The 72089-nt window shown below is 37.9% G+C and overlaps 4 protein-coding genes and 1 long non-coding RNA gene across 8 annotated transcripts; 3 read left to right on the top strand and 2 right to left on the bottom strand.

Annotated features, from left to right (window-relative positions):
* Positions 1 to 14032: 14032 nt before the first annotated feature.
* LOC137731061 (cycloartenol synthase 2) lies at positions 14033 to 25458 on the top strand. Its single transcript, XM_068470132.1, has 19 exons — positions 14033 to 14173; positions 14319 to 14527; positions 16978 to 17163; positions 17373 to 17462; positions 17619 to 17813; positions 17947 to 18031; positions 18552 to 18718; positions 19213 to 19401; positions 20020 to 20133; positions 20564 to 20686; positions 20787 to 20909; positions 20983 to 21081; positions 22210 to 22266; positions 22813 to 22859; positions 22963 to 23106; positions 23238 to 23415; positions 24095 to 24175; positions 24744 to 24827; positions 25190 to 25458. Exons 2-19 carry the CDS (start codon positions 14330 to 14332, stop codon positions 25301 to 25303), a joined length of 2274 nt encoding a protein of 757 aa, XP_068326233.1. The 5' UTR covers positions 14033 to 14173; positions 14319 to 14329; the 3' UTR covers positions 25304 to 25458.
* Positions 25459 to 42584: 17126 nt separating this feature from the next.
* LOC137731074 (probable serine/threonine-protein kinase PBL17) lies at positions 42585 to 47370 on the bottom strand. The gene is made up of 6 exons (XM_068470145.1): positions 46955 to 47370; positions 45743 to 46044; positions 45029 to 45164; positions 44207 to 44343; positions 43792 to 43915; positions 42585 to 43328 (listed from the first exon to the last, which is right to left on the bottom strand). Exons 1-6 carry the CDS (start codon positions 47016 to 47018, stop codon positions 42805 to 42807), a joined length of 1287 nt encoding a protein of 428 aa, XP_068326246.1. The 5' UTR covers positions 47019 to 47370; the 3' UTR covers positions 42585 to 42804.
* Positions 47371 to 49643: 2273 nt separating this feature from the next.
* Positions 49644 to 52575, top strand: LOC137732544 (prefoldin subunit 1-like). The gene is made up of 5 exons (XM_068471865.1): positions 49644 to 49824; positions 49901 to 49954; positions 50049 to 50161; positions 50427 to 50511; positions 52240 to 52575. The coding sequence occupies exons 1-5, from the start codon at positions 49801 to 49803 to the stop codon at positions 52351 to 52353; spliced, it is 390 nt and encodes a 129-aa protein (XP_068327966.1). The 5' UTR covers positions 49644 to 49800; the 3' UTR covers positions 52354 to 52575.
* An 820-nt stretch (positions 52576 to 53395) lies between these two features.
* Positions 53396 to 57355, bottom strand: LOC137732545 (uncharacterized). Of its 4 annotated transcripts, XR_011068348.1 has the most exons (8): positions 57195 to 57355; positions 56963 to 57120; positions 56639 to 56834; positions 54821 to 56184; positions 54549 to 54620; positions 54382 to 54471; positions 54191 to 54306; positions 53396 to 53750 (listed from the first exon to the last, which is right to left on the bottom strand). It is a non-coding gene; the product is annotated as an uncharacterized lncRNA (long non-coding RNA). The 4 variants fall into 4 exon arrangements; XR_011068346.1 differs by having other exon boundaries at positions 56963 to 57355; XR_011068347.1 differs by having other exon boundaries at positions 56676 to 56834; positions 56963 to 57355.
* Positions 57356 to 63041: 5686 nt separating this feature from the next.
* LOC137731811 (ubiquinol oxidase, mitochondrial-like) lies at positions 63042 to 65040 on the top strand. The gene is made up of 4 exons (XM_068471038.1): positions 63042 to 63504; positions 63622 to 63750; positions 64115 to 64603; positions 64778 to 65040. The coding sequence occupies exons 1-4, from the start codon at positions 63142 to 63144 to the stop codon at positions 64835 to 64837; spliced, it is 1041 nt and encodes a 346-aa protein (XP_068327139.1). The 5' UTR covers positions 63042 to 63141; the 3' UTR covers positions 64838 to 65040.
* Positions 65041 to 72089: the final 7049 nt, after the last annotated feature.

Raw genomic sequence — 72089 nt, 5'->3', positions numbered from 1 at the left:
TAACCTTAACGGATTGTCAATGCCCAATTGGCAATCCTATGGCTAGGAACATTTTAGGAATGAACATAAGAGAAATGTCTCGTTTATCTAACTTTGTTTGTCTTATTGTCCAACACTAAATGACTTGAGACTAGTCATACTCCCACTTGAGTCAACATAACACATACTAACCTTAGAGGATTGTCAATGCCCAATTGACAATCCTATGGCTAGGAACATTTTAGGAATGAATATAAGAGAAATGTCTCATTAATCTAACTTACTTAGATCACTTCTCTCTTAAGTTGTAGGCATTCCTCGGATTCTGTTATGTCTTAAACACATGATACAATAAATAGTGATTAACAATAAGTTTTACTCTTCCATTAAAAAAAATAAAAGTTTAACATAATAAGTATTCCAAAAGCTATTACATCATATGAGTAGCTTTGTGGGAATACTTCCAACTCTTCTTATCGGAGATATGTAGGCAGTTCTTTTCGGATTCATCATGCTCCCTGTCAAAACTATGTAGGAATGAGATTTAACTTGCTCATCGTACAACCCATTGTTGTATAGGAATGAGAATTAATATCAACAATACCAACTCGCATAGGAACGAGAATTTCACTTCGCAATGACCATTTATTTATTTATTTTTATTTTTTTGTGAGTAGGAATGAATTACATCCGAATTCATTTCACCGCCAAAATTTGCAAACATTTACTAAAGAAAACATACTCATGTGAACAAATTCTAAGTGTTAAACAACAATAAGTAGTTAAATTACTATTTTTACAAAACCATTACAGAAATAAGTATTAGCCACTTAGTACTACGGTCTACTGGTATTCCTCTTCACTAGTAAGTGAGAGGTATTAGATTCGATTCTTATCAAATGTGAATTTAAACCACATTATTGGTAGCCCATTATAAGGCTTAGCTACTCCCCCATTCCCTTCAACGTTTTCTAAATAAAACTCAAATTCCAAAAGAAATGGATCACCATACATATAAAAATATGGACACACATACACATACTCATACATATACATACATACATACATATAAATACACACACACACACACACACATATATCTATATATATATATATATATATGTGTGTGTGTGTGTGTGTGTGTATATATATGTTTTTTTTTTTTAACTTTCTACGCTTTCTAATTCTTCCAGTGACTTGGAATTCTTGTAATTTAATAGTAAAAGTCTATACTCACATTCTAGTTCATAAAGAAACTACCCATCTAGTCAAGAAAATCTAATCCCAATTTTGAATAAGAACATAAATATCTGAAATTCATAACAATGGAATTCTAAATCCAAGACTATTCGACAAATATAACCACCACAGGTACTATTCTAGGGTATTTAGTCGCTGAGCTCTGATACCACCAGATTTACTATTTGTAACGATTACACATGGTTAACAACTTTTACATAATAAATGCTTCAGTTTACTACGTAAAATGTATCAAATATGCATCATAATACTATTAGTGCACAAATTAATTCACAACCGAAATTACTAACAAAATAATAATTGAAATGAGTAATTCATGCAAATATATAAATATGTGCAAATGAGATGCATGAATGTACTCACTCCTTTCTAATCTCGTTAACACATACCTTAAGGCACACAAGCCTACACATCCCATAGCATTCTTATGCCACTTGGCTTTGAATACAATAGAATATGAGTTAACACCCATTCATCTCTAAAGCTCAATTTTTATAATTAAATTCTTAATTTTCACTTATTTATGTAGGCACTTTCCCCAATGCCCAATTTGTATACTGAAGCCCTTCCCCCGATACTTGACATATACAAAATTTCATTATTATATATTCAAGGCATTCTCCATCCTTTGAATATCTTCACAACTCAAACACTTTACACAACTCAGTAGTCAATACAACTCAACTCTTTGTCTTGCTTTGCACCAATGCTTATGCATATGTAAGGCAACATATCAAAGCCAATATTCTCATGGTATAATCTTCAAAATGTAGTGTGTAAAACAATAATTTCACTTAGCAATCCAAACACATAAAGTGTCATTCATGTCAAATAAAATGAGATGATCAAGAACTAAAGCTAAGTAGGTAAAAGATTATCTTACCATCAAGTTGTCCTCCTTCAGCTGATTTTTTTCTTTAGGTAAATTTAACTCTTTCTTATATGTTTTCTTTTATTAATTTTTGTTCTTTATTCTTTAGCGTGGATAAAATTTCTTTTACTCACACCAACTCACTTTTCTTTTTCTCCGAAACTGTCTCCCTTTCACCACTCCTCTCTTTCTTTTCAACTCCCACCAAACCTTCCCAAACCTCTTTTCTTTTCTTTTTCACTCACCCTTCACATGCCACTCTCTTTCTTTCTTTTCTTCTCACATCTACCAAAATACAAAACAACACTCATGTTTCTCTCTTCACCTCTCTCTCTCTCTCTCTCTCTCTCTCTCTCTTCTTTTATTCCTTTCTTAAACTCCTTCTCTTTAACTGGAGATGTTGATCAAACAAAGAGGTTGGCCGAAAAGGCTAGCTCAATCGTACATCAATTGCTCAAACCGACGTACAGGTCAGCATGTACATTGGATTATCATGATTTGTCGATATGATATAGAAGAGATGATAAGGAACAAATTTTATGAAGGAAGTGTTTTTTTAGCACAGGAAGTTAGTGTTTTGAAGCTCCAAATGACTGTAGGATTTTTTGCAGATTTTCATGATTTGATAGTATTTTCATATCCTGGAACGAATGGACTGTTGGAGAACAATTTAGAAACAATAAAATAACATAAATACAGAACCGAAATACTTATACTTTATTATTCAAAAATACTTGTAATACAGAATGCAATTATGTTATAGTAACAAAAAAATTAAAATGATACTAACTTGAATGAATTGAAGGTAGAGGCTAGCGCAAACGCTATGTCCTTCAAACAGTATTTCCGTCCCACTCATGTGCTTGTGGTTCTACAACGTCTGCTCGACGAGGATACAACTACCAAATTCTACAACTCGCACTGGATTATAGAACTCTAGCGAATTGCTTTGTGTGTTTACTCTTTGGAAATTTTGTACGGAAGACAAGGAGGAAGAAAAAGATGATTTTTGATGGAACTGAGGACTCCAGTTATATAGGCTCTTTCATACCTTTTCAAACACCTTTTGGATATATCTGAAGCTATGCAACTCTTTCCAAAGAGTAGTGTCTATTAATCAAAATGTTTTTAATTAAAAACTTAATTCGAAATTAAAACTAATTTATCAGATTAATTTTAATTCCTTGGCCCCAAGTGGCCCAAGGCCCTTGTCTTGATTAATTAATATTAATTTACATTAATATTATAGTATAATCATCAAGCCTAATCCACACAATTAGTGGCCCAAACCTCAATCCTCATTCCAAATGGTCCAAGTTCTAATTACTAAGAAGAAGGAATAAGCCTATTTAAAGGCTAGTGAAAAGCCACTGATGTCCAATGTGGGATAAGAGGGGTCTCAAAACTCCTACATGGACCGTTGGATCTTTCTAGTATTATGATATATTATGAGAGAAAAGATAAGGAACAACTTCTTTGAAGGGTTTTTGAAGCTTACAACAGGCCTATTCAGACAATTGATGAACAGTCACACGTGGGTTTCTGAGGTTGTACAGCTCCTATAAACCCCCTATTTTGGATATGTTGTAGTTCAGGAGTTAATGAACAACTTTATGAAGATACCTTTGATTTGAGCTACAAAAAATGGCGTTTTAATCTACTACACAGGTGTGACAAATTTCTGGTTCTTCGAAATCTCTATCTTGATAACTAGAAGAAAACAATGAAGTGTTTGGAGGAGAGATTTGTTGGGTAAGCTTGAATATGTTTTTTGGGTTTTGCTTGTGATTTCATTTTCAGTATTCTTAGAGAAAAGTACAAGGAGATTTGGTGGTGCTTCTACTGCGCGTTATGCTTGGTCTTGGCCTTTTGGGCATCAAGGCTTGATGTTGTTGTCCAGGCCTGTCGTCATGGATTATAGTTGCAATATGGGTTGCTTCCTCCTGGGCTTGCTGCCTATGATGCACCTAAGCCTCAGCTTGGGCTGTTGCTGCTGCAATGGTCATTTTCGTGCTGGGTTGCAGTGGCCAGTGGTGGTGCTCCCCGACGGTGGGGCTCCTTCTGCCGTTATGTTAAGCCTCGAAGAGTGTCAGTGCAAGCCACGTCTTAGTCTCCATCCTCTGATATGTATCCTTTGAGGTAGGGATGGGTTCAAAAACCCAAAAACAGAAAACCAAACCGAACGGAAACCGAAAAAACCGAATCGAACGAAAAAGCCAAACCGAATTGAAAAAACCGAACTAAACCGAATTCTTTTGGTTCAGTTTCGGTTTCAGTGGTCTAGAAACCAAACCGAACCGAACCGAATTAATTAAATTAAATTTTCTATTTTTTATTTAATTTAATTATCTATTTAAATTGTAACACAAGTTGTATTATTTCTCTTAATTGTGTATAGAACCATAGATCTAGAGCATTATTTTTCTTAAACACATAATAAGGAGATGAGATCCTCTGCCATACTTTCTCTGACATGCATGTGTATTCATTTGAATGAATCATTTTTCTGTAGCATTATTTCTAGGAGTAGATTCTGCCTACCATCTCAATTATTTGGTAGTGCGTTACTGATATTATACGATTCAGTATGAGCTTTGGGAGATGTCTACCTTCTGAAAGGATCCAATTTAAACTTTTCATATAGCCATGATGCATTTGGAGTGGTTCTTTCTCTGCATCATCATACATTCAGTTTCATTTTCCACATTTTCATCTTTTGTCAAGCGTTAAATGTGCTTATGTTATGATTGTGTAAAATTTTAGATTTCAATTTTTTTCTTTTTTTGAAAAAAAAAAACAAAAAAACCGAAACCGAACCGATTTGAACCGAACCCAGCCCTACTTTGAGGTAGGTTGTTCTATTTGTTGTGGTTTCTGAATTTCCTACCATTGTATCCTTTTCCCAGGGATTGATCAAGGAGCTTTTCCAGGAAAAATTCAATAACTAGGAGTCTAAGGGAAATTCAACGTAATAGAAAATCTCAAAGAATGAATGTGAGAGCCTTTTCGAGCATATATATATTAAATCAAGCTCTCAATGAAAACACCAATTTATGGTAGCAAAATTTCATCGTCTTTAGTCTTGACAAAATTGTACCTACAAAACAAATAAACACCTTTGATCAAGGACAAAGCTTCATGCGCCCACAAGTTGGAGGGGGTTAGCCAATAGATCTCCGATGCCTAAGTCAGTTTCTCAAAAAAGATAGTTGAAGGCTTAAGTGCATAGCAAAAGCTTACCATAAATTGGTGGAGATGGGATATTTATAGAGCTAGGTCTAGCCATAGGGTTAGGGTTTTGCCTTACACATGGATGCATCCAATTGGCCAAGGTGGGTTATCCGTGTAATGAATGAGGAAAGATTAATCTTAAATATATTAATTATGAGATAATATCTTGGAATTATTTGGCAAGTATCTTGATTGTTTATAATTGAGATTCCTTCTCTATTTAAATTGATCTTCAATTATGAGAGTATTAAAGATAGGAATTGGTAACTAACCCTATCTTTAATGCCTTTGACCTTTGTCTTGGCCATGGGCAAAAGAGTTTGATGACGTCGTAGTAGGTTGCTCATGTCTTTAGGGAAGTTGAACTTAAATGAGTACCTTACCAATTTAATAAGAGCATTATTATCTTCTTCAGGAAAAAAGTACACATTGCAGCTCTAGAATTTTAAAGATTATTTATGGCTCGACATCATTGGTTCAATTGTCATTCATATAAAATATATGGTCAAGAGGGTGGAAGACCAGCTTTGACATAATGTAACCCCATAAACAATTTACCCATGTACCATATACATCTCTGCTAACTACATCCATGTTATCCCTACGTGATAACATCACTTTATGATTGATAACTTTAGGCTTGTTATATTAACATCCCACATATTGTTGAATATACCTTACATACTTAACACACCTCACATATATTTTTTTAATTAAAATTTACATTATTGCACCCCATGTACTTTTCCATAATACCCTCACACCCCACACTCCCAATATACATTTACATTTTCTACATACACTCCACATTTTTTACATACACCCCACATTTTCTACATGCACTCCACTCTCTTCATAATGGTTTCTTTCTTCTTATGCCGTTTGATACAAAATCATTCATGTCATGAAGGATTTGCTCAACTTTTTTCCAACCAGTGAACATTGATCAGTGAAGGTGTGTGTCTAAAAAATGACAATTCATTTGAACTTTCATCCACCTATGACAATACATTTTGAGCATGGTTTGAGCCATAAGTTCAGGCAGCCCTTAGGTGAATTCCAGAAATGACAATACATTTCAACCTTCGTCCACCTGTGACTGTATATTTTGAACACGGTCTGGGCCAGAAGTTCAGGCAGTCCCTCGGAACTAGGATTAACTTCTCAATGTTTGAGGATACAAAGTTACTGAAAGTAACTGACTTGGATATCTGTCTTATAGTTGTGAAGGTTGAGGCATCCCATCCCACCCATGACTTCGATATCTATCTTATATTCGCAAAGCTAATCTACTTGAATCAACCTGAGTGTAATTTATGGTGGATTTTCGCTTAACTGATTTTTAGTTGGACTTCTTTTCTTGCTGCAATGCATGTGTGTGACAAGCTTTTGAGATTCCAAACAAATCGATGCCTTATTTGCCAACAACCAGTTGAGCGACGTTTGACGATAAAGGTCAACAATGGCCCTAATCAATCATCAGTGGATGTGTTCTACAAAGGAAGGTGAAAGTGCTTTTGAGAAAAAAAAGTTGAAGGGCTCGTTTGGATGTGATTTTAAAATGACTGAAAGCTCTTTTAGAGAAAATGTTTTTGGGTTCCAAAAGCACTAGTTATGTGCTTATTCCAGGAAGCACTTTAAGTGCTTTTCTAGGATTTACTAACATTTTTATTAAGGATTGTTTCCAAAAATATTTTCACAAAAAGCGCTTTAAGTCATTTTAAAACACACATTCAAACAAGCTCGAAGTCTTGAAGACGATAAATAATTTTGGGATATACACGTTAAAACTGATTTGAGGTGTATTTAGAATTTTTTTTTATTTTTTTTATTTTTGTAAACCCCATAAGGTCGAACTTGTCATTACATATTAGATATATAAATCATTTAATCTTAAATTTTTAATGTGGGGTGTGTTCAACACTATGTGGGGTGCTAATAAAAAAAACCTAACTTTATACGATTCTTGGTGAGGATATGTATCCTTATGTCAAGAATATGAATCACACAGCGAAATAAGAAGAAATTGTGCATGTATTTATAAACAATTAGATTACTTCTCATATTACAAATTAATTTTACAGAGAGACCTCAAGTTTATCATCATTTTCAACTTCCATTTATACTTTCTTTTCCATGGATTCTGTTGAGGTGTGCTCTCAAAAACAGATCCAAATCCTTGTCGGATTCTCATTGTGAGGATTCCGGAGATCCGTAAATCATATTCGTTCATCGTACATCGTGTGGTCAAAAATCATTTTAAATAATTTAAATATTTTTTTAAATTAAATACAAACAGTATTTAATAAAAATTGATCGCACAATATACGATGAACGTACATGATTTATGAATTTTTAGGATCCTCACCAAAAAGATATGGTGGCTTAATAACTCTAAATACCAAGTTTTGTCTCGTGCAAACCAACTTCTTGTGTTTCACGTGGCATGACACTTGGAGATCCATTTGTATCATGATCCAATACTATTCAAACATTCTCTCAATATCAATAGGCTCCCTCAAAACGGAAAACTTCTAGAGATCTTGTAATTGTGATCATTTATCTTGTATTTGTGCAGTTAAAATTATTTTAAAATTTAAAATTAAATATAAATAATACCTAATGAAAATTGATTACATGATATATGATAAACAGTCACGATCATAAGATTCTTAGGATTCTCAGAAAAGGATCCGCCCCTCAAAACCCCCACGAGGCAACGACAGTGGGAACAGTCAACATTGTCACACTTTACGTTCCTAAATTTCACGTGTCAACTAATAAAGTATTAAAACTTTCATGATCCTTTGAGGATCTTGAGCAAGAACCCTTTAAAGTAATATATTTAAAGTAAAAGATGATGGAATAAATTGGTTATAAACTTATTATTTTTAAAATTTGAATTTAAAAACTTTTGACTCATAATTGAGGAATAATCGTAGTATTAAGAGCAATTCCAGCGTTGGAGCCCTCCCCCTGGCAATGCACTATTCAATCCACCTAATGAACAGTAATTGCCCTTAATGAACAGTAAGTAGCCCTGGCAATAGAATTTGCATCTCCACCGTTACACTTCAATAGCCCTGGCAATAGGCAATAAAATATAAATATTTTTTTTATTTATAAAATAATACAAAATAATTTTAATTGTAATATCGGATAAGATTTTTAATCGTTCTCGTTGCTCCACGTGTCATTATCCGAAGTATTATTAAATAATACAAAATAATACAATTATTGGTGATGGATTTCTGATAAGATTATTAACCAATCACGTCGCGCCACGTGTCATAATCTGTTCAAAATCTTTGAGGATAGATTTCCATCAGATTTTTAACGAATGACGGCATGCCACGTGTCATAATCTGTTCACAATCTTTGAGGATAGATTTCCATCAGATTTGTAACGAATGACGGCATGCCACGTGGCATTATGCACAACCTAATCCTTTCTGAATCCTCTATATAATCCACCATCCATCCTCACAAATCTCACACCAAAATTCTCAAGATCTCTATCATTATTCATAGTTTCTGCTTCCTTATTCACAAAAATCTGTATCATTATTCATAGTTTCTGTTTCTTTCTTTCAATGTCTTCTTCTTCTTCCTCAAGGATGATGTGGGAATTCAATCAGGAAGAGGAAGAATTGTTTAACGAATCAGAAGCAATGTTCAATCACCAAGGGGTAAGAAATGAGAGGGAAGAGGATGAGGAGCGTCAAATGAGAGATGACGAAGTAAGAAAGGGCAGAGCCTCACATTCCCGTCGAGTCATCCAAGCTGCTGCTCAGATCTGCAGGCCCAGCCGTTCCGGAAACCTTGATAGAAGCAGGCAACGACGAGGTATGGAACTCTTGGATGATTATTTTGTTCCTAATAGTGCATTCCCTGATACGTACTTTAGACGTCGTTTTAGAATGGAACGACATTTGTTCAACAAAATCATGATTGCTGTTTGCAACCATGATTCTTATTTTGCACAAAAAAAAGATGCTTTTGGTGTTATAGGTCTACTGCCTGAGCAAAAAATTACTGCTGCCTTGCGGATGCTTGCATATGGAGCATCTGCAGACCAAGTGGATGAGATAACGAGGATGGGGAAATCAACCATTCTTGAGTCCCTGATGAGGTTTTGTGGAGCAATCGAATCTATCTACACCGCTGAGTACCTCCGCAAACCTACACACATGGACTTGGAGCGGCTGTTGAAGAAGGCGAAGATGCGTGGCTTTCCTGGGATGATTGGAAGCATTGATTGTATGCACTGGACGTGGAAAAACTGTCCAAGTGCATGACAAGGCGCTTACGGGGACAGAAAATGAGCAAAAAGTATCATTCTGGAGGTGGTGGCATTTTTTGATACATGGATTTGGCAAGCCTTTTTCGGGGTCCCGGGAGCTCAAAATGACATCAACGTCCTTGCCCAATCCCCAGTGTTCAACGATGTCCTGCAAGGAAAGGCACCAAAAGTTACGTATGAGGTCAACAGACGTATGTATGACAGCCCATACTACCTAGCTGACGGCATCTACCCGCGATGGTCAACATTTGTCAAAACAGTTCCACGTCCGCGGAGTGCAAAGGAAAAACACTTTGCAAGCTGTCAAGAGGGGTGCAGGAAGGATGTGAAGCGTTGTTTCGGTATCCTCCAAGCTCGTTGGGCGATCGTCAGGGGTGCTGCCAGATTGTTTGATGTAGAGTCGCTTCGATCCATCATGATGACGTGCATCATTCTTCACAACATGATTGTGGAAGATGAGTACGATTATGAAGCTGTTGATGAATATGAGCCAGACCCGATGAACAATTCAAGAACACGTATATATTGTGCTCATGACGCCACCGATGAGCCCGTGCAACATGAGCCATTACAAAGGGATGAAAGTTACAATGAAAGACTCATTCAACGATATACTGCATTTCAAATGCCAGACATGCACAATGCCTGACAAATTGACTTGATAGAACACCAGTGGGCATTGAAACAAGCTGAAGATAATTAAGTTCATTTAGTGTGTTTTTTTGAATTTGGTATGTTTATGTTATTTTATTTGGTGTGTTTTATTATTTGGTATGTTTATGTAATTTTTTTATGTTTATGTTTATGTAATTCTTAGTATATGTAATTCTTAGTATGTTTATGTTTATGTTTATATTTATGTAATTTTTTTATGTTTATGTTTATGTAATTCTTAGTATATGTATTATAAGAAGAAAATCACTTTTTTTTTTCAATAAAAGAAAATATTAGAGTGGGCTTAAACAATAATAAATCACAATTGGCATAAAGCAAGGAGGCAGAGGGTAATTCTTAGTATAAATAACTTACCAAATTAATTTGAATAAATATTCAAGAAATTGGAAACAACATAAATAATACAAACAATAAATAATAAATTACAACCCAAAGTGATTGGAAAATTATGGGCTCCGATTACAAAAAGTACTCTATTCATCATCACTTAACCAATTTGTGGTGCTAGGATGATCTTCTCTTATGGTGCTAGAACCACCTTGGCTTGCTATCGTTTCTCTTGCACGCCTCCTTCGCACCACGTCCGCTTTCTCTGACTTCCAAAAATATTTAGAATTTGGAGACTTCCCTTCTAAAGACATGTTCATAATCTCACGATCTTGTTGAGCCCGTCTTTCTTCTCTAACATGTTCCCTTTCTTGCCTAAGTAGCTCTCTTTCTCTCTCATTAGCATAAAATTCTCTCTCAACAGCTGCTGCTTTTGCTGCCTCTCTAGCCTTATCAGCCTCATCTTTCGCCATGTCCCTCGCCAAAGTCAATTCACCTTGGCGAGTAAGTTCATCCATGAACTTTGCATAATCATTCTTGGAAGCACCCCCTTTTCTCTTTGAAGCATTCTTACCTTCAGGCCTAATTGGATAACGGGTCGAACCCGACGCTTGTTCAGGGAGGGGCGTTTCGGGCACTTCTTCTGCATCATCTTCATGAACATGATCGGGTGTAGCGTGTAGATGGGTGTTGTTCATGTGCACTTCTGGACCGACTGACACAACTCTAAATTTAGGACAATCTTTGACAATATTCCAACATTCCCACCGGTTGAATGATTTATTTTTGCTTTTGGTTTTGGCAGCGTACCAAGCTTGTGCTTGAAGTTCCTACACAATAAAAATAAGTAACAAATAAATAATTATAATGAAAATAAGTAACAAATAAATAATACAAACCATAAATAATAAATTATGTAGGTAACAAATAAATAATACAAATAATAAATAATAAATAACAAATAAATAATACAAACAATAAATAATAAATTATGACGGTAACAAATAAATAATACAAATAATAAATAATAAATAACAAATAAATAATACAAACAATAAATAATAAATTTTGACGGTAACAAATAAATAATACAAACAATAAATAATAAATTTTGACGGTAACAAATAAATAATACACACAATAAATAATAAATTTTTTACGTAACAATTAAATAATACAAACAATAAATAATAAATTATGTAGGTAACAAATAAATAATACAAACAAATAATTATAATGTAAATTTGGGTATCAAATAAATAATATATTGTTACCTGATCCGAGTAATTTTCCCCACTTCGAATATTACTACTAGCTTGTGCCAAGGAGTCTCTCCACGTACTAAACGATTGGCTAAGTTGTCACATCTCGGCCCGGGGTGGATCACTTCCCGGGCCCGCTCCACCACCGTAGCACGATATTGTCCGCTTTGGGCTTACCATTCCCTCACGGTTTTGTTTTTGGGAACTCACGAGCAACTTCCCAGTGGGTCACCCATCATGGGATTGCTCTAGCCCCCTTCTCGCTTAACTTCGGAGTTCTTACGGAACCCGAAGCCAGTGAGCTCCCAAAAGGCCTCGTGCTAGGTAGATATGGGAATATACACTTAAGGATCACTCCCCTGGGTGATGTGGGATGTCACATAAGTAATTTCCAACGACTGGACATCGATTCTTTGGTTCTTTTCCCATCAATTTTCTCAAGAAAATTGGTATGAATAAGACTCCACATTTCTCGCAACTGCATCTCATTACCCGTAAGCGAACTATGAGTAACTTCAACCCAGCTAGTACACAACGCAACATCTTCAATAAGCGACCAATTCGTACCTGCACCAGTGGTCATTTTGTTGAAAAAAAAGGATTCAAACTTTGAGACAAAGAAAGGAATGTGATTGAAAGTAGTTGAGAAAATATGAAATTGTTGTGTAAGGTAGATGATAATGAGAAGGTATTTATAGAAAAGTAAAAACAATTTTTTTCACAATTTTTTTTCAGATTTTTCAGATTTTTTTTTGAATTTTTTTGAATTTTTTACAAATTTTTTTAAATTTTTATTCAATTAATTAATCTCTGCCATTGGATATAAAAAAATTTGAATTCCAACACTCCAGATTGTGTCACGTGTCACAACGGTAACTTTTCAGATTTTTAAAACTATTTTTTCTTTTATTTTTTTATTTATAAAGCATTTTAATATCCACCGTTGATCTAAGATCGAACGGTGGATATTAAATCTGACTTAATTTTTTTTTTTTTACCGTTGAGATCGAACGGTCCACATTAAGTGACCGTTAAGATCTAACGCACCGTGGGAAGCCACGTGGCTTCCCAACGGTAACTGACACTTTCTTTTTTTTCTGATTTTTGTGTCGGCGACGCGCCCCCACGCGCGGGTGGGGTGCACGCGCCTGACACAAAAAAATAAATTATTGCGCTGACGCCACCCTGGCGTCAGCCTGACGTCACGCCCACCTCGGGCTCTCGGGCTGGCAATCCCTCACGGGCCCGGAGCTCGGGCCTCCCCCTTCCATCGGGCTCCCCCACGCTGGAGCGACGCCACCGGCCCTCGGGCCATTGTTTTGGACCCCTTCCCCCGAGCAAAACCCAACGCTGGGATTGCTCTAAGTGCTGGTCATTATAAGAATGTAGGGGTGTGCTATCAATGTATTCTTTTTTATTTCTTATACACTTTTTGTTAATTTTTATTTTTTGATCTATTTTAATTCAATCGATCCGACGACCTCAAATTAAAAGGGTATGTACCTAAACCCTCTAAAAAGTAAAAAGGATGTATGGATAACAAACTCTATAACTTAAATGACACATGTACATTGTCATCGTGTCGTCTTATTTTATGTCAATATACAATCATAAAAAATGATACACACACATTTTTATTATGTCTCACACACTCTTATCTAATAATGACCGTTATTTTTATTTGGTTTATTCAATTTAATAATGAAAAACAAAGGAAATGAGTAAGCAATTAAAAAAAATTGTAAAAATCATTTCAAAACATCCGTATAAATAAACGTCTTCTCTGCATAAGATTGTATCATTAACACAAAAAATCACAACATTTATCTCCTCCTAAACCCACCTACATCACATTCTGGAAGGATTCTCCATAACCATTAATCCTAATTATTTATTGAGTTTATCCATAACCATTCATCTTAAATTGATTTTTTTTTTTTTTTTTTTTGTAAAATTCATCTTAAATTGTTTATTAAGAAGTCGTCAATTTTAAAAAATTTATCTCTGGTGGCTTCTAATTTATCATGATTTTATATTGTTTTGAAATGCAGCCAAAAATAATCACGGTGTATTTGTCTGTCACACTCTGTGTCCCACTCTGGAATTGTGAATCCAAATTGCCACATGACTCCTTCAACTTCCTTCTTCCAAACGTCCACTAAGTAAGTAGGGGGAGAGAGAGAGAGCGGTTTGTTTGTACGTGTTAATTGAATTGGACGAGCTCTGCAACTTTTCTCTACATTTCACTGAGAAAATCGCAATCTGGTAAAGCTTAAGCATTTGCTTTACGGATCTCAAATATCCCAAAAAAGCAAACGACTTTTCGAAATTTTGCATAATTTCTCTAAGTTTTTGCTGTTTCGGGCATTTGGGTTTTTTTTTTTTTTTTTTTTTTTCGGGAACCAAACAGAAAACAGGAAAATGTGGAAGCTCAAGATTGCGGAGGGAGGGAGTCCATGGCTGCGCACACTCAACAACCATGTGGGCAGGCAAGTCTGGGAGTTCGATCCCAAGCTCGGTACCCCTGAAGAGCTCCTCGAGATTGAGAGAGCTCGCGAGAACTACCACAACAATCGGTTCGCTAAGAAGCACAGCTCCGATTTGCTCATGCGCATTCAGGTAATTCTTTGCTCTGTTTGTTTTCTCCGATTGATTGCGTTGTTGGTTTGATGAAAACGAAAGCTCTGCTGCTTTTTTCGAGAGTGGTTGCTTCGATTTTTCGCAAATATAGTTGTTTCTTGAAGGCTTGATTGTGGATGTATGGATTTTATATTGTTTGTTGTGATATTATATGTTAGGGAGTTAGAGTTGAAGTTGACAAGGAAAAAGAACTTGGATTAGTTAATAATGGATTGCGTGGTGGACTGAATTGTGAGATTGTGGTGGAGAAAGGGAAATTCTTGAGTGTTTTTTTGAAGTTGGTGTGGTTGGAAAGCTAATTGGTTGTGGGTTTGTTTGCGTCACGGTACTTTTGTTTTGATCTGATAGGTGATAAGAGATGTTAGGCCTGGTTTGGTACTGATGTGATTCTGAAAAAAGCTGGTATCAAAAAAAGTTGGGAGCTGTTTTTGTGTTTGGTAAACATTCAGCTTCAGCTTTTTTTCACAGTTTTGGGTGAAAAAAAAGCCAAAAACAAGAAGCTGCAAAACCCAACTTTGAAAAACTGCCTTTTTTCACATCTGTTTTACATAAAAGTTTACTAAACACTATAATACTGTTTTTTTTTTTCAAAAGCACTTTTACAAAAAAGTTTACCAAACACTCTGCTGCTTTATTTCACAGCTGCTTATTCTCACAGCACAGCAGAAACAGTTTTTTTTCAAAGCACAGCAATATCAAACCAGCCCTTAATCTCGTGGTTGCGGCGAACACTCTTGAGACTTTGAGTCTTCCAGAAGAGTTCCTAAAGTGGTTGTCTGTCTTGGATGAGTTTTGTAAACTGAGTGGTGAGTGGAGATTTGCCTATTATTAAGGGAGTTTTAACAATAAGCTCACGGTACTGTTCACTTTAATGAAAAATCATATTTTTACACTAAAAAGTCAATCCGGTACTATTCACTTTGCCCTTTATTTTGCCCTTATCATTAAAACTCAAAGTTTTCAAGCCCTTTTCATTAGTTTTCCTTATTATTAATCTTTGACAATCTAATTGCTTCAGAAAAAGTCACAAAGTCTTAAGAGTCAACAATAGCAAAATTGTGCATAAACAATTATGATAATGTTAGTTTAATCGTTGATTTCCGCTTTTTATAGATGGTTTTCAACCTGCTCTCTACTGTTAACATCGTAATTGTTATGCTGTTAGGATGCAGCTGACTCCTTTAGCAACTATTTTGTTTTTGAGATATTTATTAATATCAAGCCACCACGTCAAATTAGTCCCATTTTGTTTGTAATTTCATTTGAAAAAACTTCTGAAGTACTTTGAGCTAGGCTTTTCTGAAATTCAAATTCTACCAACAGGAACAAGTGCAAGCCAGTGTGTAACTAGATGTGGTCAACTCTAAAACTACCACTTTTTATCCATTCTGAAACTGGTTATAATGTAAAGTTTGAATCACTAAATTGAACTAAATAGCAGTAAGCACCCTGCAAAAAATTATCTACTTGTAGTCAATGATAAATCTTGTACACCTTATACCTTATACCTTTCATCTTTTTTATTTTTAAATGCGAAGGGCATATTGTGTAATGGCCCCTTTCATAAGCACTTTTGCTGAAGTGCTTTTGTTAGAAACACAACAAATCATTTTTCCTTGAAAATAACTTGGAAGTGCTTCCTGAAGAAGCACATGTTGGGTGTTTTTCCAGAAATCAGTTTTAAATATGTTTTGCCAAACGTTACCAAAAGTACTTCTGGTTATCTAAAAACATTGCCTGAGCTCTAAGATAACTTATTAGAAGCATAGTGCTTTCCATTAAATAGGTGGAATAATTGAACATAAACTGGTTCTTTCTGTACAATATACTGCTATAGGTGGTATTGTTGTGACTTGAGTTCTAAGGTTAGTGAATATGCAATCATAAGCCTTCACCTTTGCATTTCCATAAAGAACATTTTAGTGTTGGTTTAAAGAAATTTATCTTTTGTGGGTTACATCGAAAGAGTTATTAAGTTTGAACAACAGAAGACTCCTCTAAACAGGTTTCCCTTTGACCTCTTGTCCAATATTATTGCAAATGCTTTTAAGTTTTCTAATATAAAATAGATTTAAATGTCTCCTATATAAGATAAAATCTAAAATTTCCTATCCTTCCGTAGTTAGAATAGTGGTCAAGATTTTACAACTGGCTGCTTAACTCATCCAGAAAATAAAGCTGCCTCCTTGTTTACTTTTTTGTGTAAATCATCAGAGATTTATATCATCTTTTCTTGAGAAAAAAACATATTGAGAGAGCTTCATGGGAGACTATTCATATGACAGATTCATTTTTTATTTTGCTCTGCCCTGAGGGGAATGGTGAATGAGATTGTTAATGCTCAAACATTTGTATATAAAGTTATTTTTATATAATGTCTAATTGCCATCACTCATTATAACCATTTATCTTTTCTCACAAAAATATAGTTTTCCAAGGAGAACCCAGGCCGTGCTGTTTTACCCCAGGTCAAAGTAAAAGACACTGCAGATGTGACTGAAGAGGCAGTGACAAATACATTAAGAAGGGGTATAAGTTACCATTCAACACTTCAAGCCCATGATGGACATTGGCCCGGGGACTATGGAGGTCCTATGTTTCTACTTCCTGGCCTGGTAAGTGCTGATGCTGCTAGTGGCAAAATCTTCTGTTGCAGAAAATATTCCAGGTCATCCCAAAATGGAGTGGGTTGTATTTTAGATCAATTTCTTAGCCTTCAGGAACATAAAAGTACACTGGAGGCCACTAAAATTTTTGATTTTTTCTTTCACGATAAATGTAATCATTGTCATTCTTGACATTTTTTTTCCCATCAAATGATCAGGTGATTACTTTGTCTATCACTGGGGCATTAAATGCAGTTTTATCAGATGAGCATAAGAAGGAGATCTGTCGATACCTTTACAATCATCAGGCAAGGATCAGTTTAGATTTTAAATTTGGGGCACATGCACCTTTTCACTGGTACCTTATGATTAGCTAAACTTTTGGTTGTTTATCAGAAATCTCGTATTGTAGAGTTTCTGCACGTGGGACCAAAATTTGTTAATTTAGAGATGTTTAATTGCAGAACAAAGATGGTGGGTGGGGATTGCACATTGAGGGCCCGAGTACTATGTTTGGTAGTGTCTTGACTTATGTTACTTTAAGGTTGCTTGGTGAAGGAGCTAAAGATGGACAAGGAGCCATGGAGAGTGGACGTAGATGGATTCTGGACCATGGTGGTGCTACTGCAATTACGTCATGGGGGAAAATGTGGTTATCAGTTCAGAACTTAACCTTCATCTTGTTGGAACAACTGACCTTCGCATCTTTTACTAGTGTGTGCTGGAAAGAATTCTATATGTACCCAATCTAGCGCAATATTTAATCATTGTAGCTTTGGTGGATGGTAATAGGTACTTGGAGCATTTGAATGGTCTGGCAACAATCCCCTGCCCCCTGAGATATGGCTTCTTCCATACATGCTCCCTATCCATCCAGGTTCTTGCCTTTTATTCATTCTACGTGGATGAGTGTTTTTCCTGTATGTATTTGTGTCTGTGTTTGTGAAGAATAATTGATTGCTTCTTACAAGAGGGGGAAACAAGCATTTTCTGCAATTTCTCTAACGTGGCTGATGGAGACATGACCTCATAACTTGTGATGCACTATCAATTAAGGCAATCAACACAGCTTAGATGGTCATATTAGTTCAATAGCATACAGTTTATGCTTAACTCTGAGCCTTTTTTTTTACATCGGCATCAATTTTGAAGTGATCAACCTCTGGTTCTGCTGGGCCTTCTTCACTTCTCAAAGTTTAGTTTAAATATTGCGTTCTTTGTCCTACTATTGAGATTTCAAATGCTACCATTCTCGACTAGTGTGGTTATTGTTTAATCAAATTGAAGTTCCAGCTGTAAAATTTCAAATAAAGATTTCTTGCGGCATGCATGAATAATTGTTTTGACCGTCTTAGTAAATACCATAACAGAGAAATGGTTTGCACATTACTCTGCAGGAAGGATGTGGTGTCACTGCCGGATGGTCTATCTGCCAATGTCTTACCTTTATGGGAAGAGGTTTGTCGGCCCAATCACACCAACAGTTTTGTCTTTGAGGAAAGAACTTTTTAATGTCCCCTACCATGAAATAGATTGGAATGAGGCACGCAACCAGTGTGCAAAGGTTGGTCAAACTAATTATGTCATCAAATCAGTGCTAAAATCTTATGTGTAACAAATTTGACTGCTAATATCTACTTCCTTGATAGCTTTACTATAGTTGTGTATATTCTTTTCATATTTCTACCTATTACTATGTATCACTGTGTTTCTATTAAAATAATGATCCATTCAAGAGCAAAGTTCAGTTAATGTGTTCCAAACATCTTAGTGGATTGCAGTCAGCAGTTGCAGATTGCATGTTTATATTGTTATATCAATTGGTATACGGAACTGTCTGTCTGTACTTTGACATTGATCCTAATTTTTCTCACAAGAAAATTCATTTATTTCTTATTACAAAAATAAAGGAATGCATCTAAATACCTTGTGGATATAGTCAGCAGATTGCAATATTTATTTTGTTCCATCAGTAGGAATATGGTCAATTATTCGTGTATCCATTCTCATTGATCTCATTTTTGCTTACTAGAAACTTAATTTCTTTGATTTTTGCAGGAAGATTTGTACTACCCACACCCCCTCGTACAGGATATACTTTGGTCCTCTCTTCATATGGCTGTTGAGCCAATCTTGCTGCGTTGGCCTGGGAAGAAGTTGAGAGAAAAGGCTCTTCGCACTGCAATTGAGCACATACATTATGAAGATGAGAATACTCGTTATATTTGCATTGGACCTGTGAATAAGGTACATATCCCAGTGGTTTGGTGCTGTACAGACTTGTTTTTAAACTTTGTCTGTTAAGGGGACCAAACATAATGTTTTAGTGCTGCCACTTATACTACATTTGGAAGAGGTGATGGAGAGTAAGAAAGGAGGAAAAGGATAGTAGACATGGGATGATGATAGAAAGAGAGATGGATTTAAATATTTCCTTCTCTTGTTGGGTTGAAAGGAAGGAGAGAGGAAGAATAGTTTAATATAAAAGATTACATTTAGTCCTTTATTTGGTTTCAGTTAATTATGTATGGTTTTGGTGGGTCTGGAGGCTCTTCCTCCACCGAATTGTCCTTTTTTCTCACCTATCTTTCCATCCCCCTTTTCCCTCACACTCTTCGGCCTGCCAAACTTGGTGTTGGTTATGATGATAATGCTGTTATTAAAATTTTTAAGTCGAGAATGGTTTATTAGTTAGGTTCTTAAATGCTTTACTGATCTTTAATAAATCTGGTCCTTTGTCTGGATGACTGTTTTAACTGTTCATTAGTTTGTCATTTTGGTCTTTTTATTGAAGTTCAAGTTCCTTCCAATCCTTTTGCATATTACTATATGTCAATTAGAGTTTGAGGTTGTTGCGGATTGCAGGTTTTAAATATGCTTTGCTGTTGGGCAGAAGATCCGAATTCAGAGGCTTTCAAGTTACATATTCCAAGAATCTATGATTACCTATGGATTGCTGAAGATGGCATGAAAATGCAGGTCTGTATACTACCATCTTACCTTCAACTATTTTTAACTATTCTTCCATATTTCTGGAACGTACCCATCCATTGACACTTTACAGCTGTTTAGGATGCTTATCATAAACTTGCTACATAATTGATCTTTCTAATTGTATTCAGTAGTCATCAATAATGTGATAATGTTAAATTTTTTTTTTTTTCTACAAAAATACGCATGATGATCATATACAATACAATTGCCAGGAAGTTGAGCATCTTTTTGAAGTTTTAATAGCCTCAAAATGTGATTTATTCATTATCCAGATATTGCATTGAGTTCCTTCTTACCGAGACAAAAAGTCTGAAATTTTTAATAAACTCAGTTATGCTGACTTTGTTTTACAGCAATTATTGAAACAGCATTTTTTGATGAGTTTTCTGCCGAGTAACCTGAGAATTTACTGCAGGGGTATAATGGAAGCCAGGCGTGGGACACTTCTTTTTCTGTTCAAGCAATTATCGCAACCAACCTTATAGAAGAATTTGGTTCAATTCTAAGAAAGGGACATCAATACATAAAAGATTCACAGGTGGTGACCTTGTGCATCCAAGTTCATGTTTGCTTCTTAATACTGTTACACTTTAATGGGCCCGCCATATCCATGATTGACTGTTTTATTTTCTCTCAAGGTTTTAGAAGATTGTCCCGGTGATCTTGACTATTGGTATCGCCACATTTCAAAGGGTGCTTGGCCTTTCTCAACTGGTGATCATGGATGGCCCATCTCAGACTGCACTGCTGAAGGATTGAAAGTGAGTGTTGGTCAGTTGAACACACTGTATCTGCTTACTCATTGTTCACTATTTCAAAGTCTTTCTTTTTCAGGCTGTTCTATCATTGTCCAAAATTCCATCAGAAATTGTTGGTGAACCACTAGATACAAAGCGGCTTTATGATGCTGTCAATGTCATACTCTCATTACAGGTTAGCTCAGGCCATGATAGTCTGAACTCTGAAGTAGATAAGTGTAGTAATTTTCTACCACCCATGGCATCTCTAAAGCTACTTATTAATGCACTCAATGATGACTTTAGAAGTGGGACATATGCAGCTTGCATACCAGTATGACTCTGTTATAAAGTTCTATTATGTATAAGATGATTACAATTCTTGAACAAGAACCTTTTCAAACTTCGCAATAATCAATTTTGTTAAGATTTTCTAGAATTTTTGGCTATTGCAGTTGTATTTCCATTTCGCTTTTATAATAAATTCCTTTCTTGAAGATCATAAACATTAACAACGATAAAAGAAGGGTAACTTACATCAGTCCTCCACTAAGGTTAACTTATAATACAAGATATCTATTCTCAATTCATTAAGCTTTCTATCTGAGGCTCCACTCCCGTTTCAATGCTAGATTTGTCCATCTCTAGATTCTATACCTCATAAATTTATCAATAATGTCAAGATAATCATCATCAGCATCCACAGCAGCAGAAGCAGCGGGATTTTGTAGTACCTATTTAAAATCAGTATCCTAACTTGCACCTACCTAGAACCTTACCTGAATTTTTCCAACTCTTAATTACAAAATTCTAGAGGGTGAAGGATGAAACCACAAATGAATCTGGTTACCCTTAAAATTCCGATGTGGAGGGTGAGTTGCAATGAGCTATGCGAGTTCCATTCTCTTGGTCACCTGGTGGCCAAGAATTCATGGTCACCCACCCTTGGATTTGATACCAAAAGTTGAGATTAAAACATTAAAAGTACATCCATTTATTCTCCTCCCATGATATCGAATTCATGGGTGAGTAACCATGCATTTCTTGGTCACCTAGTGACCAGGAGAACATTTATGTGTGTGACAATGCCTTCTCTATTTTGACCTATTATTACATCAAAATGTGAACTGTGCTAATTGATCATGAAGCTCACTTCTCCCCCCATACGTATATTTTCCACGAATACTCATCGTTGCTTTTTTCTGTGCTTTCCCCATATGCATATTCCCTATGAACAATCATCATTGCTTTTTTTCTGTAATAACTGATTTATGATCTGAAAGTTTTTAATCGCTGATAGCCATTTATTATAATGTGATTGCAGAATGGTGACGGTGGCTTTGCAACATATGAGCTCACAAGATCATACGGTTGGTTGGAGGTAGTCTCATTTTAATGACTCCCAATTATCTTTCACTTCTCATCATTTTATTTTGGTGGGTTCTGCTCAAATTTGTGTGGCATGTGTTCAGTAATATGACTGCCATAATAACTCCTCCCTCACTAAGTGTTAGAATCTGTATAGCGACTGAAAAGGAACATGCACATTTGTATTTTGTGCTCATTTCCATCTTAACATAATCTGGAAAGATAGGGAAAACATGTTTTTCTTCGTTTTGTGATTGCATATTATCAAACCCCTTACACAGGTTCTGTTGTTTATAAACTAGTGAACATTACTCCATGAACAATGGAAAATGTACAAGAAAAATTTACCATCGATGTGGTTTATGCTCTCAACATTTTCTTTTAGGAAAAATTATAATTTGTTCTCTGTTAAATATTACTTGAAACTTGGAAAAAGTCACTGTTGTATGTCATGAGTCATGACTCATAAAATGGTTTAAGTTGAAGCCTTTGCTTTTCACCATTACCCCCTGAGATAATGGAGAACTAACCTAATCCACTGTATCTTTTCTTTTCCCAGTTGATCAACCCTGCTGAAACCTTCGGTGACATTGTAATTGATTATCCGTAAGATACCAGCACCTTGAACTGCATCCGTTTATATCTTCTTTTCTGTTTTTCTCCAGTTTACTTAGTTTAACAATTAAGTACTTATGACATGTCTCTGTAGGTATGTTGAATGTACCTCAGCTTCTATTCAAGCTCTGGTATCATTTAAGAAATTATATCCTAGTCATCGGCGAGAAGAAATAGAAAGCTGTATCAAAAGAGCTGTTGAGTTTATTGAAAAGATACAAGCATCTGATGGTTCATGGTTAGCCCCATGTCTCTATCTCTATAAGCTCTGTTTAGCTGCTTTCTTATTCTCTGATCTAGTAGTTCCAAGATCTTGTTCAATCAATCAATGTGCATGCTTTTTATGTTATTTCCAAAATCGCTGAACAGGTATGGTTCTTGGGGGGTTTGCTTCACTTATGGTACATGGTTTGGCGTAAAAGGGTTGGTGGCTGCTGGAAAAAATTACAACAATAGTTCCAGCATCCGGAAAGCTTGTGATTTTCTGCTATCAAAACAACTTGCTTCTGGTGGCTGGTCAGAGAGTTATCTATCATGTCAAAACAAGGTAAGTTCATTGATTTTACATCATTCTTATTTTTCAAATATTTTCTATAAATTATTAAGTTCATCAATCCTGAATTACAAGCTCTGTTGGATGCCTCATTTTAGCTCCTAATCCCTTTAAATTGATTATTTTTTAATTAATCAGTGTTAGGAATTATTCTGTTTGGTGTGCTTGTTTGCTAGGGTTTAGGCCAAATACTGTCTGATTTGCTAGTTGTTTCCGATAAAAGCATTAACAATACATATGTTTGTAGTGTCTCTGTGTATTAAAATCCTGAATCTAAATGAAGCTTTTATTTTCCTTCTCATCAATTTATGGTTTTGTAGCCATGAAAACTGAATCAGCGTGTTGGCTCCTTTGCCTGTTCTTTTGGTAAAACTTTTATCATTAATTTAAAAGAGAACAGGTTAGCAAGGTTTGAATATTTCTAACATTTGTTTTTGAAAGTGCATATAGTTTGATTACCCAAAAAAAAAAGCATATCTTTTTACAATGTATTCATAATGTTTGTGATAACACGTTCATTTGTCAACAAAGAGACTCTCGAAGAGATTGTAACTTTGATAGTAATGGGATGCGTCTTGTATGAGGTGGCAATATTAAATTGGTTGTCGGTATAATTTTGGTATGTTTTATGTGGTTCTTGTCATCTAATGTTTTTATTGCTTTTCCTCTACAGGTGTACACAAATCTTGAGGGTGATAGGTCTCATGTGGTCAATACTGGATGGGCCATGTTGGCTCTTATTGATGCTGGCCAGGTATGCATATAGTTTTACCAAATACTTTCATGTACATTGGTAGGTTGTTTTCAACTTATTCTGGTGTTGCAACCTTTGGTTTAAGTTGTCTATTCTTTTGGATGAGAACAAATAATTTCGTCAGAATTTACCAACATCGACACCACTAAAATGAACCAGAAATGCATCAAGCACACAAACAAAGCCTCTACTGTTGAAACTCACAGTGTGCTACCAGCACTTCATCAGACCACATCAGACCACATAAGCCCCCTTAGTTCCGAGTTCTAACTATTTGAGTCCAATACATCCATGCTTTAATCCCGTGTTAAGAAAATAAGTGTGTCTAAACGAGTCAATTCATTAGACACTGAATACCATGGAACACAAAATCTGGCCATATCCATAGAAATCCTCTGCATTTTTCAGTAACAATTTTAACATTTTTCTCCAACTAAACAATTCTAAAACTGCCAAAGGTCAACTCCATAAAACTTACTCCCTGCTGATTGGGCTTTTCACTGCTTTCCTTGGTGTTATTCATAATGGTTGCACTTTTCTTATTGTGGTGTCTTACTCATTGGAGCAGGCTGAGAGAGACCCAACACCGTTGCACCGTGCAGCTAGATTTTTGATAAATTCTCAAATGGAGAATGGAGATTTTCCTCAAGAGGTACGTCATTGTTTGTTCCAATACTATATACTATTTAAGATGCATAACCTCAGAACAAGTGCTCTAAAGCCACTTCTAATTTGCATTTTCTTGTCTTTTGGATTTCTAGTGAATACTTCCTCGAAAAACAAGATTTTCACTTGTTAGGATATGAACAAATGAAATTAATAAGATAGCTTAACTCTTTAGTGAAGGATTAGCGTATCGGACAAGTGTTTGTGCAGTCTAAGATTAAACCATGTCAAGCCAGAGATGTGAAATGCAACTTAAACCTTAGGACATTAGTAACTCTTTTGCGGAAATGAAGCAACGCTGGCAAATACGTTTTAAGTTTTTTGTTCCCTCGATATTTTCTTTTGCAGGAAATAATGGGTGTCTTCAACCGGAACTGTATGATCACGTATGCTGCATACCGGAATATCTTCCCCATCTGGGCATTGGGTGAATACCGCTGTCGTGTCTTGCAGGCTTCGTGAGCTCACTCTGCCCACTAATTTGTGTGACATTGTACCAATATATTTCAAATCAGTTACTGTTTTTGTCAACTAAGAATCGCGAAGTAACGAGCTGTAGACCGGAACAGAAAACTAAAAATTGAAGAAAAATAAAATTTAGAACAATTCAAGGACAACTTTCCTCTATCCAAATCTCTGTGGAGAACCTATCTGCATATTTAACATAGTAGTATCTTGTATGGTAATTTTCCAGGTCACTTTGCTCAGGGACTTTCCCCTGTCCAAGCTTGTAAGGTTCTAAAAGATGTTAAGCGCTAGTCGGATGGTTGGTTGGGGCCTAGTGCCTAGGCGGCTAGGCAAGGGTCTAGGTGGACTAGACGGATTTAAGTAAATTTATTATATATTATATACATAAGTGTTTATTTATACTTAAAAAAAACACATAATGTATTGGGATACATAAATTGCATAATAAAACCATTTTTCATGCAGAAAACTCTCATCGGTCGCATTTCCAAGGTATGGTTATTGAACATTTGTATTTTTGTTTTGTTTTGTTTGAGATGTGGGCCCCATCTAGAATTTAAGAAGGGGTGGGAAAGCTACGTGGCTGGCGAGTTACGAGGGAGTTTTGAATCCAAGATGTATGTGGAAATCTTACCGACTAGAATATTGGATCACATGTATCCCAAGAGTGCATTTTTGCTTATCACCTTTAAGCGGTGATAATGTTCACCATCCTACTTATTACTATTAGATGAGTTTAAATTTTAAGATTTGTGTTTATCTACTACACAGATTTCAAAAGTTAAAATTATCCAACAATAATAAATATAGTGATGAACATTACCATTACCATTACTTGAAGGCACCATAAAGAATATTTCCCTAGTGCAATTAGGGGCCGTTTGATACGTAGATGGGATGGGATGGGACGGGATAGGACGAGATGGAATAGTGGTTCCATGTGATGTTTGGTATGCACAGGACAGAACGGGAGAGTTGTTCCATTTTGTGTTTGGTAAGCGCAAGACGAAACGAAACCAAAACATTAAAATGACTAACTTACCCTTGTTTCGTCTGTTGTTTGGTACAATGCTTGGGACGAGACGGAACATTTTTTTTTTCTTCTTCTTCTTGCTGCTGCTTATCTATGATATATTTTGTACACTATATTTTTTTTCTTCTTCCTTGTCATGATCATTCCAATTACGTGAGATGGTCATATAATCTATCAAAGAAGCCATAATATTACATATGTAAAACAAAGAAACATATTGTTAGTGGAGCAAACATGATGCAATTAAGTTAATATCTGCCTACAGCTTTTTACAAAGCTAAATTACTTCCTAGTGGAAAAGGTAATCCAGTGAACAATATATATGATCAATTAAAAAGCAAATCCAGTGAACAATATATATGTTCTTTTTTTCACTGTTGTTTTGGGCAATATTGCAACCCTTTGGTTTTCATATGCAGCATCAATAGGCTGAAAGCATGTTATTTATATGTAGCATCGCCGATGCAACATCAGTAAGTGCAGCATCATAACCTGTTCATGTTTAAAGACATATATGCTTATCTATGATATATTTTTTCACAGGAGCACATGGCTGAAGATATGTTATGCCATTTCTTGATTGAAGACATGGTAGAAGAAGCAAAACGAAAAACAATGAATGACTAAAGATTGTATTCCTTGAACAATGAATGAATTACACAAAGAGAGAGAGAGAGAGAGGTGTTTGTTATTTATACAAGTATTCTTTGCTTCACTCATAAGCTACTAACCAACTAACTTCCTTATATCCCTACAAACCCCAACAGACTAACAGCCTTCCTACAATCTCAACAAAGTAACTGCCTTGCTGATGTGTAACCTTCATGTTGATATGTCTGTAGAGTCATACTGATGTGTACATATCAATCAACAGACCCATGGCTTGAAGCAATAACTTCATTGGCAAAGACTTAGTAGATACTTTACAAAAGAAAAAAAAACAATAAAAGGGTAAAGACCACTGCGGCGAAAATCTTATACACCACTTTCAGAATCTCATCAAATACATGAAGAAACTTGCGGGGAACATATTAAACTCATTTTTCCGTTCTTGCAATTACCTCCACCTTAAAATCTGGTTTTTCCCAAACAAGTTCCTTCCAGTCCCCACAATCAGTGATGCCAACAGGGCAATCATGTGAAAGAAAAATATCGATTGGTTCCTCAACTTGCATGAGTTTGTGGAAATCATACTCACAAACATGATACACTAACCTGATAGTATGACCATTATAAGGAGGCCTCTCAAAGTGTCATGCTCAAAGGAAAAAAAAAATGAACCGCCTTCAAACATTTAACACCATATATCAAATTGCACATACCACCATCGCTATATTTACGATAATAGCAAAACATAAACAGCTATTGTTTTACCAACAAAAGATAAACAATGAAGTAAACACCAATTCGAAGGTTTCTGAACTTGACTACACCAGCAAACCCCAAGAAGTATATATTAGGTGTTGCCATCCTCCATGGTACCTATACAAACAGCAAAAACAAGTAAAAAACCCGCAACAATCATTCATCCGAAGCGAAAAAAACGACATGAAAAACAATTGGAAGAGAATGCCATAGATTATAGTTAAAGAAGAGACTCATAGTTCCCACAAGTAATTAGAAGCCTCATGATTCCCACTGATGAATATGGTCGGGTACAGAGCCACTGCCTCACCGGAATAGTATTTCCAAACTGTGTTCATGCTCCAAAATTTACGAGGCACTGAACCCATTAAATCGCACAGCTCGGAACCAGATCCAATTCTTTACAAACAAGAATCGTAATAAACCTTAAAAATCAGACTTTGTTCTTTTTCCCAAGCACAAGTTAAACCAGAAAAAACCAAGAAAACTTACTTATTTTCTCATAATCATCCTATTTTCCCAAAAAATTGAAAATTTCCATGAAAAAATCAAGAAAACGAACCTGGAGATGCAGCAGTTACAGGAGAAGATCGAGATCGAACCTGGAGATGCAGCGGCTATGGGAGAAGATCAAGATCGAACCTGGAGATGCAGCTGCTACGGGAGAGGATGAGGAGGAAGACTACGAGAAAAGGCAACACAGGCAGAGAAGATGGAACAAAGAAGATAGAATTTTAGGGTTTGTTTTTTTGATGGTGTAAATATTGAAAAATATAAGGGGTATTTTTGTCTTAAAATGTTATAATTTTGTGTTCCACGGATGTGGAACGAATCGTTCCAGGGGGTGAGGCGAAATGAAAATTCACCCAAAACTCGTCCCGTGGAACAACGCGTTCCACCCGTTTTAGACGCACCAAACGTGGGACAGAACGCCTCGTCCCACTCCATTCCGTCTCGTCTGCATACCAAACGCATCCTTAGGCCTCGTTTGGTAGCTCGGACTGTACTGATTATTTCTGTCGGATATGATAAATAGCCACCGGATAGTACTGACTATATTAGTCGGGCGTTTGGTGCAGTATCAGATTAATGATCGTATTATTTATACTGTGTTTGATTGGATACTCTATCGGATAAGAAAGATTTAAAAATGTTATTATATTGATGAATGATGAATTTTGAACAATTCTATGAAATTACATCAAATCCAGATCTTGTTGCAACCAAACCTGACACACCCCGACCGAGATCAGGGCGTGCTGGCCGTCACACGAAGGTGACATAGCCATGTGCACGTGCGGAAGCTAATAAGATAGTAATGTAAAAAGTACGAATAATTTAAAAGCTAGCATACAAAGTACTAAGACAAGTGCTAGCGTAAGTGAAACGCTAAGTTCAGAGCAAGACTACAGCAATCCAAAGAAAATGATACGACAATAGTACACCCGAAGGTGACCCTACAATGGTGAGTATCTGTCAGAAATGCCGGGACGCCCTCTGGGAAAACCACCGAACCTGCTAGACCACTAGAACCTGGAGGGGCGTAAAAACAAAGGCGTGAGTGGGCAAAAATAAAGCTCTTTGAAAACCATTTAGCAAAAATACATTCTAACCCTTCGCCGTAAAACCTGTATACTTCACAGAAAATAAACATATATACGTATGTATAAATATGCCAAACGTGCTCAAGGGTATACCAATCATGCTCAAGAATATGCCATGTCAAAGCCTCATAATGATATGCAAGTGCTCAGGTATAAATCACATCAATAGCATAACATCTGGCAGCCGGAGTCACCTAACGTGACCTGTACGGCTGCATATAGAGCTCAAATCTCAAACTCAACAACGGAACAACTGAACCTGCCCACGAGTTGGAACCACCTAAAGTGGTCTGTACGACAGGACTGGGTGTAACGTATATATACGCTCTAGTGCTACGATCACGTGAAGGCTGTGCGAATAATCGCGGGTCACCTACGAGTCGGAACCACCTAATGTGGTCTGTACGACAGGCCTGTGCACCTAGCTTGGATCCAAGCTGAGCATATGGTGCGGGAGGTGAACATCACGTGAAGGACTGTGCCCTGCTCAGGGCGGGAGCACTAACACCGGGGGTGCAGGTTATGAGCTCTCTAAGCATCTCAAACTACTGCTGAATGTAAATATGAATAACATTTACATGGCACTTACCTGTGCATCCACAACACCCAATACGCATATATATATGTATGCCACTACTAATACATGCGATGATGCGTAAACGACATTCATATGATGCACGGCATAAAATAAATAACCCTTTTTATTTAATTTATGGGAATATAAATGTATATAGGTATATACGGAAAACCAAAAGCCCACTCACTGATAAGTGGAAGGGTCGTAGCCCCCCTGCCTCGAGTGACCACGCTCGTCCTCAGGATACGTATCACCTATATGTGAAATAACTACGAAAACGTTAATTTAAAAGCACATAACCAACTTCTCGTAATAACTTTTCATACATTGCTCAAAATGGACAATTGAATATACCAACGTGCTCTACACAACCTCAGGATCACAACCATATTTTTAGAATAATTTTCCTCCGCTGCACGCGCCCCCACGCGCCGGCCAAGGCACGGCCACACGCGCCGGCCACGCGCAGGGTGTGGCGCACACTGACGGCGTCAACTGACGCCGTTAGGAATATTCCGTCAGTTTTGACAGATTCCGTTAACAGCGTCAGGAATATTCCGTCAGATTTGACGGAATATTCCGTCACCTTCTCCGGCGAGCCTCCGGCGCCGTCGCCGACGCCGGAAAACTGGGAAATTTTCAAACTTCGTTTTCTCACTCGTTTCTCAACCAATTTTCATGATTCTTGGACCAAAATGAAGCTTAGGACTAGTAGAATCACGATATACCACTTTTAAAAGCCAAAAACCACGTGATCATACCTGTCTTCAAACTCAAAAACCGGCCAACTTTGAACCAAGCTATCCCGACGTCCAAACTCGTCCAACGAAGCACTCCGAGGCTCCTTGGGACCTCACTAAGACATCTACAAGCTTCAAAGGTCCAAAAACATGCTAGATTAAATTTGCATGAATAGTGTTCAAAACGGAGTTTGTGAGATCGACGTGAAAACGAATGATTTCTCACCTGAAAATGGTATGATCGTGCTCCTCTCAACCTCACGAGTTCAATGGTGTAGTTGGTTCCCTCGATCTATGATGGTTTGGGTGAGTTTGGTGTTCGTCCGTACAAGTTTGAAGGAAGAATAAGAAATGGGAGCACGGGAGAGAGAGAGAGAAGAGACAGAGGGAGAGGAAAACACGGGAGAGACAGAGACAGTGTGTGTGAGCGTGTGTGTGTGGTCCAACACATGCCACACCACACAAAACAACACTAATGTAAATGTAACGAACTAGGGGTAAATAGGTAAATTCACACGTACGTTTTTATAATCTCGGGACGGGATGTCACAACCTACCCACCTTAATAGAATTTCGTCCCGAAATTCAAAATAACCAAATAACAACCCCTAGTGGTCAAAGAACAATCGAGGGTACAAATCCCTCATCCGATCTTCTGTCTCCCATGTAGCTTCCTCGACTGAATGATTCCTCCACAAAACTTTCACTAAGTTCACCGTCTTGTTCCTCAGAACCTTTTCTTTCCAATCTAAGATCGTTAACGGTTCCTCATCATACGTCAAATCTGGATTAATCTCCAACGGTTGAGGAGGTATCACATGCGACGGATCAGCAACATAATGTCGGAGCATAGACACTGAAAAACGTTATGCACTCTAGCCAACTCTGGAGGCAACTCCAACCTGTAAGCTACCTCACCAACTAGTTCTGTGACCATGTATGGTCCGATGTACCTGGGACTCAACTTCCCCTTCTTTCCAAACCGCACGACACCTCTCCATGGTGAAAGCTTCAGAAATACCCAATCTTCGACCTCATACACTCTGTCCGTAGCATGCCGATCTGCTAAACTTTTCTGCCTGTCCTGAGCTGCTTTCAGGTTAGGCCTAATTACTTGAACATTCTGAGTAGTCTCCTCGACAATCTCCGGACCCACTAAGACTCTTTCTCCTACCTCTGACCAACATAACGGAGTGCGACAAGATCTACCATACAAGGCCTCAAATGGCGCCATGCCAATGCTCGAATGGAAACTGTTGTTGTAAGCAAATTCCATCAAATCTAACCGTTGGTGCCAAGCATCACTGAACTGTAACACCGAAGCTCGCAGCATATCTTCCAAGGTCTGAATAGTTCTCTCCAACTGTCCATCTGTCTGTGGATGATTTGCCGTACTGTAAAGTAATCTCGTACCCAAAGCTTCCTGAAAAGCTACCCAAAACTTCGATGTGAATCGTGGATCACGATCCGAGACAATACTCACAGGGACACCATGATACTTCACAACCTTCGAGATAAACAACTCCGCTAACCGGCTCAAAGAATACTTCTCTCTCACTGGAATAAAATGTGCTGATTTAGTGAGCCGATCAACGATCACCCAGATGCCGTCAAAGCCATTATGTGTACGCGGCAACTTGTACACAAAATCCATAGTGATATTTTCCCATTTCCACTCTGGAACGGGAAGCGGCTGTAACAGCCCAAACGGCTTCTTCCTTTCTGCTTTAACCTGCTGACAAACAGCACACCTGCTCACATACTCGGCTATCTCCCTTTTCATACCCGGCCAATAATAAAATGGTCGAATGGTATGATACATTTTAGTCGCTCCTGGGTGTATGGCCCGAGATATGTGCTTCATCAAGGATTTCTTTCTTCAACTCCACATTATTAGGCACGAACATTCTACCCTCTAGCATCAACATGCCATCCGAATCACGAACTCTGAGATTTCTCCTCCTTCCTTGATCTCGAGCTTGAATTAGTTCTTGAGTTTGCTCATCAGCTACTTGAGCTGCAAGCACCCGATCAACAAGAATTGGTCTAACTTGGAAATTAGCAAGTAACGCCACTTCTCGATTTTCTGCTTCTAACCTTACTCCCGTAGCACGCAAGTCCACCAAAAGAGGAATACGACTAGCGTACAACGCATTAATACGGCCCTGTGACTTCCTGCTAAGTGCATCAGCCACCACGTTTGCACGACCAGGGTGATAATCAATCGTGCAGTAGTAATCGCTGAGCAACTCCAACCACCTCCGTTGACGAAGATTAAGTTCCTTCTGAGTAAAGAGATACTGAAGACTCTTGTGATCTGTAAAGATCCTACACTTCTCTCCGTAAAGATAGTGTCTCCACAACTTCAACGCAAAGATGATAGCAGCCAACTCCAAATCATGTGTAGGGTAATTCATCTCATGGGGTTTCAACTGCCGCGAAGCATAAACAATCACCCTACCATGCTGCATCAATACACAGCCCAGACCATTCAAGGAAGCATCGCTATAAACCTCGAAATCACCATTATCGTCCGGGAGTGCCAAAACAGGTGCATGAGTGAGACAATGCTTCAATTGCTGGAAACTCTGCTCACACTTATCATCCCACTCAAACTTAACTTCCTTCCTCGTTAACCTCGTCAATGGCAAGGCAATCACCGAAAAATCCTTAACGAATCTCCGATAATACCCCGCCAAACCAAGGAAACTTCTCACCTCAATGACGGTTCGTGGTTGCTTCCAACTCTCCACAGTTGCAACCTTCTGAGGGTCAACCAGAATACCTTGAGCAGAAATGATGTGCCCCAAAAACGCAACTTGATCTAACCAGAACTGGCACTTACTAAACTTAGCATATAATTGGTGTTCCCTCAACCTCTTCAACACCAAAGTAAGATGTCGAACATGCTCCGCTTTGGACTTAGAATACACCAGAATATCGTCAATGAAGACAATAACAAATCTATCCAAGTAAGGCTGGAACACCCGGTTCATTAAATCCATAAAAGCTGCTGGTGCATTCGTCAACCCAAACGGCATAACCAGAAACTTGTAATGACCATAACGAGTCCTGAACACCGTCTTAGGAACATCATCCCTACTAATCTTCAGCTGATAGTACCCAGACCTCAAGTCTATCTTAGAGAATACACAAGCACCTCTCAGCTGATCAAACAAATCATCGATACGAGGCAGTGGATAACGGTTTTTAATCGTCACCCGATTCAATTGCCGGTAATCAATACACAGCCTCAAAGTTCCGTCTTTCTTCCTCACAAACAACACTGGAGCGCCCCAAGGCGAAGTACTAGGCTGAATAAACCCCTTATCCACTAATTCCTGCAACTGCACTTTTAATTCCCTTAACTCAGCGAGAGCCATACGATAAGGAGTCAAAGAAATAGGATTAGTACCTGGAAGCAACTCAATAGTGAACTCCACGTCTCGATCTGGGGGTAAACCAGGTAAATCCTCGGGAAAAACATCAGGGAAGTGTCTGACCACTCTCACATCCTCAACTCTGCTAGGAACGGCCTCATCTAACACCACATGAGCTAGATACCCCTGACAACCTTTCGACAACAACTTTTTCGCTCGTAAAGCCGAAATAACGCCGTGTCTCACCCCACTCTGCTCACCCACAAAAGTAACCACAGGTAGTCCAGGACGACGAAACGTAACTACTTTCCCGTAACAATCAATGTTGGCACGATAGAAATGCAACCAATCTGTGCCCAAAATCACATCAAAATCGACAATATCTAATGGGATAAGATAAGCTGGCATAACAACACCCTCTACTATCACTGGACAACCTGGGTACATACAATCTACCATACATCTCTCTCCTCTAGGCATAGCGAACTCTAAATCGTACCCTAGAGGTGTGGGGCGAGGTTGCGTTACTTGAGCAAATGTATGAGAAATAACGGAATGTGTAGCTCCACAATCAATTAAGACTCTAGCAAAATAACCAAGAATGTTTAACGTACCCATAATCAAGTCCGGGTTGTTCTGAGCATCCTGCAGGGAAATATTGTGAAGACGCCCCTGGCCCTGCTGACGTCCACCGCGGCCTCCGCTCGCCCGAACACCGTGTCCCTGAGCACCACGCCCCTGACTGGGCTGACCCGACTGTCTCGAAGACTCTGCACTACTAGTGGCAATCTCACCATGCTGATATTGTCCTCCCTGGTACCACTGAGAGCCACCTACTGGAGCTGGAGGATACGGCATGTAGCTGCTGGGATACGGGGGATAACTACCCTGTGAATACGGGTCATGGGGGTACTGATACTGTCCCGGGGCATAGGGAACAACATCACCCTGGTAGTGGTAGGCATCACCTCTACTTGCCTGACCATAACTACTCGGACCCTGGATTTGCAGAATCGGTGCAGGTGGCGGCATAAAGGTCTGCTGCGGCTTCTGCTGCTGACCCTGGGGACAATTCACCGCTCTATGTCCCATCTGCCCACACGTGAAACAACCACTGCTGCCACGCCTGCACTCGCCGAAATGTCGGTTATTACACCTACGGCAAACTGGGGCTCGGCTTCGGCCACCATCACCTTGTCTCTGGCCTCGAGCGCCTCCAGCAAACCTACCTCCTCGTCCCTGTCCAGAGGCACTGAAGCCACCACTAGAAGAACTCGAACTAGCACCACCCCTCTTGAAGTTCTGAGTCTGGCGAGGCCCAAGCGACGTTTGACCTTTTCCCTTGTCATATTTCTTCTGCTTGCCGTCCTTTTCTTCTTCATCACTGTCGCTCGACATGTTCTCAGAGTCCTCAATCCTCAACAAGATCTCGTAGAATTCCTGGTAGGACTCACAGTGTGTGGTAGTCGCCATCGAACGCCACCTCTTCTTGGTGCCCAAACGGAAAAGACGAAGCATCTCTGCTGGATTACCATTAACATCAGGATGGTAGCGGGACAGATCAGTAAACTTGCGGTAATATTCATTAGCCGTCATCTTCCGTTGTTTCAGCTCGGTGAACTCCTGTTTCTTACGATCAATGTACTCAGGGGGTACATACCTTCTCTTAAACAAATCCGTAAAAACATTCCAATCAGTCATCTGAGCTGGAGTCAACCTACGAAGCTCCTGTTCCCACCAGGCTGCAGACTCCGTATCCAGAAACCATGAGGTTGTCTCAACCCACCTCTCCATAGGAAGGTTCCCCTGATTATGCAACACACGGAAAGTCTTCTCAATGTGTTCTAACCAACGCTCTGCGCCCTCGTGACCCTCACTACCTTTGAACTTATCCAATTTCAGATTGTACATAGTCTCCAGAGGAGTCCTCTGGGGAGGGCGCATCACAGACTGAAGGGCTGTAGCAATAATTTCCCCCAACTGAGCAACATCGGGGAAGCTAGACTCAGAAGAACGACGTGGTTCCCGACGAGGTGGCATAATTCTGACAGAAGACACCAAACCATTAAAATACTCACAAGGACACAGGACTGCCAAACCTAAGCTCTGATACCAAACTGACACACCCCGACTAAGATCAGGGCGTGCTGGCCGTCACACGAAGGTGACGTAGCCATGTGCACGTGCGGAAGCTAATAAGATAGTAATGTAAAAAGTACGAATAATTTAAAAGCTAGCATACAAAGTACTAAGACAAGTGCTAGCGTAAGTGAAACGCTAAGTTCAGAGCAAGACTACAGCAATCCAAAGAAAATGATACGACAATAGTACACCCGAAGGTGACCTTACAATGGTGAGTATCTGTCAGAAATGCCGGGACGCCCTCTAGGAAAACCACCGAACCTGCTAGACCACTAGAACCTGGAGGGGCGCAAAAACAAAGGCGTGAGTGGGCAAAAATAAAGCTCTTTGAAAACCATTTAGCAAAAATACATTCTAACCCCTCGCCGTAAAACCTGTATACTTCACAGAAAATAAACATATATACGTATATATAAATATGCCAAAGGTGCTCAAGGGTATACCAATCATGCTCAAGAATGTGCCATGTCAAAGCCTCATAATGATATGCAAGTGCTCAAGTATAAATCACATCAATAGCATAACATCTGGCAGCCGGAGTCACCTAACGTGACCTGTACGGCTGCATATAGAGCTCAAATCTCAAACTCAACAACGGAACAACTGAACCTGCCCACGAGTCGGAACCACCTAAAGTGGTCTGTACAACAAGACTGGGTGTAACATATATATACGCTCTAGTGCTACGATCACGTGAAGGCTGTGCGAATAATCGCGGGTCACCTACGAGTCGGAACCACCTAATGTGGTCTGTACGACAGGCCTGTGCACCTAGCTTGGATCCAAGCTGAGCATATGGTGTGGGAGGTGAACATCACGTGAAGGACTGTGCCCTGCTCAGGGCGGGAGCACTAACACCGGGGGTGCAGGTTATAAGCTCTCTAAGCATCTCAAACTACTGCTGAATGTAAATATGAATAACATTTACCTGGCACTTACCTGTGCATCCACAGCACCCAATACGCATATATATATGTATACCACTACTAATACATGCGATGATGCGTAAACGACATTCATATGATGCATGGCATAAAACAAATAACCCTTTTTATTTAATTTCTGGGAATATAAATGTATATAGGTATATACGGAAAACCAAAAGCCCACTCACTGATAAGTGGAAGGGTCGTAGCCCCCCTGCCTCGAGTGACCACGCTCGTCCTCGGGATACGTATCACCTATATGTGAAATAACTACGAAAACGTTAATTTAAAAGCACATAACCAACTTCTCGTAATAACTTCTCATACATTGCTCAAAATGGACAATTGAATATACCAACGTGCTCTACACAACCTCAGGATCACAATCATATTTTTAGAATAATTTTCCTCCGCCGCACGCGCCCCCACGCGCCGGCCACGCGCAGGCACGTGTGGCGCACACTGACGGCGTCAACTGACGCCGTTAGGAATATTCCGTCAGTTTTGACGGATCCGTTAACAGCGTCAGGAATATTCCGTCAGATTTGACGGAATATTCTGTCACCTTCTCCGGTGAGCCTCCGGCGCCGTCGCCGGCGCCGGAAAACTGGGAAATATTCAAACTTCGTTTTTTCACTCGTTTCTCAACCAATTTTCATGATTCTTGGACCAAAATGAAGCTTAGGACTAGTAGAATCACGATATACCACTTTTAAAAGCTAAAAACCACGCGATCATACCTGTCTTCAAACTCAAAAACTGGCCAACTTTGAACCAAGCTATCCCGACGTCCAAACTCATCCAACGAAGCACTCCGAGGCTCCTTGGGACCTCACTAAGACATCTACAAGCTTCAAAGGTCCAAAAACATGCTAGATTAAATTTGCATGAATAGTGTTCAAAACGGAGTTTGTGAGATCGACGTGAAAACGAATGATTTCTCACCTGAAAATGGTATGATCGTGCTCCTCTCAACCTCACGAGTTCAATGGTGTAGTTGGTTCCCTCGATCTATGATGGTTTGGGTGAGTTTGGTGTTCGTCCGTACAAGTTTGAAGGAAGAATAAGAAATGGGAGCACGGGAGAAAGAGAGAGAAGAGACAGAGGGAGAGGAAAACACGGGAGAGATAGAGACAGTGTGTGTGAGTGTGTGTGTGTGGTCCAACACATGCCACACCACACAAAACAACACTAACGTAAATGTAACGAACTAGGGGTAAATAGGTAAATTCACACGTACGTTTTTATAATCTCGAGACGGGATGTCACAAAACCAGCACAAGCATTGATATTATGAATTCATCAAGCTCCATTCCAGATGTAATCGCTCAACCCATTTCTTCAACTGGGTTCGAATTTTCAACATACCCAATTTAGGATCTTTGCAATTTTCAACATATAGATCAATTTTTTTTTTTTCGGATCTGGAAGAAGAAAAATAAGAGGATGGCATAACTTAGAGAGAAGAAGAAGAAAAATAGGAGGTGAAGGGCGGAACAGAGAGAAGAAGAAGGAAGACCTAGGATTCAGATGAGAGAGAAGAAGGAGAAAAAAGACGAAGAAGAAGAACCTGGGTTTAGATGAGAGAAGAAGAAGGAGGAGAAGACAAAGAAGGAGAACCTGGGATTCAGATGAGAGAAGAAGAATGAGGAGAACCTGGGATTCGAAGGACAACCTGGGAGTTGGAGAGAGTGAGAGAGCCCTGTTTTCAACCCGACTAAATAGTACTGTAGTTTTGGAAAGGATAGTTAAGCGGGTGTCAGGCGTGTAGAATAGGTTGGGTCGGAGTATTTAGTCGGCTGACTATTTATTACATGGGGACACCAAACACCTGATATCGTATAATTAATCCTATCCGATATGTTATACGGTGTACCAAACAAAGCCTTAGCATTTCTCACCCAAGTATTCTTATCCTTCTAAATTTGAAAACCCAATCACCAGCGCGAAATTTGAATTCAAACCCCACCATCTCTCCAAAAAAAAAAAAAACAAAAAAAAAAACTCACGTTCTCTCCCTCTCTCAGATTTTCTCGAACTCCGTCCCGGAAACGCTCTCTGAGATTAGAATTTACAGTATTTCAAATTTCGGTAGTCTCAAAGCCATTCTTTCAAAATTTTCTCCTCTCTCAAGATTTTTGGTTTGGTTGTCGAGAAAGCGCCGGAAAATAAGAGCAAATGGGAGAGGAGGAAGCTCTGGTACTTGGCTCTGACATAGCAACGTGAAAGCCTCCTAATCCGGCGAGTAATTCCAAATGTTGGTAGTTCCACTAAGGAACCAACGGAGAATATGATCTGTAAGTGCTTGGTTTCAAATTTCTAGGGTCCTAGAGTGTTTCATATTTCAAAAATTTGGACTTTCGTAAATGTTGAAGAAAATACTTTGGATTTAGGTTTGTGACGCACTGACGCTCAAAACACTAATTCAAGGAACGGTGAAATGATTGTAGGAATTTAAAAAGTGAAATCTTTAATTCTCACTTTTTTAAATAAAATAAATTTCTAGAAAAAATTGAATAAATTTCTCGAGTTAAATCTAAGTTTCCGTTTAGTTCATCATGTTATAATAATCAATAATGTTTGGTTTGCTTTAATTTTTGTTTTCTACTTTGGATTTACAGGATTTGCTACTTGTAATTTCGAAAGTTGGGATGTGTCTGTAATACCAATTACTCCATCAGTAATCCCAACTTTAAAGGATTAATCTTGTATAATTACGAATTGGGTCTTTTTAGCTGCATTTCAAGATAAAGAGACATGCACTTGTTAAAGGGAGGGGACCTGCGAGGGTCACTACCCAACAGGGAGTTTTCGAGTTGAAACACAAGGTGGTTATTGCAATGAACAAGCTTGCTGATTCGGGATACTTACCAATTAGGCGTCGAGGAACTTGAGAAAATGGCTGAGTGCTTGACCCCAGATGGGTTCGCTCCGTTTCTGTCTTGTATTTTGGATATGGATTCAGAACAAAAGAGTGCAGTCCGAAAGGATTGTATTAGACTAATTGGTATATTAGTTAGATATCATGAGGGGTTTGTTGGAACTTGGAATGCATCTTGGTAAGATGGTTGCCAGCATTGTTAAGCGGCTCAGGGATCCAGATTCCATTGTGAGAGATGCATGCGTGGAGACTGTTGGTGTTTTAGCGTCAAAACTCAGTAATGATGCGGGTGAGGGTGATGGGGTCTTTGTTGCTTTAGTCAGGCCACTTTTCGACGCTGTGGGTGAACAAAACAGGCAGGTGCAGTCAGGTTCAGCATTGTGCTTAGCCAGGGCCATTGACAATACTCATGATCCTCCAGTTTCAATTCTGCAGCCCATGTTGAATCGAACAATAAAGTTGCTTAAAAATCCGCATTTCATGGCAAAGCCAGCAATCATTGAGTTAAACAGAAGCATTATTCAGGTGAATTCTTTAAGTTAAACATGACTTAAAGTTGCCGTGATATTACAGGTTGTCTATTATGATTCAGCTATTAAAAATACTGTTTTCCCAAATGCTGTATGAAGAACTGTAATTGATTTCTATGTGCACCATTTGAATTAGTACTCCTCATAATCGGGAGAGGCCTTTTTTGTGAGTTTACAATGTATGGCATGAAAGAACTCCGAGACAAAAGTTTTAAGTTATTATATATGCACAGATTGATGTATCTGCATCAATATTATTAGTTTATTTGCAAAACATGCTATATGGTGTTTCCTCTCAATCATGCCACAGTGCGTTCTTCAGTTAATCATTGAATGGGATTGGATAGTGCCAGTTGTCTTGTAACTTGCTAAACAGCCTATTTCGATGCTCTGTATTGCTTGTGTTTATTTTGCTGCATATTTTTTGGTACCACTTGTTTGTATTTGTGTGGTGGTAAATTTAATTTGAACCTATGTAACTTCCTTTTAACCTTAATTTATTCTCTACACTCATATTACTTTTAATTAAACTATCAATCACTTTAAATTTAAATTATTACCTAAACTCACTATTCTAAATATCCCGGCCTAGGCGCTAGGGTCACTGCCCCGATTAATCCCTAAGCGTTTGAAAATTAAGAAAAGGTGTTTAGACCTGCTTAGGCACTCGCCTAGGTACGTGCCTTAATTGCGAACCTCACTTAAACAGAAAATAGATAATTTTCATTTTGTGTGTATGATCTAATGCTTTATAATCTATATGTCATTCTATTTTGTAGTTTATGTATCTCAATGCAATTATGTGTTTTTAAGTATAAGCAGACACTTATTTATACGATATAATAAATTTACTTAAATCCGCCTAGGCGCTAGGCCCTAGCTCACCGCCAGACTAGCGCCTAGCGTCTTTTAAAACCTTGACTAAATTACCCTCACAAATCCAAATTCAATATATAAAATTTATCTTTGCATCCATTTAGAAACAAAAATTCAAAATTAGTGTTCTACAACTCATTCAAGGCATAAAGATAGCAGTATCTTTCACATATTTGCCTCGCGCTTAATCTACTTTAGTTGATTTTGCTTGATCGCATATATGCTTGAATTAATCCTTCATGTGCTGATTTTGTTTAATCCCATATAAATGATTAAAAAAATAAAAAAAGTAAAATCAATATGTGTTTATGCTAATATTATGGTTTGGAAAAGGCGTTGATTTTGTTCCTAGGAGCACCCGAACCGTTCCCACAATGAAAGATACCAACCCTAAAGAAATTAAAATCAAACGAGAAAAAACTTGCAGAAATCGATTCATACTAGGATTCAAAACTTCAAAATCATCATCAATTGGTCAAAAAGACCTTGTTTTTCTCCGTGAGAGCATGTTAAGGTTTTACCCTTAACCTAGAATGAACACAGAGGGTTTAATTTCATCTTGTACTTGATGGTAATTATGCAAGAGGACAAAAATGACAATTCACATTTAAAATTTAAGTTTTGTGTTAAAAGAAGTATACGAGTTCAAATAAAATTTATCTATTATTTTTAATTTCGACAAAGAGTTTTCAATAACGGTGGATGTTATTAATTTATTATGGTCAAAATACCATTTCCTTGTGTTGTACTTTTCGGTTACAATTGTGGGTACAAATAGACACACTGCTATTATTATTATTAGGTACAACAAAATGAAAGGAGAAAAGGTGAGTAGAGATCCACAAGAACAGTTACACTATGTTTGGATGAAAAAAATAAACATGGAATTTTGGTAAAAGTCAGAATTTATAAATTGACAGGCACCAATTCTCTTGTTTGGATTCATAAATATAGAAATTTAGAATTTCCGCATGGAATTTGAACTTGGGATTTGGAGGTCAAATCCCAAGTTCAAATTCCATGTAAATAGCTGTCATTTCTCAATTTCTATAATTAAGAGTTTAAAAATAACAAATTCCGTATTCAATTCTATTGTTCTTTTAGGTTAACCAAACAAGAAAATTTACAAATTCTAAAAAATAAAATCTCGTCATTTCAATTTCCGTCATTTTCAAATTCCTTAGTAATCTTAAATTTCTTCACCCAAACATAATGTTAGGGAAAAAAGGGTTTTCTTGAGATGCTCTACTAAATTATGATCTCATTCGTACACGATAGTGATTAGTGATTACAATACAATGTGAAGAAAATGAATTACAAAGTGTTAATCACAAATTTCGCCCCGCCCCGGGGCATGGATTTAACTCAAAAACACCAAATGGACAGACCAGTTGATATCATCTTGTACAGTTTCAACCCTCCATCCAGTCGGAGATACTTTTCATGTCACAAAATCTGGAGACACGTTACTACTATCGATATCATTCATAGGCTCGCTCTTGCTACCTCCATTTCCCGGTTTGCTCCTTCTACGTGCCTCTCCTCCCCTTTCACCGTCTCTTCTGTTCGGGTCTCTCTTCCTGGCGGGAGTTCCAAAGGTTCCCTTCGGAGCCTCATAAAGAGTTACACCTCCTTCTCCACCTTGAAGTTCATCGTTTCCTGTTGTCTGAAGAGAACCCAGCATTTCAACCACCTGGCTCATAAGGGGCCTCCCTTTCGGGTTTTGACTAAGGCATTGATATGCCAAATTGGCCACCTTCATTGCAGTTTTAAGTGAGTACTGCCCTTCCAGTCTAGGGTCTACAATCCTCAGAAGTTTCTTGTTATGATTCAAGAGTGGGCGTGCCCACTCAACCAGGTTGTGTTCTCGGCCGGGTCTGCTCTTATCCATTGCTCTTCTTCCAATGAGCAGCTCAAGAAGTACCACTCCAAATCCATAAACATCACTTCGAGCGGTGAGATGCCCTGTTTGGATCAACTTAATACTCAGTCACAGTATACTATGATGTAAATATTGTCAACAATAAATAAGGAATTATGCCATATTACTTGTTAAAAGGTATACTCCTACAAAAAACCAAGTTGAGATAGACTTGACATTGATATTGTTTCATCTGCAAAAGCATTCATATAAAAGCCACGCACTTGCCAAACTGATGTATATGGAGAGAGAACACGAGGGAGGAAGAGAGAGGGGATAGTTCTTATCAATATTCAAACAACTTCCTCTCAATTTTTCCTTTAAATCAGAAGCACAAAAACCATGATGAAAACCAATGCATATGATCAGACGTTAGTCAACCATGTATAACATCCATGACAGTTCTTTGCATATCTTTATGAAAAATGCTAAAAGATATTTGTCCGTTCCTATCAAGAAAAGAAAATACATTCTACAAATATAAATCGGTGGCAAGAAACCACTCACCAGTCATTACATACTCAGGAGCAGCATATCCGTGCGTTCCCATCACTCGTGTTGAAACATGGGTTTGGTCTCCCATTGGCCCTTCCTTTGCAAGGCCGAAGTCTGACAACTTTGCATTAAAATCCTGCATGTTATAATTCAAATTTCAGTAAAAACAACCAACACAAGTTATTCACAAGAAATCGCTCATTTTCCTAAAAAAAAAAAAAAATGCATAATAGTATTCAATCAGAAAACACCTGTCTTTGTTTGCCAGACTTAGATAAAGGATCATGACAATTAACGTTCGTGTGGACTTCATCGCGTGGTTTGAGTTTCAATGTGAAAGTATGCTCTTTTAAATATTTCTAACGGCACATCAAGTAAGATGCTCAACAGTTAAGAACACAATATAAAAGATAACAAGACAACTAACCCCATCCAACAAGATATTTGATGTCTTGAAGTCGCGGTAAATGATTGGTCTCTCTGCACCATGAAGAAAAGCAAGCCCCTTCGCAGCATCTAAAGCAATCTTCATTCTTCTTGACCATGTAAGCGTACAGCCCACTCCTACCACCCAAAACAAAAGAAATGATTACAAACACAATATGCAGTAAGTTCTTGATGTGTCAGAAGTATCAACTAGAATACCCAAAAATAATTTCGAGATATCTTTAGTAGTTTCAGGGGATCAATATGCAGTTTGAGGAAGATTCAATATTTACAATACAGTCTACATGTACACTTCCTGCAGCATACTTGGTATAACTTATAAACAATGCTACATAACATTCCAGACGTTGAACCACTAGAAAAACAACGCTCGTTCACAAAAAGTCATTTCATGGCCAACATAAAACCAGGCAGGATGAAAACGTGTCCATCTCCATGAACAGGTTTCAAGTTTCCAAGTAGTTTGAAGTGAAACAAATACGTAAACTGAAGAAAATAAGTCTTATCATAAAGATAAGAAGAAAATGATACAGGTCAAGCTAAATGATCGACTTTTAACATTCTTAAATTAAGAGCAACACATTTGACTCTAGAAGCTAAATAGTAACACTCCAAAGGAGGTCTTGACTATTGAGAAATAGAGTACAAACTACCCAAAAAGGACAGACAAGAAAAAAGAAGTACTAAAAGGCGGTACACGATATGTGAGCGTACGGATTAGGGATGACACGTGAGAAATAGAGGGCATAAGACATCATTTTACTTAGTATCTCATGAAATTCTGATGGCACACGACACTTACTGCGAAAAAGATGTTTTTCCAGGCTGCCACTTGCCATGTATTCATAGACCAGTAGCCGGTGGTCATCCTCACAGCAGTACCCAATCAGCTTCACAAGAGTAGGATAACTCAGCTGTCCCAGATAATTAACTTCTGCCTGCAAGACCAACAATCTATGAAGAAAGGATAAAAAAGTAATCTTAATGCATAGGAAAAATGCTAATAGAAATCAGACGATAAAGTCTCCTGGTTTCCAACTATCCTGTCCAGTGCACTAGGAATTGTTGAAAGAACTACCTGTTTAAGCGGGAAAGATCATCTACTGTATTCATTTCTAAAGCCCACAGGCCATGATTTTCTAATTTGTTCTCTCCTTGAGAATATCCTTGCAATATAAAATTAAAACCAACTTATATCTCTTTGATTTTTCCCCAAATTAGCCAATTCACTATTTAAGGAAAACATGAAACGCACCATACATGTTTCACTTTTTTGTCTCCAAAGAGAACTTATGGGAATAACCCGTCGTAAAGCATGCTAGACTAAATCTATTACGATAGTACCATGACCACAAAAAGAAAAAAGGGAATAGCTTGGGACAATGTTAATCTGCAATCTATGAATGGTATGGAAACCAAGTATATTAAAACCTTTCACTTGCACAACTTAAAAATTGACTACAATAAAGCCTCATTTCCCAGAATATAACATAAAAGGGTAAGATAAGTCAAATACCAGCCATTCCCTATCACCTTGGTACCCTTCTCGATTAAGCTCCTTGATGGCAACTTGCGTGGTCTTGAATCCAGTCCTCACGTTATCATCAATAACTCCTTTATATACAACTCCAAACCCACCCTCACCAAGAATTAGATCTGGCCGGAAATGTTTTGTGGCCAAACTCATCTCATCGTAAGTAAATATGCTGACATTGATATATCCGGGGCTTTGGCGAAGGTCTTTGACATTCTTGGAAGCCAAAGGAGTGGTGTTTGATGTTCTACTTGGAGCTTGAGAAGATACAACAGAGTCATCTCCTACTTGATTTGAATTTTTTCACAAGAAGAAGAGAGAAGTGATTCTATCAGTTACCCAATATTTCCGAAAAATCCACACAATACTAGTTTTGTTGAGCAGGCCATTATCCTAACATAGAAAGAATACAATTTCTAGTTTCTTCGCAACCAATCAACGCGTTTGAAAATTTTGAATTTTGAAATACGGAAACTGAAGTACAAATATTTTAGCCGCAGAAAATGCACAGAATGGACATTTCACATATATCCGAACCATGTTCAAGAAGTTCAACAACCTCTTACCTTCATGTCACAAAATACTTGCGATTTCTAAAGCATCCCTGGAAAGAAAACATAACCTACTCCAACATCAGAATCCTATGATGTTTCATTAAAAATTGTCCACCTTTGACACATACATTCTCACATTCACAAACTTCAATAAAATGCTTCAAATCGAATCATCTAGTTAGAAAATGTGACAAATGACAAAAACTAAAAACCGAAAACTTTGGTTCTTCAAAAACAAATTAAAAAAATGCAAAAGAAAGGTAATCCTAGGAAGATTAAATTTGGAAACTAAATGATATGTCGCCAGTAGAAATGAACACGTTTATTAACGCTTAAGTAATAAACAATCATCAACTTTCATGTGCTTTAATTTCTAAAATTTTATTTTCGAATTTACTCACCCCAGCAGTACCCGTAGAAAAAAACCCAAACTTTTCCCTGCCTTTGTGAGTCATTCCTTATTAAGAGACCCAAAAATCCTCCCAAAAAATATGGCAATTGAAAAAAAAAAGGTTCCAAAACTGCAAAATGCATTTAAAGGCGGCAAGCAACATTATATACAGAATTTAATGAGCAACCATTTTCCAATATTTTCCAGAATTAAATGTGAAATGAAATTGTATGATGAAATAAATAATACCTTGAGGACTGGCGTGTGTATAATTGGAATGCTGGTCCTTTACAGAACTCAAACAAATCCCCATGAATCTGAAAACCAAGCCCGTATCCGCACCCGAATCCGGTTTCACATCTCAAACCCGTTCCCTTCCTCCAACTATTAGCATTGACAACTGAAAAGATTCAATGACCCACATCCATATCTACTGTGGGTTCATCTCTCAATCGTCAATGTGGGGTTGGTTTTCTGAGAATTCGGGTCCGGATTCGATCTGGGTTCCGATGTGGGTGGCCGGGAAAAGGAGATAAAGTTTGTGCCTTTTTTTTGGTTCCGTTGGTTTGTTTTCCTTGGGCCACCAGAAAGCCACTCAAAGGTTGAAGAAACGAGAAGATAAATACAGGGAGGAGAGAGAGCGGTGAAAATGAGGAGAGAGACGGGGTAAGCTGTTCTTGAAGAGAGAGAAAGATTTGGCCCTTATTTGTCATGTTTGGAATTGGAAGGGCATTGGGCGAAGAAAGCGCCAAACCAAACGTACCGAATTCGCTGCAAGTTAAAAAAAAAAAAAAAAAAAAAAAAAAAACCAGCCGTAGCTTCGTCAAAACAGTTTATCTTTTCGGCCAGCATTAATGCATCAGAAATCGAATTAGAACATGTTGTGTGAAATACGAGAATAAAATTCTTCTTCAATTACTAGGCTACCCTGTTGTGGTTAGTCTCTACGCAAATTTAAATATGAGTTGGGTTTTTCGTCAACAGAAAAATCAAAGAGGGAGTGAATTGTTATTTTCTTGGGGTACTTTTGTTTTAGTCCACTTCGTTAATCCACTTGCAATATTCTGTCACTTTTTGCTTTGTGTTTTGCCGAGTCTACGTGAGACCGACGAAGACAACGAAGTATTCTAGTCTCCCATATTCAAAGAAACAATCATTTTCATTTTTTGGTATTAGGATATTGTTTGGACCCGATTTTACATTATCGGTCCGAGTAATCGAGGCCGTTGGATGAGCAGAATTTTAAACCGTTGAATGACAAAATGATTGAAATGATTTTCAATTATTATTGAGAAATAATATTGTGATTTTAATCATGATATTATCTCGTAGTAATATGTTAAATTATTTAAACCTAATATTTGTCTAAATCCCAGCTAATTTGACCACATGGAATATTGGGATATGCACAGCATCAATTGGATGAGTGCAGGTATGGTTAGATCATTGTTTGGGCTCAAAATAATATTATTGGGCCGAGTGTAGGTTTATGTTCGGCTCAAAGCTTTTTCAAATATATTATGGGCTGCCTGGTGGTCCCGGGCCATTCAACAAGGATGGTCGAGTCCTATCACAAGAAGGAGTAGTTCGGAAGGCCGAGATTTGTTCCTTCCTCGGCCGCAATCGCAAGATCAAGAAGTCAGGAGTGCACTCAACGCAACATCAACAAATTTTACTCCTCGGCCGAGCTCGGCCGATGAGTTGACACGTCCCGCATTCAACCGAATGACGTAGTTAGCTTATTAGTTACTTGACCTGCGCACCACATAGGCTTTGTAATTTTTAGGATCAACAAAAATAGACATATATTTTTTTATCGTTAGGAATAGAAACTAATTTACAACAGCATACATGATCATAAATTAACTAAATTAATCATAAATCAAGTTTCAATCATTAATCTTGATCAATTATCAACGATATACGTGATTATAAATTGACTAAATTATCATAAATTGAATTCTCGATCAATTATCAACGACGTGATCATGACCAAGTTTAAAATTATATGTTTCTTTGTCTCTTACTAAGGACTTCAAGTCTAAGAGTCTAAACCAGAGCCAGCAAACACTTAAAACATTTTGTTTTTATTAAAGGCTTGATTTATTCTAAAGTCTAAAGTAGAATTACCAAGGGCCTTACCCCAAAAAAATGATAGTACAAAAAGATTTCGAGAAACGCTAAAGAAACTCTCTATGAATTTTTTGACACCTCATATTTTTAACATATTATTTTATAATATTAGCACGAAAATTATATCAAACATGTAAAATGATCAAATAATCTTTAAAGAATCACACTTTTAGAAAAAAACTCCTTTTCATTTCTCAAACTTTGTTAAGTCGGATGAGCTAATATGTCACTTTCTTGGCTTTTGGCGTCAAGTATTTGTTTCGCATTTTCCTCTTACCTTGTTTGCTTAATCCACTTTTGTATGACATATCCTTAATTTTATTTTTCTGTAAAAAGTGTCCTTGTTTTATTGATCCATGGTGCAAAAATGGCAACGCGAACAACTTTGTCATTTATTAATCAATCAATCATACATGATTAAGCACTATTCGCATGATTATAGTTTTTATTTTTATTTTTAAACAAACGATATTATCTACACGGTAAATAGAAGTAGACTTAGACTCATAATAGGCTAACATAATATGTTTCAAACTGATATTTGACGAGAATTGAACTTAAAATCTCTTATTTAATTACACTATAAACATATGACATTTTATCGCAGTTGCGGAAAACAATAATACGTGCACACGGCGGAATAGGCATGACCGGTCACATCGGAGTGCAACTGATGGTTCTCATAGATATTGACAAAAAAAGCGCGTTTAGCGTAAACAAAACAAAGATCCCTTGCAAAGACCTGGACGCACGACCTATGAATTGATGGGCATCCTAATACTAATTCGGGCTGGAAGTTGGAAGACCCAAACCCGAACTCGAACCCGAACCCGAACCCGAACCCGAATACCCAAAACCCATTTACCAAATCATGACCGAGTCACTGACGAGGAGTAGCGAGCTCAGAATTCTGATTTTTCAGCCTCCGCCGCGCTCCGACTAAGAAAGCTTCAATTGCAAAAATGGCCGACGAAGCCAACAGGGCTGTAAGTCCCTCTCTCTCTCTAGATTTTCACTTTATCTCGCTCGCTACTAATTACAAGAACAATCAAATTTTTACAGGCGTTCTTGGAGATTCAAGGCCGCATGATCGAGCACACTGCGAAATTGAAGCAGGTTTTTTTATTTATCCAGATGATTTTTTAATTAATAAATTTTAAATAGGTGGTGAAAATTGAACTGATTTGCTGAGAACTGAGGTGGGTTTCAGGTGCAGACGCAGATGCGGAACAAGGAAGGAGAAAAGAAGCGTGCTTTTCTAACCTTGGAGGAGCTGCGGCCTCTATCTGATGATTCAAATACTTACAAATCTATAGGTACTTCGTTTCAATCAACCCATTTTCTCTGTTCTCAGTTTTAATTCGGGGAAAAACAGTGACCCATTTCTTTTGGGATTTTGATTTTTATATTATGATGTTTTTTGGGTTTAAATTGATAAATTTTGTTGGTTAATCTGTTTTGCAGGGAGAACGTGAGTTTCGGATTTCCGGATTTAAACATGAAATTAGATAGAGTTGTTCAGGTCTTGTTGTTGATTTGTGAGCTGCCTGATATACTATCTGATGATACATTTTGTTATGCTGGGTAGGTTTGTGTTAGAGCCGAAGTCAGTGTTAGTGAAAGAACAGGAACAAAAGCTCAAGGATAGTGAGACTGCAATCGCCTCGCTCCAGGTATATCTCTGCTTTCATTTGAATAATAACGGTCCCTTTTCTTTCTTTATAGGTTGCTTTGTTTCGTAATGGTTGTGGGGAAGAAAGTTAATATATACACCTTCGATTTCAATACACCTTTTAGAGATACCACTACAAAGTTTAGATGTCAATGCTCAATAAATTTGTTGCATTTATACACTTTGGTTTCAGTAATAACGAGCTTGCAGAATCTGCTTTGCCTCATTATTAGTCCCCATTTAGGAACTTGTTTTCTACTGTGTGCATCTCTTCCTAGGAAACTTCATTTTGCATTCTCCAGACTCCACAGACAAAATTTTACTCCGCTATAAAGACATTAACAATATCCATTCCGTGTAAAGGCTCCGTCATATTGTTGATTTTCATCCATTTGAATGCCACATATAAATGGGTTTCCTTATCTTGAATCTATAAATTCTATATGTTGTTGGTTTTAGTTTCAGTTTATCCGTCCCAAGATGTTGAGATATGTGAAATAAGAAGCCTAAAAAGATCTGTATGGAGCTATGACCATCTTTATTTGTAGCTATGTTATTTGTCATCATAGTAAATAGAAGAATGATGTGATTATAGGAAAGAACATTATAATTATGTCCTAAGAGTGTGTCTAAATACTTGCCAAATTCATGGATGAGAAAACAATACCTTGTCCTTTTTAGAAGTTTTCAATGGGTAGAATGTGATCATCTCTTATGAACCTTGTTTAGCAAGGTGAACTGATCCTTCAACTGATTTCACAACTAAGGCTCTGCCTTTTGACATTTAAGTCTTCCAGAAGAAGTTTACTAGGTTGGGGTGACATTTTGCTAGTGAATACATCAAATGAAGACTATCTTCACCCACTTCTCTCTCCCCCTCCCCCCAGGTCGTCAAAACAAAGAAAAAAACTGGAAGGGACTAATACGATAGTTCACAATTTGGCATGTGAAGTTGTATTTCCATTTTAGGGCTGCTTAAAAGCAAGCGTGCCCCATTTGATTAGCTTACATATGAATAGATGTCAAAAACTGTATAATGCTATAAATGTCGTATAAATCTTTCTAATATTAAAGAAAGAAATTGTCAAAATGTTTTAACATTTAGAATTAAACAAACCAATTAGTTCGGTTGTAAGGCTTAAGAAGATAAATTTAACATACTTATAATCTAGTTTATAGTGAAAACTGTTGAACTATTGTTTGATATTCACATTCGTGAATTGGGTTGGTGCCTCGTTGATGATTTCAAATTGTGCATTGCTTTGGCTGTGGGAGTAAAGAAAAAGAACATTGAGGAATAATTGCATAATCACTATGGTGTGGTGGTACAGTTGGAAAGAAACAAAAGGATCTTTTAAAGTTACGGGGGAGAGAAAATGGGGGTTTGTGGGGAAGAGTGCTTTTGAGATCTTCATAGCCTTCAATTTTGTTCATATTTTGGAATTTCGTAACCATGCAGAGGAAGGCAGGAGTCACTTTAGATTTACTTGTTATTAGTTCAGCTATTATATGCATTCGTGGTTGTTTTGGGAGGTTTTGTTGTTTCACTTGCTGGTTGGTTGAGGCTTTTGTATGTGCTCAATGGAAGAGCTTGAGCTTGAGCTTGTCCAGTATCTGTGTTAATATGCGTTTAAACTCGATGTCATGTTTATGTGATAATTTAAAGACTAGAACTTTTTATCTATTGGACTTTGGCAGAAATAAATTGTTTCTTTTGTGCTCTGGACAGACCTCAAAGGAATACATCGAGAAACAGGTTGCAGAGGTGGAGAGCAACTTGAGGGAGCTATTGAACCAAGATCCAGCTCTTGCTCGCCAGATAATGTCCATGACTGTAATGTAGTTTTTAAGCTTGTGAATTTTTTCTGCAGTTACTTTGTTTTCCATTCGGAACAAAACAGTTTGTAGATTTACTGGTTTTCCTTTCGGCTTGCACCCTTGTAATAGAAACGTAGTGTTTTCTTATATGGTGGATGATAGGTGACATATACTTAGCAACTTAAGCAAGTTCTTTCTATTTGCTTGAGCAAGTTAAAGTTTTAAGGGGTGTTACGTTGATTATCTACCTGATAGTAGTCTTAGCCCTGCTCCAAGCACTGGAGTGGAAATACCATTAGCAACTTTAAGTACACTTCCATGCAACTTGAAACAGGTGTCTCTAGCATGTTTATCCTTGTCACAATAAGTACACTTCCTTGTATCGGTAGTTTTAGATCCACTTGATCAAGAATTGGAGACTCCACGGGGAAATCGAGACGGAGTAGCAACCATGGCTGAAACAGTGGTCTTGGAGTCGCAAAATATTATTACTGCTTGAACAAATTCTCTTTGTTGAAACAAGAGAGCGTATGCGTCTCGTAGAGAGAAAGAGAGATGATAGAGCAAAATGCAAGGAGGAAGAGACGATGGCACGGCCTAGTCGGTGCAACGCGACGGTCAGACAGGAATTCAATGTATGTTGCAGCGGAGGTAGGGATATAGGTATGTACGACTATTAATTCCATCGACATGAGGAATTTCCAAAGGTTATGGGTAAATTTGTTGGGTGACTCCAACGGGTATGGTTTATGGGGTATTGGATGTTGGTAGATGTGGCCAACTGCAAGAGTAAGATTGGAATGGTATGAAAGTGGAAGACATAAATACGACAGGTCTTATGGGCTAGATGGCAATAGTGGCAATACGGGGATCAGAATTGCTCCGCTACCATACCAAATTAGAGTTAACTAGCAAAAGTGCCCGCGCGATGCTGCGGGTTTTAAAATTGTATAAAATATGTAGAAAGTTATAATGTGTACATATACTATTTACATACATATGAAATCTATTTACAACCCTAAAAAAAGGTTTCAACTTCGACATAACAAAAACAGTTTGCACAAATCTTAGCAAGAATTAACTAATATATATGAAGGGATCCCCTACAAATGAATAGTTTGCACAACCCAAGATAATATAGCAAGAAATAAAGAATGAAAAACCTTTTCTTCTGTAAAAATGAAAGTAGTAATACTGTAATAGTAACATCAGTTCTAGACATATTTTAAGTGTCGAATATAGGAGCATACTTATTAGCTATTGGATTATATCTCGTCAATAACAAACAGCCAATTTCCGCACCATTTTTCTATAGCTTCATAGTTGGCATAGTCTGAGCTAATAAGAAATCTCTCCACTTCTTTGAGATAGTTTCGAGTAATTTGTGGTTCCCATGAGACACCTTTGCCTAACATCTCAATGCTAAATCATCAGGAAATCCAGGAATAAGACATTGGTGCAAAAATTCTCTATATTCCAAAAGATTGTTAAATAAAATCAACCAAATACTCGAGACCAAAAAAGAGAAAAACTAAATGCGTATAGAGCTATAGATAAGATAGAGTTCAGTTCTTCGCGAAAGCAACATTGCATTTTACCAAAATAAAATAAAATAAAATAAAATAAAACCCAACAAAATAACAGATGAGTATATGCAGTGGCAGTCATATAAGAGTTCATTCCCAGCTGAAATTTGTTACTTCAGATTGGCCCATTCATCATTTCTATAAAATTTATATTATGGCATTCCCACTTAGCAAAACTAACATGTTAGCATTAATAAATTGAAAAGCTATATCATTGTAACCCGAGTCAACTTATCCAATCAGAAAAGTAGTGTAATATCTTTAGTAGAACATAACCTGGTCTATCCAGCAAGTTTTGTGCGAAACTCATTGAAATTCCTTATCATTGAGGTAAACTTGGATCTCATTTTCTGCACATTGATGAAGCCGTTCCAACCCAGACTCAACTTCACCTGCAGAAACACAAATTAATTAGGACAAAGCAACACGATGCATTGTCTCTCTTCAAGCTTGAGAAAATGACATACCTTGCAAGTACTCAAAGAACTTGGCATGTTCATGCTCCGGAAAATAATATCAATTAGCATATGTCCATGTTAGTACTCGCCTATATTCAACTATTTGAAAATAAAGAAAATTTAATAAGAAAAAGCAATAGACTCTTGGTAGAAAAGTGTGGTCATTTGTGGTGTACCTGTAGTCAGGCCTCTGTAATGAACTTCAACTGTGACTCAGGTTGGCACTACATATCGCTCTGCTTCTCAAGCTACAGTAACAACATCAATGGTATACATAACTCAAAAAAATGAAAAATAGTAGAAACTGAAGGAGAAAATTGTACATATAGAAAATACATTGCACTAAGCATAAACCCAGGAACACAAACCACACAATTGACATTCACATTCATCAGCTATACCAAAATCACTAACCAAGAAAGACATGACAGTAAAATGTTTTACTTACGTGCATAGTGCATCTGCAAGTTTGCAAGTGCTTTTCACCGGGACTGCAGTGCAGTGAAGGGAAAGGAAAAAAAAAATTACTCTAACATGAATTATTTTATAAATACCATAGATTGTCATGAAGAACATGTATTTTGAAATTATAGACATGATTTATACCCCAAAAAGTAGATAATAGAAACTGCTAAAGCATCAATTGAAAAAATAAAAAGAAGATTCATGCACATCGAGCCTATGATAAATGTCAATTAATTGACATTAAGTCAAAGAAAGCATCTGCTAAAGCATAATTAACCCAACCTACTTTAATCCATGAAATCAATTCAGTTATCCCTTCCTATTCTGATAACTGTCCGAACCATGAATGAGATACAATTGGATCATCATCCAAAAACCGATACAGGTGGTTCCCATCCTCAAATAGAATTTTCCTGGTGCAACATAAAAGCACTGTTGAAAACAACGGAAGAATACATGTCAACAATGGCATAATATATGTGAAGCAAGTTGGTTTGACATGAAAACAAAAATTGTAATTGTCCACATATTTCACGCCTTCATTGTATAAGAAAAATTTCAGTCCAACCACTTGTAGATCAAATGTAATTTTGATTGAGAATTATTCTTTCCACCCAGAATTTCCTAACAATAAAACAAAGTGAATGAGAATATAAAGACACTTCCAAGGCAAACTTCAAAGGCTCACTGAAGAACATTATGCAAAATAGAGTTTGCATGCAAACTTTCTCCAAATTCAATAGCCTGCATCGTAACAGAAATCGAAAGGTAAAAGGAAAGAGTTAATAAGAATAAGATTAGCTAGCAATCTGTTTTGCATATATAGTAGATACAACATACTTGATGAAATCATTTCTTGCATATGAAATACAACATCGTCATTTAACTGCATACACAGTGCAAAAACCTCTCCATTTGCTTTTAAGACAGGCATCCCAAGAAGTTCAAGTAGTTCCTATAAAACCACCTTTAGTAAATAACTGATAAGCACTCATAATGCCTCACCAACAAACCAAAAGGTATCTATGTTGAACACATGTTGCCAAAAAAATGATTAAAGTATGTATAAGCATGGATACTCAGTCGACTACTAAATCATGAGCAAACGAAAGGTCTGCAATTAGGTACAAAAAAATCCATTGCACCAAAATGCCAAAATAATACTAAACAAATACAAACCACAGTTTTTAAATTGATAACAAAATCGTAACATCAGAAAGAACCGACCATGCATTCTTGAATATACCTTGTAAATGTCTTGTTCCTCGTAACTGAAACACCATTTTTAGCCACATGCAAACTCGCTGAATCAATACCAGAGAAACGAAAAAACCTTGCAATACTCACCTGCGAATTCAGAGGCGACGGAGTTCCGTTAGCCACAAAGATCATAAATGCACCAAATAGAATAAACACTCAACAATAATTAAGCTTACTCTCAATTCAAAGCCTTAATCTTTTATCTAAGCTAAGCAACAACACAAAGAACAAAAAATAAAAAAGGCATTGTAAAAAACAATAGAAAAATTACTGAGAGTAACATAATTTATACCAATAAACTACCATTCAATTTCAATTTTGAAGTAACCCCACCACATTCCCCAAAGACTAAACCAAAACACAACAAACTCACCCCAAATTTTCCATTTTATTCCCTATCTTTCAATCAATCAAACATACCCTCAAAGATTATATAAACAAACTAAAATCCTAATTCCAAAACAAACCCCTGTTTTAAAAATTTCTCATCTTTCTTCATAAAGCAATCAGAAAATGCAAGCGCATAAACAAATTACTGAACCTTGGGGAAGAGACAGATGGTACGGAAGACGGATAACCTGAGGTGGGGACTTCGTGCACGATCCTTGGCTGTTTTGTGCTGTACGATAAAAAAAAAGGAGAGCAAAACGGAAACCGAAAACAGAAGCTCACTTCGCATCAACTTTTTAGGAAGCAGCAGCTCTAGATTTACCCCTATTCAGCTAAACCGCAAAAACCTATGAGAATCGTTCAAAAACGAAAAAAAACCCGATATATATATATATATATATATATATATATATATATATATATATATAGAAAAAGGAAGTCAGATTTGGGGAAAAATAGAGATGAAAAAAAATACCAGGAGAAGGAAAGGATGAGACGCTGGAGGAGAAGATGACATCTAACGGAGCAGCAACTTGAACGGAGCTAAAGCGAGTGCAGATTCTGATGAGGGATGTTTTGATGATGCAGGGATTTCGAGGACACTGGATTACCTTGGAATTTCTCCGTTTGTGACTAAGAACACTCGAGAACAACGTTTTAGTTTTCTGAGAAAGAAAACTCCAGAGAAGCAGAGGAAGAGCGCTCACCTGTTCACTTCCCTTCTACGATGGCTGACACGCGGATCGAAGAGGCAAATTAGTAAATTTACTGTGCTGTGTAGGAAAAAGGCTGAAAACAGGTAACAATTGAAGGGCAAATCCTTCAAACCACTGTTAATGAACTGTAACTTCAACTGAGTTTTAGTATATATAATTTCTTGATATATTCAAGTATGAAACCCATTACAAGGAGTATGATTCTCTCATATCCTGTTACTATCTTCTTCCCTCGTATTCTCTCACACCTTTCCTTTTTGTCTTCTCTATATAAAAAAGGGTTTATATAACAAATGATCCTTGAAATTGACTTTCATTATCAAGATGGTCTTGAAAATTGAAAATCAATCAATGTAGTATCTGAAAATAGGTGTCGCAAATCAATGTGGTCATTCCTTCACAATGATGTTAAAATTTCCGTGGAGGCTCTGCCTACTCGATCTCGTTCATGAAGGGTGACCTACTTATGTTGGTCATGTTCTATCGTAGTGCCTCGTCGGCGACCTCATTGCGTTGAAAATTACATAATAGCTTGGTCAAGAGTCTCTCTACTTCTTCCTGAATTTGCCTTTGTTGGGGTAACGGAGCTCTCGGCTACCCCCAGCCGTGACTTATTGGTCTAGGCTGCTCTTCCATGTGTTTGGCTTGTCTATACTGCGGATGTGGTGCGTGTGGTGCGTTCCTAGCAAACGAGCGAGTTATTCGCAGGTTGTCGGTTGAGCTTGAGCTGGATTGAGTGATTGCTTTTCTCTGTCCGTCGTGCTACCTACTCCGATGTAAGATCAATGATGCTCCTTACAGGCTTAGCCGTAAATGAACACTTCGCTTGGAAGGTTGCTCATGTTGACTATCGGAGTATGACCCTAACCATGAATGTACGCTTATCCGTGGGCCTAGTTGAGAGTGCACACTCCTCCGCGCACTAAAACAGGAGTATACGTTATCTCGGGGGCCCAATCGGGAGTGTACACTGCCTGAACGCTCAGTTTGTGGCTGGTCGAGTGGCTACTTGCTGGGACGCTGCTGGAAAGGTTCTTTGTCCGCCCTTGTCCTACTTCGAGACACCTCATCTGGGGCACGTTGCCTCTTGGTGCGCTGTAAGCTGGTTCGCCAAGGTCGTCTGTTGTGCGAGGGTGCTCGTCAACTCTGACTTGTCAAGACAAGTGTTGTTCTCCATTTGGGTGGAATAGCTTGGAAGGAATGTGTTTCCTTGAGTAGTGGAAGTGTGGTAGACTCCGGGCGCGAGATTTAAGTTAGGAAATGTCAAATCCGCAAAAAAATGTGGTGAAAATGCTCTCAATTCGATCATCAGTTCTGAAATTTGGAGCGGGGATGGTTGAACTAATCTTGGATCGATTTGGGCTGCTTGGAAGACCACTGGAGCAGACTGGGCTGCGAAAGCAGGTTGGGCTGCTCGCCGGGAGTAGGCTGCTCGGCATGTGGCGCATGTGGGTGCAAAGCTAGGGCTCGGCTTGGCAACACATTGGGCTCGCGTTGGGCTTGGAGTGACATGGCTTGGGCCATGGTTTTGGTGTCGTGGGCCTTAGATGGCATAGCTTGGGCTTGCTTAGATGGCACAGCTCGGGCTGTGGTGGTGGTGCCATAGACCTCCCCGCGGGTGGTGGCCATGGTGGCCACCGTGGTGGTTGCCATGGTGGAGCCCCGTAGCGGTGGTGCCGCTCCACCTATGATCACATTTAGCCTCGTGGATTGCCGCTGTCCCATTTCTTGAATATTGGAAGTTTCACTTGTGGAGTTTTCTAAATTTCTAGCCATTGTATTTCTCTTTGACGTTTTATCAAAGAATCTTTGCAAATAAAAAATTCTAATAATAAGAACGTAAGAAAAATATACAAATGGACAAGAAAAAAATAGAGAAAAACCTTTTATGCAAGAGTCTTCTACAAGTGTGTGTACTTTAACTCTCAATGAAAGCACCAATTTGTGGATGCAAATTTCCGCCTCCTTCTTCTTGGACAAAATTGCACTTGCAAAACAATTAACACCTTAGGGTCAAGGCCAAGAGCTTCATGCCCCCATGATGAATGGGGAGGGGGGGCTTTGGTCGAAGAACCTCCGATGCCAAAGTTAGAATTTAGAGAGAAAAATGTTTAGAGAATTTTTGGAGTTTTGAAAGAGTGTGGACTTAGGTTTTTAGAGGAAATGAGGTTGAATAAATAGTGCATGGCCGGTCTTCCTCTTGAGAAAAGGTGGCTGGCCCTTTGGGATATTTTTTTGTGAAATGGGTGATTTAATTGGTAATTAATGGATTAATTAGGAATAAATCCATTAATTAGCCAATGAACTCAATTTATATGGAATGTTTTGAAGGTTATGGAATAATTAACTTGTGAAAAATATTGGATGAAATAACTTTGAATTTGTTACCTATTTTGGGCACTTTTGACTTGATTGTGAGATGTTTGTCCATTGCTTTCGCATAGGAATTCAAGTGCTCCTCAAGGGTAATTTTGTCATTTTTGTCCAAAAATCCACGTGTCGCCTCTTGATTATTTTTGGCGCCACATATACCATGTTGCATTATCTACTGCCATGAATCTTGGATTATCTACTACCATGAATAAAGTGCATGTCACATGTTTTCTTTTCAATTACATGTGCATTTCACGTTTTGCTTCCCACCAACTTTTTATTCTTGTGGCCAAATTTAGCATTATCAAATATGTCTGTTTTTTACCATTACCTAATTTATTTATATTTAGCATCACTTTATCTAAATTATATATTAATAAAATTTACCTTGATATTAAAAAAATTAGTGATTTACAGTTATAACCTTTAATACATAATTAAAAAAAATGTGAGAAAAGAAAGTAATTTTGAACAAACAACTTTTTGCTGTTTTTTTTTTTTTTTTTTAAGCCTCATAGCTACGTCACCCTATCATTATCCTCTAAACTCACTATCCCTCTCATTTTCTTTTTAGAGCACTTCCACCGAGGGTGGGATAGGTCGACACACAACCAAAAAAATGGCCCGGCACCTAGGGAAGTCTCTCTAGCCCACGAGATTGCCTGGCACCCAGCCTAAGCTGGTCTCCAGGCCAGCCCAAATTGACAGACGTTAGGATCGGGCCGTATGATGCCATGCTGATGTCAGGGATGGAATCGGTGGCTTAGATCTATGGATGCAATGCAGCTGTGAAGTGTGAGTCCACCGCAAAGAGAGAGAGAGAGAGAGAGAGAGAAAGAGTTCAAACCCGGAGAGGGATTCGAATCGCTGAGAGAGATCTAGCAGCACCGAAACCCTTGGACCCGCAAAAGAGAACAAAGGGAGAGAGATCTGAGGAGAGCTCAAGCTCTCGACTTCAATGGTAGGACCTCGCACCATGCACCGATGCCACATGCAAGTCCATGGTTGGGTTCCTTGAGCTCCAGGGATTACAAAAATAATATTTTGTGTTTGATTTGTTGAAGGTTTTGAAGAGGAAGGAGAAGGAGAGCTTAGAGGAGTGAGCTAGAAAAGAGAGAGAGTGGGAGAGAAAATAGATAGAGAGAGAGAGAGAGAGAGAGAGAGAGAGAGAGAGAGAACCGGTCAAATGATTGGGTAAGGAAATAGGTTTTTAAAACCTATTAAAATCATTATTTTAAAGGTCTAATTGGAGATTCATTTTATTTAATCATATTTTAATAAAATGGACCAGGCTATTTTTTGTTAGGAGTGGAGATGCATTTGGTCTATTACTGTTTATATGCTAAAAAAATAAGTTATACGTTTCTCTAAACGAGGGGTTAACGGAAGTCAAAGTCCTTGCCTCTAGGGCATTTTCGTCAATTCACGCTTTTAAAATTTATAAAAACGTAAAATTAGAGATGGGTTGTCACATTATTAATGTATCAAGGCGCTAAAATTATATTTTGATCTTACTCATAATTTTAGTCTAAAAATCATATTTGCCAAGAATTAGAATAAGTTTTCTATTATATATACCATGTTGCATTATCTACTACCATGACTCTTGGATTATCTACTACCATGAATAACGTGCATGTCACATGTTTTCTTTTCAGTTACATGTGCATTTCACGTTTTGCTTCCCACCAACTTTTTATTCTTATGGCCAAATTTAGCATTATCAAATATGTCTGTTTTTTACCATTACCTAATTTATTTATATTTAGCATCACTTTATCTAAATTATATATTAATAAAATTTACCTTGATATTAAAAAAAATTAGTGAATTACAGTTATAACGTTTAATACATAATTAAAAAAAAAAGGAAAACTAATGAAAATGATTTGAAAGCTTTGAGTTTTAACGATAAGGACAAAATAAAAGATAAAGTGAATAATACCAAGATTGACTTTTTAGTGTGAAAATGTGGTTTTTCGTTAAAGTGAACAGTACCGCGGGCTTTTCGTTAAAACTCCCTTAAAAAAATGTGAGAAAAGAAAGTAACTTTGAACAAACAACTTTTTGCTGTTTTTTTTTAAACCTCATAGCTATGTCACCCTATCATTATCCTCTAAACTCACTCTCCCTTTCCTTTTCTTTTTAGAGCACTTCCACCGGGGGTGGGATAGGCCGGCACACAGCCAAAAAAATGGCCCGGCACCTAGGGAAGTCTCTCCAGCCCACGGGATTGCCTGGCACCCAGCCCAAGCTGGTCTCTAGGCCAGCCCAAAATTAACAGACCTTGGGACTGGTCGGTATGGTGCCATGTTGACGTCAGGGATGGAATTGACGACTTGGATCTACGGATGCGATGCAGTCGTGAAGTGTGAGTCCACCGCGAAGAGAGAGAGGGAGAGAGAGAGAGCGTTCGAACCCGGAGAGGGATTTGAATCGCTGAGAGAGATCTAGCAGCACCGAAACCCTTGGACCCGCAAAGCGAACAAGGGAAAGAGATATGAGGAGACCTCAAGCTCTTGGCTTCAATGGTAGGACCTCGCACCACCGATGTTGCATGCAAGGCCATGGTTGGGTTCCTTGAGCTCCAGGGATTACAAAAATAATATTTTGTGTTTGATTTGTTGAAAGTTTTGAAGAGGAAGGAGAAGGAGAGCTCACGGGAGTGAGCTGGAAAAGAGAGAGAGGGAGAGAAAATAGATAGAGAGATAGGGAAAGACAGAGAGAGAAGAGAGAGAACCGGTCAAATGATTGGCTAAGGAAATAGATTTTTAAAACCTATTAAAATCATTATTTTAAAGGTCTAATTGGAGATTCATTTTATTTAATCATATTTTAATAAAATGTACTAGGCTATTTTTTGTTAGGGATGGAGATGCATTTGGCCTATTATTATTTATTAGAGCCTATCACTGTTCATTAAATGGATAAATAGGCTGGATGTTGGCGCAAAGTTTTTAGAGGTGAAATTGTTCAGATAACTGCCAACACTTTTTATTTTTTATTTTTTTTATGCCTGCATAACTCCTACCAAAAAATAAAAAAAAAATAAAAAACAATATTTGAGAAAAATAAAAATAAAAATTATATTTCAAATGTGAGTGACCTTTTCTAGTTTGGAATAATAATTTGCCTCACCCGCAGCAATTGCTTTCCCTACCGTACACGTATAACTTGAGTGCGTGGCGAAACGTCTATGGAGCCACGCTATTGCCCGAATGACCGCCAGTCAACGCTGCAACTCCCACATAATCGGAATTCCAGACAAGGGTAGTTCCGTAATTTACGCCACAACCGCCAAGGCCCATGCTCCAGTGAGATCCACGTTGTCCAGACAGCAGAAAATTCTGTACTTGAGCTACAAGCAAATGGCCAAAAAAGGTAAAGATGTTCCCGCGAAGCAGGCAACCAAAACCCCCTTCTAGTAACTTCTGCTTCTCTGCAATATAAGTGGTTGATCTTCAGGGACCCCCAAAAGCCATAACGCTAAGCGACAATCCAAACCGTGTTCTTACCGAAAACCCCTAAAACGTGCACTATCTAAAACCTTCTTGGACCGGCGAAGATGAACCGGATCGCAGTGAGGTCGTTGGTCGGCGGTCTGCGCGGTGCCCGGAACTACAACCGGTACATTTCCACGGCGGTCGCTGCTAGGCCCTTGGACGGCGTGGAGTTCCTGAACCGTCGGAGCGGCGACGGTTTTAGCGGATTTTACTGGATGAGGATGATGAGCAGCGCGCCGCAAACTGTTGCGCCACCGGTTGGGACTACGTCGGCGGAGAAGGAGCAGAAGGAGAGCGGGAGCTCGGTGGGCGACGGCGGCAAGAAAGGAAGCGACAGCAACGTCGTTGTGTCGAACTACTGGGGAATTCAGAGGCCGAAGATCGCAAGGGAGGACGGGACTGAGTGGCCTTGGAATTGCTTCATGGTGAGAAGGAGGAGGACTAGTGGCAATTTTATAATTTATTTCTTTATTTGTTGGTTTAATTTAATTTAATTTAATTTTTGGAATTTGAAGTGTTTGAATTTTGTTTGATGAGTGCAGCCATGGGAAACCTATAGGGCGGACCTATCCATCGATCTGGGCAAGCACCATGTGCCGAAGACTTTTCTAGACAGATTTGCCTTGAGGACCGTCAAGCTTCTTCGGATTCCAACGGATATTTTCTTCCAGGTTTTGTTACTTGTCTCCTCTTTTTTATTTTTATTTTTATTTTTGGTATTAACTTGCTCGTGTATTATTCATTTTTATGATTTCTTTTTTTAATTTGTGTGGTGCTTGTTATTTTGGTATTTTTGTTAAATACACAAGTGTAGCCAATTCCTTCCTAATCCTATTAATTAAAACCAAAGCAAGATTAGGATAGGATAACCTGGATTCATGAACCACCAAGTTGATGCCAATTCCTTGTCTTGAATCTTGTTTTTATTGATTTGGGGATTAATGTGGTTACTCTTAGTTACTAAATCTTGTTTTAGGATTATTCTTTCTATTCCAATACGATCTCTGTTTTCAACTATTGGATTATATGTTTCAGAGACGGTATGGGTGCCGTGCAATGATGTTGGAAACTGTGGCAGCTGTCCCTGGCATGGTCGGAGGAATGCTGCTGCACTTAAGGTCTCTGCGCAAGTTTCAGCATAGTGGTGGTTGGATCAAGGCTTTACTCGAAGAGGCAGAGAACGAGAGAATGCACCTGATGACCATGGTTGAACTTGTGAAGCCCGTGTGGTACGAGAGACTGCTGGTTCTCATTGTGCAGGGAGTCTTCTTCAATGCCTTTTTTGGTCTTTATATGATTTCCCCAAAACTGGCACATCGGATTGTTGGGTATCTGGAGGAGGAGGCTATACACTCTTATACAGAGTATTTGAAGGATATCGATAGTGGCAAGATTGAAAACGTACAGGCTCCTGCAATTGCTATTGACTACTGGAGGTTACCTAAAGATGCGAAGCTCAAGGATGTCATTACCGTGATTCGTGCTGATGAAGCTCATCATCGCGATGTCAACCATTTTGCATCTGTGAGTACTAAATGCCTCTTTCCATGCCCATGCCCTTTGATTGATTCTACAATTTTGTCACTTTTGTTGTCAATATGTTCCACTCGATGACGCCTATGTAACGAACGCTACCATGTTCACATGTTTTCCAAATACCTCTTGGTGTCTCATAATCTGTCTGTCATTTGCTTGCAGGACATTCATTACGAGGGCAAGGAATTGCGAGAAGCACCGGCTCCCCTTGGTTATCACTGAGGTGTTGGGATGCCTAGAATTAAAGAAATATCGTCTATCCGTATATGCTGGTAACTATGAACTAATATGTGGGCATAGATTGTTTCTGAAATTTGTATGAGAGGGTAAAATAGTATGTGAGATTCGTCTTAGTTTCGCTTCGACTTTTGGATTGGTATTATATAAATCAGTAACGAGTAAGATTTTATTTTGTTTTGTGTGTATTTCTGGGAGCCTCTGTCAAATACCCAGGATAAAGCTTCTGAAAGGTATTCGGATCCAGAATTCCTGTTTTTTTTTTTTTTTTTGTTCGTAATTTGTTCCGTTTAGGTTTGTAGGTCCTTTACCACCTGCGGCTGTGCTCTGTGATGCTGTAGTGTCCTCTAAAGTAGTCGTTCCTTAGTTATTTGAGAATCTCAGTTGAATACGTATGCATAAATGTTAAATTGTGATATGAAAGAATGGTGCAAGACGCTTGGGATGAGATTTCATTTTTAGGAAAACTAATGAAAATAACTTGAAAATTTTGAGTTTTAACGATAAGGACAAAATAAAGAGTAAAAGTGAATAGTATCATGATTGATTTTTTAGTGTAAAAATGTGGTTTTTCGTTAAAGTGAACAGTACTGAGAGCTTTTAAAGTTATGGTTAAAAAAAAAAAAAAATCTTTTGAAACCTTAGACTTCAACTAAAAAAAAAGAAAAATCTCAACATGTTCTTGAATTATTATTAGGTTTGCTGTTAAAAGAACTTAGGAAGTGTATTTTTTAGGCTTAAATAGTCATTTTATAAAAGATATGAGTTATTTTATATTAGAATTTATACCGAGTGTAGTCAACAAAATGTGGGGTGTTAATAAAAAAATCCTTGAAAAAATAATAATGTTGAATGAATATCAAATAATTAAACAATAAAACTGAAAAAAAAAAAAAAATCAATCTAACTTGAGTGACTGGCCAAGAAGGAGGTAAAGAAAAAATTTCAACGCCTTGAATATATTTTGTTTTGATTCGACTCATACACAATTTCGAAGCACGTATGACATATTAAGTAATCACTCGATCTCTTGAATCCTTTGTTAGGTAAACCGTAAACAAAATGAAACCCTAAATCCTAAAGCTTCACTCTTGGTATCTTTGGGTGATAAATTAGGTTGTAGAAAACTTTGATTATGTAAATTTTACATGAAAGCGGGGAGGAGTCTTAACAGTGAAGAAAGCTAGGATCTTGAAATATGCAGAGGAAAAACTCATAAATGAAGAACTAGGAGAAGAAAACTTTGGAGAGAAAGGAATTGTATATTTGATCAAATGAATCGTACAACCATCAGCTCACTACTATCCTTTTATACAAGCATACCTGCCTTTCTTACGACTAAACCTAACTAACCAATCTTATCCAATACAGGTAATTATCCTAGCTATATTATTGATGACGTGGCTAGTCAATATAAGTCAACATTCCCCCTCAATCTCAACTAGGGTACCTTGACTTGAGATTGAAGCAATGTCGAGTGAAAGTAGGACTGTGAAGGCCTTTGGTGAGCACATCTGCTGTTTGTTCATCAGTAGGCAAGTATTGCACTAGTAAATCTCCCTTATGTACTCTTTCTCTGACAAAATGGTACTTGGTATCAAGGTGTTTAATCCTTGAATGATAGACATGATTTACACCTAAAGCAATGGCTGACATATTATCGCAATGAATGGTTGGTGGCACATGTAAAACAACTCCCAAGTCCTTTAATAACAACTGATCCAAGCCACATCAGCTGCAATATGTGCAGGTGCTTTATATTTAGCCTCAGTTGAGCTTCGAGAGACTGAGGTTTGCTTCTTTGATTGCCGCGATATAGGATTATTACCCAGATACACCACATAGCCAGTTACTGATCTCTTTGTGTTCAAATCAGCAGCCCAATCAAAGTTAGATAATGCGGTTAAATGAATGTTTGTATTAGATGAATATGTGACCCACACTCTCTAGTGCCATGAAGATACCTCATAATTCTTTTCACATAACCAAAATGAGTATCTGTTGGGGCTGTCATAAACTGACAGACTAAATTAACAGCAGAAGCTATATCTAGCCTAGTGAAAGTCAAATATTGAAGTGATCCAACCAAGCTTCTATACAAAGTTGTATCCCGTAAAGGCTTGCCTTCAGTTATTAACAACTGATTGTGGGGTTTACATGGAGTAGTAGTAGGCTTACATGACTCCATTCTAGCTTTATGAAGAGGATCCTTAGCATATTTTGATTGATTAACAAAAATGTCTCCATTATCTCTATGTTGAATTTGTAACCCTATAAAGTATGTAAGTCTTCCCATGTCCTTTAAATCAAACACACCTACTAAGTCTTGAATAACACTTTGAACTTTAGTAGCACTTGATCTAGTAAGGATGATATCATCCACATATAACAAGAGAACAATGACATCTTGTCCATCATTTTTAACAAAAAGACTTGTGTCAAATGAAGAAGCAATAAATGCCAATGTTGGCAAGTAGCTTGCAAACTTTGAATTCCAAGCCCCTGGGGCTTGTTTTAGACCATAGAGAGATTTAACCAACTTACAAACATAATGTGGATGAGAAGGATCAACAAAACCCTAGGGTTGTTTCATATAAACTTCCTCCTGCAATTCTCCATGTAAGAAGGCATTTTTAATATCCAACTGCCTTAATTCCCACTTGTTTATAGCTGCCAAGGATAAAATAAGCCTGACAGTTGTGTATCTTACCACTGGGCTGAAAGTTTCAGAGTAGTCAAGCCTTTGTTCTTGAGAAAATCCTCCAGCCACAAATCTAGCTTTATATCTAGACACAGTTCCATCAAGATTTTTCTTGATTTTGTACACCCATTTGCTTCCAATAATGGACCTTTCAAGTAAAAGTGGTACTAGTTGCCAAGTTCCTTGAGTTTTAAGAGCATTATACTCTTCTTGCATTGCAACTTGCCACTGAGGTATGGTAGAGGCTTTTCTAAGACTAGAAGGTTCATCTGAGTCACTGATTGCAGCTAGAAAAGAAAAACCTCTAGATAACTTAAATTCATCATCCAACAAAAGAGAGTGTAATTCATGAAAAGAAGCAATAAACTTTGTGTAAGACTTTTTATCCATAGCACCAGATTGAAGAGAGGAGCATGCTTCTTCTTTTCTTGAAATTTGGAGCTGCATCACTCTTTTCCTTTCCTTCCCTCTGCTCTCTAAGAGTAACTCCAGCGTTGGAGCCCTCCCCCCCAGGCTATGCACTATTCAATCCACCTAATGAACAGTAACTGCCCTTAATGAATAGTAATAGCCCTGGCAATAGCATTTGCATCTCCACCGTTACACTTCAATAGCCTTGACAATAGGCAATAAAATATTAGTATTTTTTTTATTTATAAAATAATACAAAATAATTTTAATTGTAATATCGGATAAGATTTTTAATCGTTCTCGTTGCGCCACGTGTCATTATCCGAAGTATTATTAAATAATACAAAATAATTTTATTTGTAATTTGAGATAAGATTTTTAATCGTTGTCGTTGCGCCACTTGTCATAAAGTTCGAAAAGACAATTATTGGGGATGGATTTCCGATAAATTTTTTAATCGTACTCGTTATGCCACGTGTCATTATCTGAAAATACAATTATTGGTGATGGATTTCTGATAAGATTATTAACCAATCACGTCGCGCCACATGTCATAATCTGTTCACAATCTTTGAGGATAGATTTTCATTAGATTTTTAACGAATGACGGCATGCCACGTGTCATAATCTGTTCACAATCTTTGACGATAGATTTCCATCAGATTTGTAACGAATGACGGCATGCCACGTGCCAGATTGTTTGATGTAGAGTCGCTTCGATCCATCATGATGACGTGCATCATTCTTCACAACATGATTGTGGAAGATGAGTACGATTATGAAGTCGTTGATGAATATGAGCCAGACACGATGAACAATTCAAGAACACATATATATTGTGCTCATGACGCCACCGATGAGCCCGTGCAACATGAGTCATTACAAAGGGATGGACATTACAATGAAAGGCTCATTCAGCGATATACTGCATTTCAAATGCCAGACATGCACAATGCCCGACAAATTGACTTGATAGAGCACCAGTGGGCATTGAAACAAGCTGAAGATAATTAAGTTCATTTTGTGTGTTTTTTTGAATTTGGTATGTTTATGTTATTTTATTTGGTGTGTTTTATTATTTGGTATGTTTATGTAATTTTTTTAGTGAGTTTTTAATTATTCCGTATGCTTATGTAATTTTATTTGGTGTGTTTTTGTCATTTCAATAAATATTCTCTTAGTATAAATAACTTACCAAATTAATTTGAATAAATATTCAATAAATTGGAAACAACATAAATAATACAAACAATAAATAATAAATTACAACCCAAAGTGATTGGAAAATTATGGGCTCCGATTACAAAAAGTACTCTATTCATCATCACTTAACCAATTTGTGGTGCTAGGATGATCTTCTCTTGTGGTGCTAGGACCACCTTGGCTTGCTATCGCTTCTCTTGCACGCCTCCTTCGCACCACGTCTGCTTTCTCTGACTTCCAAAAAAATTTGGAATTTGGAGACTTCCCTTCTAAAGGCGTGTTCATAATCTCACGATCTCGTTGAGCCCATCTTTCTTCTCTAACATGTTCCCTTTCTTGCCTAAGTAGCTCTCTTTCTCTCTCATTAGCCTGAAATTCTCTCTCAATAGCTGCAGCTTTTGTGTCCTCTCTAGCCTTATCAGCCTTATATTTCGCCAGTTCCCTCGCCAAAGTCAATTCACCTTGGCGAGTAAGTTCTTCCATGAACTTTGCATAATCATTCTTGGAAGCACTCCATTTTCTCTTTGAAGCCTTCTTACCTTGAGGCCTAATTGGATAACGGGTCGAACCCGACGCTTGTTCAGGGAGGGGCGTTTCGGGCACTTCTTCTGATCATATGGTGCAACATCCATTGATTTCTCCATTTGTAGAAGTAGTGATAGGGACGATTGACACCTTTATGGGATTGCCTAAAGAACTCACAGAAAAACTGATTCTGGAAGCAGTCTAACTATATATTGTTGTGGAGTGGTGATCGGGTTCTTATTCAAAACTTGGCAGCTGCTGATGAATCTATGATTTCCCAAAAACTCCTAACACCACGAGGACAAAGAATGCATGCAAGATGCAAAAGTTTTGGAAAATATTGAAAGGCTTTTAACACTCTTAACTTTCTATGGTGTCGGCAATGAAGGCAAAGAAATTGCCTAAAAGATAAGAATTCCTTCATTCTTTTCAATTATAAATTAAGATCGAAAACCCAAATTTAAATGGGCTAAGACCGAATTAAGATCGAAACCCAAGATCGAATGGGTTAAGACCGAATTAAGATCGAATGGGTTAAGACCGATCTTACTGAATTAAGTTGAAAACTCAAGATTGAATGGGTTAAGACCGAATTAAGATCGAAAACCCAAGACCGAGTGTGTTAAGATCGAATTAAGATTGAAACCCAAGATCAAATGGGTTAAGACCAAATTAAGATTGAATGGGTTAAGACCGAATTAAGATTGAAAACCCATGACCGAGTGTGTTAAGATTGAATTAAGATTGAAACCCAAGATTGAATTAATGGGTTAAGACCTAACTAAGATTAAAAACCCAAGACTGAGTGGGTTAAGACCGAATTAAGATAAAAAAACCCAAGATCAATTGGGTTACGACTTAATTAAAACCAAAACCCAAAGATCGTAAAATGGCTGAAGGCCCAAGACCGAGGATCAAATACCCTAAATCTAATTATGGCCGAAGCCCAAGATTGAGGGTTGAAAACTCAAAACCCATGGTCAAATATCATATGCACATAGCCAAAGGCTAAACTCTGACCGTATAATCATAGTTGAAGGTTACATTATGACCATATGATCGTAGCCGAACGCTAAACATTGACCCTATGATCATAGTTGAAGGTTAAATAAATACCTATGATCGTAGCCCAAGGTTAAATTACGATAGTGCAGTCATAACCGAAGGTTAAATAATGACCAAGTGATCGTGGCCAAAGGATAACATGCGACTGTGTGATCATAGCCAAAGGCTAAACTATGACCATAGCCGAAGGCTAAACTCATGATGAAATTTCAAGTCACATGAATTTTCGCAAAAGAAATATTTGTCCTATACAAACTAAGATGATGTGTGTTTGCAGAGAAAAAAAGGGGCTTCTGTGGGTGCAAAAATTAAGGGTCAATGCATCCTAAAAACTAGCCATTTCCCATGCATCCTAAAAACAAGGGAGTGGGGCTAAAATAAAGCAACATGAATTAGCCACTACTAAAGAACATGGAGTGAGATAATGGGACTTGGAGTCCAAGTTTTTTATGCCTATAAAAGGCCTAGAATCCCATCAGAACAGGGGGGAAAAAGATGGAGAAAAGATAGGTATAAGATCGTTCTATATTTTATAAGCATTCTGAACAAATACTGACTCGAGTGTTGAAGTGTTTTCTTGCAGGTCCCTTCCTCCCTCATTGGTGGCAAGCGAAGATGGTGTTGTGTGCTTCTCAACATGAATACAAGGTTTACTTGTTGGAGGATTGGAGGAACCAAAATTTTCCACTCCATGTTCCCACCCCTAAAACATCATCTACTACAACATTTGATCTTTGCTCCATGTTTGTACTACTATTAGATGCCGCTCCCTCCTTATGTGCCTTATACGAATTGGTGAAATTCTTTTTAATTGCTTTCACTTCAACTATTTTATTCCATCCATGGGCGAGTTTCTCTAGGTTTGCCACCAATATTTCAAAATTTTACCTCGGGTTGAGTGCTTGGGCGATATAGAATATGAGGTTAACCTTGTCAGTGTCACCCCAATATTTGTCAAATTTGAGTTTCATAGAAGTAGATACTTTGCAAAGTGGCATTAGAGTTTCTTCTATCTCCACTTGCAATGCAATCATTGTGCCAAGTATTAAGTTTGACATTGGGGTTAGCATTGCAAAGTGTGGATGCCACCATGTGTAGTGCAAAACCCTACACCCATGGTCGGCCACCTCCCTATAAATACTCCATCTACACCAATTTCTGGTAAACCCTTGCTACACACTTAAGCCATAAACTCTATCTTTTTAGATAATTTAACTTAGGTACCAAAGATCCATTGGTTGAATCCCCACCTCATTGGCGCGCGTGTGGCTTTGGCCTTGATCAAGGGTGTTATTTTGTTTTGTAAGTTCAATTTCATCAAGACTAAAGACA

Source organism: Pyrus communis, chromosome 4 (assembly GCF_963583255.1).
Source record: "Pyrus communis chromosome 4, drPyrComm1.1, whole genome shotgun sequence".
Taxonomy (NCBI): domain Eukaryota; kingdom Viridiplantae; phylum Streptophyta; class Magnoliopsida; order Rosales; family Rosaceae; genus Pyrus; species Pyrus communis.
Note: the sequence above shows the minus strand (reverse complement) of the source record. Positions and strands in the feature narration are given on the sequence as shown.

Excerpts from the sequence above, each read along its gene's own strand:
- LOC137731061 (XM_068470132.1), top strand. The coding sequence starts at position 14,330 with ATGTGGAAGCTCAAGATTGCGGAGGGAGGGAGTCCATGGCTGCGCACA. Across the intron at positions 20,134-20,563 it reads AAGATGGCATGAAAATGCAG|GGGTATAATGGAAGCCAGGC; the intron begins GTCTGTATACTA and ends AATTTACTGCAG. Across the intron at positions 22,860-22,962 it reads GACATTGTAATTGATTATCC|GTATGTTGAATGTACCTCAG; the intron begins GTAAGATACCAG and ends ATGTCTCTGTAG.
- LOC137731811 (XM_068471038.1), top strand. The coding sequence starts at position 63,142 with ATGAACCGGATCGCAGTGAGGTCGTTGGTCGGCGGTCTGCGCGGTGCC. Across the intron at positions 63,505-63,621 it reads GGCCTTGGAATTGCTTCATG|CCATGGGAAACCTATAGGGC; the intron begins GTGAGAAGGAGG and ends TGATGAGTGCAG. Across the intron at positions 64,604-64,777 it reads ATGTCAACCATTTTGCATCT|GACATTCATTACGAGGGCAA; the intron begins GTGAGTACTAAA and ends ATTTGCTTGCAG.
- LOC137732544 (XM_068471865.1), top strand. The coding sequence starts at position 49,801 with ATGGCCGACGAAGCCAACAGGGCT. Across the intron at positions 49,825-49,900 it reads CCGACGAAGCCAACAGGGCT|GCGTTCTTGGAGATTCAAGG; the intron begins GTAAGTCCCTCT and ends AAATTTTTACAG. Across the intron at positions 50,512-52,239 it reads CTGCAATCGCCTCGCTCCAG|ACCTCAAAGGAATACATCGA; the intron begins GTATATCTCTGC and ends TGCTCTGGACAG.
- LOC137731074 (XM_068470145.1), bottom strand. The coding sequence starts at position 47,018 with ATGGGGATTTGTTTGAGTTCTGTAAAGGACCAGCATTCCAATTATACA. Across the intron at positions 44,344-45,028 it reads GGAAAAACATCTTTTTCGCA|GAGTGGGCTGTACGCTTACA; the intron begins GTAAGTGTCGTG and ends TTTGGGTGGTAG. Across the intron at positions 43,329-43,791 it reads TCCTGAGTATGTAATGACTG|GGCATCTCACCGCTCGAAGT; the intron begins GTGAGTGGTTTC and ends TGATCCAAACAG.